At 35.5% G+C, this 72,089-nt stretch overlaps 3 protein-coding genes, 1 long non-coding RNA gene and 1 other non-coding gene across 7 annotated transcripts; 2 read left to right on the top strand and 3 right to left on the bottom strand.

Annotated features, from left to right (window-relative positions):
* The first annotated feature begins 15,201 nt into the window (after positions 1-15,201).
* Positions 15,202-22,125, top strand: LOC112766030 (uncharacterized). Of its 3 annotated transcripts, none has more exons than XR_011875089.1 (3): positions 15,202-15,647; positions 15,775-15,972; positions 21,454-22,125. It is a non-coding gene; the product is annotated as an uncharacterized lncRNA (long non-coding RNA). The 3 variants fall into 3 exon arrangements; XR_011875088.1 differs by having other exon boundaries at positions 15,775-20,952; positions 21,108-22,125; XR_011875087.1 differs by having other exon boundaries at positions 15,775-22,125.
* Positions 22,126-29,688: 7,563 nt separating this feature from the next.
* LOC112766029 (methylthioribose kinase 2-like) lies at positions 29,689-31,870 on the top strand. Its single transcript, XM_072222631.1, has 3 exons — positions 29,689-29,886; positions 30,534-30,748; positions 31,101-31,870. Exons 1-3 carry the CDS (start codon positions 29,740-29,742, stop codon positions 31,120-31,122), a joined length of 384 nt encoding a protein of 127 aa, XP_072078732.1. The 5' UTR covers positions 29,689-29,739; the 3' UTR covers positions 31,123-31,870.
* Positions 31,871-46,611: 14,741 nt separating this feature from the next.
* LOC112768135 (small nucleolar RNA R71) lies at positions 46,612-46,719 on the bottom strand. Its single transcript, XR_003185574.1, has one exon. It is a non-coding gene; the product is annotated as a small nucleolar RNA R71 (small nucleolar RNA).
* A 16,837-nt stretch (positions 46,720-63,556) lies between these two features.
* Positions 63,557-63,979, bottom strand: LOC140180543 (uncharacterized). The gene has a single exon (XM_072221766.1). The coding sequence runs from the start codon at positions 63,977-63,979 to the stop codon at positions 63,557-63,559; it is 423 nt and encodes a 140-aa protein (XP_072077867.1).
* Positions 63,980-65,294: 1,315 nt separating this feature from the next.
* LOC140180542 (uncharacterized) lies at positions 65,295-66,293 on the bottom strand. The gene has a single exon (XM_072221765.1). The coding sequence runs from the start codon at positions 66,291-66,293 to the stop codon at positions 65,295-65,297; it is 999 nt and encodes a 332-aa protein (XP_072077866.1).
* Between the last annotated feature and the right edge of the window lie 5,796 nt (positions 66,294-72,089).

Raw genomic sequence — 72,089 nt, 5'->3', positions numbered from 1 at the left:
AAGATTAAGACAATAGAACACTAAAATGTAAAGAGAATTGAAATCAAAACACAAATTGAAAGAGAAAATTGAGAGTGATTAACCTAACTTTATCCTAATTTCTATCCTAAATCTAGAGAGAGGCTCTCCTCTCTCTCTAGAATTCTATCCTAAAACATGATGAAAACTCAATTATGACTACTTGGTTCATTCCCCTCTCAATCCTTGGGTTCAATAGCATCAAAAATGAGTTGGATTTGGCCCAAAATGAGCTAGAAATCACCCCCAACGAGTTGCCCAAAGTGGACCCACGCTGCTCCATCAGCGCGCACGTGTACAGTGCATGTTCGCGTCCCTAGACGTCATAAAACTATGACAAATTTTATATGATTTTGAAGTCCCAGATGTTAGCTTTCCAACGCAACTGAAACCGCCTCATTTGGACTTCTGTAGCTCAAGTTATGATCGATTGAGTGCGAAGAGGTCAGGCTTGACAGCTTTGCGGTTCCTTCATTTCTTCATGAGTTCTCCCACTTTGCATGCTTTTCTCCTCACTTCTTCCATCCAATACTTGCCTTATGAACCTGAAATCACTCAACAAACATATCAAGGCGTCGAATGGAATTCAAGTGAGTTAAATTTAGCTATTTTAAGGCCTAAAAAGCATGTTTTCACACTTAAGCACAAATCTAGGGAGAATTACAAAACCATGCTATTTCATTGAATAAATGTGAGTAAAGTTGATAAAATCCCCCAAATTAAGCACAAGATAAATTAGTATCCAATTTTCTATTTCCTATTTTAATCCCACAAACATAATTCAAAACTATTTTGCATTTATTTATTTCACTAACAGTTACAAAAATATCACACATAACCTCTGTTCAATTTTTTACTCCCACAATCTCTCTTTTTAATTGTTCCCCCTTTTTTTATTCTCCTTACTTATCTTTGAAATGCTTCTCTGTATGAAATAACTATTTAAATAAGTCTTTATGACGTCTTAAACTAGATAACGACTATGCCAAAATGTTAATTTTTGGGGCCATATATGAAATGAGAAAAAGAATAATTAGAAGCCAATAAGTGTAGAATAATCAGTGGTGATAAATATTTTTTTATGAATCTTATTATATTTTGAGATATTCGTTTAAATATGTTTTGGTTAGTTTTATATTAATCTTTGTTTGTATCGTGTTTTGGGCATGTCTATGAGCACTATACTCTTATGGTCTGACCAACAGTTTAGCCTCATTTTAATTATTCTATTAGAGTTATTTTTTTAATCATAAAGAATATATATATATTTTTTTTTTAATTTCAATCATTCTTGCTGCTTCTCTTTTAATAGCCTGATACATTTGCTATATTTCTCTTGCTGCCATCCTTTTTTTACCTTCAACATCTTCGATTGTATTGCCTCCATTGTACAAATTTTATTGCAATTATGAATTCACGTATAACTTTCACCTATATCTTTTTTTTCTTTAATTTCCTTGCCCAGTCAATATTTTCATCATTCTTTTACCTTTTTAATTTGTCTCTAACTTTTTACGTACAAAGATAATGCTTTGTCTTTTTCTCTCATCAATTTAATTTAAGAAAGAAATGATTTTTTTATCTGATATGCATTTTTTATTTTTTTTAAACATATTTATACTTATCAATGATGAACCGAAGAAGTCTCATAAATATTTTGTTAATTCATTTTTTATAACTACTTTATAATGGATAATATTATTTTTTATTTTTAAATTATTAATTATATAAAGTATTATATTTAAAATTTGAATACATAAATATTTATTTTTAAATTAAACTAAAATAAATGAATTATATTACAAAAAATTATTTACTTTATCTTTTATAATATCATTTGTTTAGCATATAGCACTTATTACTTGATTAACATATAAAAGATGCAAAAAAGCCTGCGCCTACTAATAGTCTATTAAAATATTAATTTAATTTTCTAAATTATTAATTATATATACAAGGGAGGCGCGAATTGGCGGCGGTTTTTTTTCTTGATTAGCGACGGTGTTAGATAGCTTAATAAATGTAAATGAAATAAACATATTGAAATATAGTAAACAGAATCGTTAATTCAACATTTATTAATGAATAACTACTAAAAGAAAAAAATAAATAATAAAAAAATTATAGAATTTCACCTTTTATTCTGTAATACAAAGATAATATACAATATAATAAATCGTAATGTTCTCATACATAAGAACAATTTTTTTTAAATCTTTATGTTTATTGTGTTTTATTTTAATTTTGTTAAAAAAATATCATTTAACTTTAATTTTTAACTTTTAGGATAAATAACAAGATATGACCTTTTATGCATTACCTAATTTAAAAATACCTATTATAGAGGAAATAATATTATTTAAATTTAATTTTTAATTTTTAGGATAAATAAAAAGATAAAATTTTCTATTTCTCTTTATATATTGATTCACTTTAAATAACCGTTTTTTATGGAGGGGTATTCAAATGAAAAATAAAATAGTAAAAAGATTCATATTAAATTATGAAAAATAATGTCATCCTTATAATATAATGGCATAATTTTAAAATATACAAAATGAAATAATAAAATATAATTTAATTAATGTGCATAATAAAAGCAAATTTGATACTTATATAGTAACAATCTAATATAAAAAGTAATGACAGTCTTTTATTCTAAGGTACTATATATTAGATTACGATTTAGATATTTTTTATCTATTAAAATTATGCATGAAGATAAAAACTTAAAAAGTATTTTGAATATAAATTTTTTATCTTTATTTTAAATTAAATATTATTAAAAAACAAATTTAATAATATTTATAATTGTAACTTTATAAATATTTATTTTGATTTTATTTATTTAATTTTAATTTATAAATTTTATACGTTTTAAAAATTAAATAATTTATAAAATTTTATATTTATTATTAAATATTTTTTATTTTTATCTTTTAAATTATTTTATTAAATTTATAAATTTAAAATAAAATATAAAAGTTAATTTTTTTAAAAATAATAAAAGAAACAACTAAATAAGTACGATAGTGCCTTTTCAACTGTTAGTATATATAAAAGAGCATATGCTATACTAGAGGAGGCATAATAGAACTTCTTTAATAACTTCCATTGATGTATAAATTATTAGAGAGTATTGCCATAAAAACTTCAACACTTGCACTTGATCTGTTTCCAGTTCGGTGGATTTGGCTTCTCTTAGCACATGCATGAAATTAAATAACACTCACATTCCATTGTTTAACTATATTTGCATTGTTATTAAGTTTACCTAAAGTAATAGTATATATTTAAAAGAAAATCATAAACCTATCATCTTAAAATTTTAGATCCACATATCATGTTTTTAACTTAATCCTTTAAAAAAAAAAAAAAAACACACACACACACATATATATATATCTCCAGTTTTTGAACTCCCTCACTATATATTATCCTTGTGCCCAACAATTTCAAATGTCATTTTATATATACTTATAATTATAACATATCTGTCGGTCACACATTTTTTTTAAAGAATAATAAATCCGTACTATGTGTCTTCTGTCTTCAAATAATGAAATTTTTATTGTATCTAACATCCATAGTTAGACACTTATTATAATTAATATCATTCAATTATATATTTTAATAGTAACTAAACATATAATATAAGATAATTCTTACTGTTTTAATTGAATTTTTATTATTTTTCAAATATTTTTGTAATTGTAATATATATAACTTAACCGTAATTTAATATTTTAATTAAGTATATCAGAAGCTAATGAGTTAAAGCTCAAATAGCATAGTTTCCATATATTCACCTAAAAGATTACAAATTCGAATCTCTACCTATCTTTAGTAAAAAAAAAAAAATTAAATATATCACGAAGATACAATACTGGATTACCATAGGCTCAAATATAAAATACGCATACAAAAATCTTACTAATAATGCTTGCAACCATAATATATAAATTATTATGTTATATGTACACTAAAATTAATTATTAAAGTCAGTTATTATTAGTATAAAATATATATTAAAATATAAATATATATTTAAAATAAATTAAATTATATATATATATATATATATAAAATTAATTTTAGTGTAGGATAATATTTTTTAATATGAATATACATACAAACACTAAGGTACACAAAGAAAGATATATTATACATAAGAGTTCCCCATACTGTGCATTATCTGTCATTTCACATACAAACTTTTTATTGCCATTCAATGTATGTTTGCCGCGTTTCCATGTGGAAACAGATAAGAACCTTAGCCAATAATATATAATATCTGATAACCATATCTTTCAAAATAAAAATGAAATGAAAGAAAACTTATGAAAGGATATGATAGATAGCTAGATAGTAACTATTTAATAAGAGAAAGAAACATGAAGATTATAAGTTTTTGTATAGAGCGAGGTACATTTAATTGGACTTGAAATAAGAAAACCAAATTCAAAGTCGCTTTCATGAAATATTTTTTAAGTATGTAAAGTTTCACATACATACATTAGGAAAAAATAACTATCATCCACCTGCCCTCTTTTGCAGTCACATACATGGGATACAAGCTTTGGCCAATTACACCTAACATTACATGTAATTTATCTAGTTCATATACTACTACTACTACTACTACTACTACTACTAATAATAATAATAATAATAATAATAATAATAATAATAATAATAAACCAATGAATCATAGCTCAAATAGTATTAAATCTCTCTATACTCACTTAAAAGATTACGAATTTGAGTCTCTTTATTTTTAATAATAATAATAATAATAATAATAATAATAATTTATTTTTTATTATTTTAAACTGATCTTATTTAGTGAGACAAAATTTTATTGTTGTTGTTTATTACTTTAAACTGACAAAAAATTCTTAACACGGATGAATGTATTGTGAGTTTCACATTAATTAAAAATATAATTTTTATAATTTTTTAATAAATATAAAAAAAATTCTTATTCTTTAAATTAGATTTTAGAATTAAATTAGACATATTCAATTTTAATATAATATAAAAAGATTAACTATATTTATACAATATGTAATTTAAAACTTTAAATGTATTATTTATCAAAGATTAAAGTTTCTCAAAGTTTTTTAAAGTTAATTGAAAGTTTTAAATTACATATTGTATAAATATATTTAAATTTTGAGAAACTTTAAATTTAAAATTTAAAATTTATATATTGTATAAATATATTTAAACTTTGAGAAATAATACATTTAAAATTTTAAATTATATATTGTATAAATATAGTTAGTCTTTTTATATTGTATAATTATCTGTTATTTTTTATTCTAAAAAAAATCAAGTTTTAACTCTTATGCCACTTTGGAGGACTATACTTTATATTAACTTTTTCAACATCAAAACTCCCGATAATAATTTTTTAGATGCTAATGAGTCATACAATGATTTTTAGTAAATTTTTGGAAATTATTTATTGTTCTGTTTTAAATTTATATATTTATAAAAATATAGATTTTCTGGAATTTGAAGTAAAACACAAAAATTGGATTTCTATTCTTATTCATTTTGATTTTTTTTATATTTTATTTGAATCCAAATGGGAGGTATTTTCTTATTGACATTTATGTTTTAAAGTTAATACAATTAACTTAAAAATAGTAAATGTTAATAATCTGTATCAGTACTAAATCGAATTAAGCTTATTCGATTTACTAAATATATATGGGTTCTTCAATAGTAAATCGAATCTAGTTAATTCGATTTACTACTCATGGGCTATATTTCGAATATCCATCTTTGATAATTCAAATCAAATAATCTCAATTTACCAATAATTCTACTAATTCGAATCAAATTGATTTAATTTAGTACCAGAATGTATAATTCGAATTAAATCAATTCGATTTACATAAATGTATGCATTGAGACATCTACGTAACGTTTTTTATTTTGGGACTATTGAATAATATTGGTGATTCCTTGATTTATTTAAGTGTTTTACTCTATAATCAGTGACTTTATTTAAAAAATTAACTTCTATTAATTTAAAAAGAAAAAATGTTGACTAATATTAGCTCTTTATTCTTTTGGATTATACGTTATCCGTTATTTAATTTCAATATCTTATCAATTTTAATTTTGTTTTAATGTTGCTATCTATCTTAATCCACAACTTTTGGTAAAAGAAATACTAAATAAAAATTATTAGTAAGAGTGAAAAGGTATACCTTAATTTAAACTCAACTGAGCTATTCGATTTTAATTTATATATGCAGCCAGGTTTCCACGGCTTTTAGAAAACCCTAAGGCTATATCATCCAATTTAATTATGTGCACATATAAAGTATCACTCATGTGTATATTAAAAGCAGTAATTAAAATTAATTCTCAGTATAAAATATATATTAAAATAAATTAAATAATATATAAATTTATACATAAATATATAATAATTAATTTTAATAGTTAATTTTAATATTAAAAAAATATTTTTGATAAAGTATATACGGTTATTGGTTAATCTTATTTTAAGTTTTTGATGTCCTCGTTCATAGTGACTTTTGGCTAACTAGGGAAGCCATATTAATTGGTTGATATATCATAATATCTATTATATATGTAAAGGCATGTTTTATTTTCAAGACGGAGAAAACATTAGGAAATTATTAATCAAATTAAAATTTGTACTCATATAGACACACACCCATGAGGTCCTTGTCGATTGAATGAAGTCATCAATAATGAACATTACCGGTTGAAATTAAACACAAACGCTGTCGATTTTTTGCATCCAAATCTTAGTGACTTTTAGAGGTTACCTAGAGTTATTCTTCTAGTATGACAATTTATTTTGGTTCATATCCTTTTAAAAAATATGCCTATTATGACTCTTGGTATCCCGTTAGGTCGTACTTTACTTTTCTTTTTTTCTTTTTTTCTCCCTTTAAATTTCTTTGGTTATTTCTTAATGCACATGAGTGAAGTGATGGTTGATATCGTTCGAACAATTTAAATATCATTCTAATTGACTCTAGAATTGAAGTTGTATGTGAATTAACTCCTTTAATTGAAAAAAAAAAAAAAGTAGCACAAATTACTACTACTTAGTATTTTTTAAGAACAAATAAATAGTAACCAAATATGATTCCTCTATGAACAGACACAAGCTTGAACCTTGTGGAGGAGTTTTGCGCTCATTTAGTTTTATTTTCGCTTTCAGTGTTTTTTATTTTAAAAATTTTATTTATGAAAAAATAATAGAAATAATTAAAGAACTAATTATTATCATTGAATATTTCCATCAGAAAAAATATTATTGAATACATTGATGAAATGTATGAAAAATAGTAATACCAAACCACGTACAAAAATTGTGGAGATCATGTGAGCTGCACGTTTGGAAAATCCAACTACTGAATAATTGAATATGAGACACAAAAAATTAAACTAGCTAGTACAGAAACTTAAGAGGGACATTATTAGTAGTGATTCATTTTTCTACTATAAATTAAAGATTTACTGATTATTTTGTAAGCTTGTCAAGGGTAATAATGTAACTAAGCTAGAATTAGAAATTGGAATTAGTTATTTATTGGTTAGAATCATAACAGATTCTAGTTTTCTGTTATAGCTCTGGCTTGCGTGTATGCCAAGCTTCCTTCGCTACAGTATATATACATTGATGCAGTGTATGGTTGAGAGTGTATTCATATTGTGATATAATCAAATAACATCTTTTAAGTCTTTCTCTCTAATTCAATACTTGTGTTCATCATTGTATTCATATTTTGTTGAGCTCTCAAATTCTGCTGAAGCTCTTTGGTAAAGTGTCTTGGATTGTGAAAATCTTGACATGGTATCAAGAGCTAAGTTGTAAGCATTCATGGCATTTCTTTTTGTAAATTCAACCTCTACCGCCAAGAATGCAATAGTTTCGATCCAAGACAAGCTTAAAGAAAATAATGTCTCAATGATAAGCTGTTTTACTCACTCTTGAATGTTTTGAACTCGAAGATCATCTTGATCCCTCTACAATCTCATCCCAATTTGATTCAGAAAAAGCTAGTCAAGCAAAGGAAAATTCAGAATGACAAAACAAGCTAAGCCACTTCTGTAACACCATCAACTACTCCTTCAATCAAGAAAGAATCAACCAAATTCAAAGAATAGAGGCAAAATGATAAAGCTCTTATGACATGGATTCTTGCATCCATGAGTGTGACCTTCAAGCACAAGGTAGTAAATTGTTCACATTTTTATGCAATATGGAATAAAATTAATTCTTATTTCACTACTTCCTCAAGAATTCAAATTTCGAGTTTAAAATCATAACTACAAGCTGTCAAGAAAACGTCAAATGTCACTGAATATTTGGCCACAATTCGAAAGTTTGTGAATTCACTCCTAACTATTAGGTATCCTTTCACAGAAGATGATCATATCCAAGCCATTTTAGATGGCCTCATAGAAAAATATCAAGGATATATCTCAGCATTGATATTTCGCATGTCCAACTTTTTAGTTCAAGAAGTTAAGTCTTTTTTTACTTCCATACGAAGATATGTTAGATAGATTCAAAAGACTTGAAATTGCTCTTACTAATCTAGCACAAACTTCTTCAGATCCTCAGTTTAACTCTAATAGGAGAACTGGTCGAAGAAGAGGGCGTGGAGAACGGTTTAGTCATGGTGGGCGATTCAATAATCAGCGATCTCAATGTCAATTATATGGCAAACAAACGAAGATTAATCGCTCTATGTGACTTGATAACTCAAGCTTTAAGCATGATTAGATTAGTTAGCACTGCTTTAAGTTTGTTTGAATTAGTTAGTATTGACTCTATTTATAGTTAGTCAACTAGTCTCCTTAGCAAGCTTATGTATAAATACACAAACATGTGATTGACAGAGCAAGTTCAATCACTAATCCAATTTCTGCAATTTCTCTCAACAAGAGAATGTGTAGAGAAACATTCTCCCCACACTCCATTAATTCTTGAGTCACTCCCTTTAGATGCAACTCGAACTCACCTTTCATCATGATGCGGTGAGCATGGAGGCTAAAATCTGAAGGTCGAGTAGATTCGAACAAACAGCGAGAGAGAGGTGATTGACGCATCAAATCGAATTCTCATTCAAAACTTCAATTCCAATTTCTTGCCTTAAACACTAGATATTCGATTCCTGATTGTGATTGACGCATCATATCCTCATTCGCAACTTCAATTTCAATTTCTTTCCTCACACCCTTGATATTCAATTCCTGATATCCAATCCTTCTCCAAATTCTTCAATCTACAATTTCTCTTCGCTTTTGTCCAATTCTTCCTCTTCTCTTCACTCACACGATAGAGATTGATGAGATTACAATGATCTTAGCAATTTCCTGTTTTCCCGATGCTAACAATTGTTTTCTGATCAACGAGTTTAGAGAAGAAGTTTTGAATCTTGAATGCTAAAGGATTCATTGATACATATGATGCCAGATCAGAGAAACGAGCTTCCAAACATGGACATGCACACCTTTGCAAATTTGATGAATCAATTCAACATCATGCAATCTCAACATGCAAGAAACAACATGGGTCTTCTCACAGATCCGTTGAGCCCATACTACCTGCATCCTAGTGAAAGTCCAGGATTCCCTCTGATCACTACGATGTTGACATCCTCAAACTACCACAGTTGGGAAAGAGCAATGTGGAGAGCGTTGAGGTTGAAAAATAAGGTAAAATTTGTTGATGGTTCAATTGAAAAACCATATGTGAATGATCCGTTGTATGAAGCATGGGATAGATGCAACAATTACATTGTTTCTTGGATAACCTTGGCATTAAGACTAGAAATTGCTCAAAGTATGATCTAGCACGATGTTGCAGCAGATTTGTGGCGAGACCTAAAACACCGGTATAGTCAAGGGGATATATTCAAGGTGGTTGAACTTGATGATGAGCTAAGCGCAATCAAACAGGGTGAACTCTCTGTCATAACATACTTCACCAAATTGAAGGCAATCTAGGAAGAACATGAAAATCTACGACCTATACCCCCCTTATGTAATGTGTGCATCGACTAATTGTGCGTGTGGTTTGGAGATTGTTTGAAAGTACAGAGAAGATGCCTATGTCGTGCGATTCTTGAAAGGATTCAAGGAAGTTTATTCTCATGTAAAGTCTCAAGTCATGTTGATGAAGCCAATGCCAAAGATTGACCAGGCTTTCTCCTTGCTACTTCAACAAGAAAGGCAAATACATCAGACTGAATCTATACTCGATGCCAGAACCCTCATGAGCGCTTCAAGCAACACTCCTCAAGCAAATAGAAGAAGGGGGTGTGGTAGAGGAGCTGGTAGAGGAAGAGGAAGAGGAAGAGGAAGATGATCTTCAAAACAATGTTTATATTGTGGTAAGACTGGCCACTTAGTTGACGTGTGTTACAAGAAACACGGAATGCCAACTCATTTCAAGCAAGGTGGAACAAGCTTCATCAACAATGTAGCTGCTGAAGAGAATCCTGATACAAACAACAGCGCTATTGGAGAGGACAGTAAGGCTGAGCTAGAGTTTACCCTAGAGCAAAAACGCACCCTATTGTCTCTGCTACAACAATCAGATGCACAACAAATACAAAAGACAATAGGTACAACAAATCAGGTGGTATCACTCCTATCAAACCAAGGTATAGCTTTCGTAATGTCTCTCAATGTGTTTAGCAGTAGTGCCTAGGTAATAGACTTAGGGGCCACACACCATGTGTCATTCTCTTTAGATGCCTTTCAATCATATCACCATATTAATCCAATCACTGTCAAACTCCCAGATGGAACCCATACCAACACCTCAATAGCAGGAACCATATTTTTCTCAGAGTCATTCTTTCTTAACAGTGTCCTTTTCATTCCAGAATTTAAGTTTAATTTGGTTTCAGTTTCTAAAGTAACTAGCTCCATTCATTGTGAATTTGTTTTTAATGATGTTTGCTGCAAGATTCAGAATTGCTCTTCCAAGAAGATGATTGGTCAAGCTGAGCAAAGGAGAGGACTATATGCTTTTGAGAATTTAACTCCAACTCAGTCAACTAACAAGGTACCAGCAGCAACACTTATCACACACAACCACGACAAAAGAGACACCACACAATTGTATAATAACATCTGGCATTGTAGACTAGATCATTTACCAAAGAATAAGATTGTTGTTGTGTAAAAATATTATGTTTGCATAGAGAACTCACATTATAATAAACCTGTGACTCATGTCATTTCTCAAAACAAAAATGATTGACATTTGGACACAGTTTGTCAAAGGCAAAAAATAATTTTGATTTGATTCATTTGGATATATAGGGACCCATTAATCACTTATCTACTGCTGGTCATAAATAGTTCCTTACGATTGTGGATGATAGAAATAGATATACATGGCTTTTTATATGAAATTAAAGTCTGAAGTCAGAGACGTAATTAAGAGCTTTGTAACACTAATCCAAACTCAGTTCAACAAAACAACTAAAAAAATTTGAACTGACAATAGATTCGAATTCCAAATGCAAGCATACTATGAAGCCATGGGCATTATCCACCAAACTGGTTGTGTTGGAACTCCTCAACAAAATGGCATTGTTGAGAGAAAACATCAACACATACTAGGAGTGACTCGAGAACTCATGTTTCAAGCAAATATTCCAAAATATTTTTTGAATTATGCAAGTGCTCAAGCCATTCACATAATCAATAGGATTCCCAGCACAATTTTGAAAAATAAGTTCCCATGCCAAATTCTATATGACAAACTATCAGATATAAACTACTTTCGAGTATTTGGCTGTCTTGCTTATGCTGCCACCACTTCAGCTCATCGAAAAAAGCTTGATTCAAGAGCCAGAAAATGCATTTTTTGGGGCATAAGCAAGGAGTTAAAGGCTACTTTCTATATGATCTAAAGACTAGAGAAATGTTTCTTTCTAGAGATTGAGTTCTATGAGCACCTTTTTCCTTTTCATTCAATTACTCGTGGCATCTCTGATTCTATACCAGAACCAAAAAATCATATTCATCAATTCATAGATCCTTTTTATTCAACCATTCACTCTCATTCACAAAATATCACTCACTTTTCATCCAATAATATACCGTGTGCATCTCCTAATCCAAATACATCTTCTCAAATAGTTTCGAGTGAATATAAATCTCTAGCTTTGGTACAGACTAAAATTATGAGCACACAGCAACTACTTAAAGAGTTGGAAGTTCCTCAAACAATGGCATCAACAATCTATTGTGATAACAATAGAACTTGTTTATTTGTGGCTAATTCAGTTATATACAGTCGGTGTAAGCATTTGGAAATGCACTTGTATTTTATTAAAGACATAGTAAATCAAAAGTTGGATCAAGTTGTTGACCTCTTTACTAAGTCGTTGTCAATAAATCTCTTTGAGAAATTCAAAAGCAAACTTAGCTTAGGATCCAAATCCTCACTAAATTTGAGGAGAATATCAAGGTTAATAGCATAACTAAGACAGAATTAGAAAGTGAAATAAGTTGCTATGTAGACATTGATGCAGTGTATGGTTGAAAGTGTATTCATATTGTGATATAATCAAATAACATCTTTCAACTTTCATGTTTTTCTCTCTAATTCAATTTTTTGTGTTCATCATTGTGTCATACTTTGTTGAGCTCTCAAATTCTACAGAAGCTCTTTGATAAAGTGTCCTGGGTTGTGAAGATTTTGACAAAGCTGAAATAATAAGTTCACGCAGAAAGTAATTATCATTCATACGTATATATTATTGATGCCACCCATGTTTGGTTATTTAATTTTACTTTAAAATTGTTAATATATATTTTTATTAAAACATGAGAAAATACATTTGGTTATTGACACATACACTTATATTATTTATATAGTTATCATAATTAATTTAGTCATTAGAATTTATTATTTTTAGCCATTATTTTTAGGAGTCATCCTTAAACGCTTCTTGTTAAGTAGGAATGCTGCATTTCTTGTTAATTCACCAAATCTCAACTCTTCATTTATTATATATATGAATGGTTTGGATTTAAAAAAACATAACCTGTTAATCAGGTTAACCATTTTTTGGTAAGTTTTAGATTTTTTTTCGGTATTAGATATTAAGCTGAAGTCCAAAATAAAAAAGTATATGAACATTAAAAGTAGGATGTCTGTCCAACAAAATAAAGCAGTTGGACTTTGAAATTGAAGTAGATAATGGATAAAAAATGAGTTAAAAATCCATGCACTAAACCCAGAAGAATCACAATCATGCAATCGCCAGAATATCATCTATGGTCACCCTTTTCACTAGCTAGGGGTGAACGCGGATTGGATCGGATCGGATATGGACAAAATTTTGATATGATCCGTACTAAAATCATCATATCAGATCCAATATCCGTAGTTTTTTTAGCTTGGATCCGATCCGATTCGATCCGCACATTTGCGGATCGGATTGAATCGAATATCGGATATATCCGCAAAACACAAAATTATTTTTAAAAGCTTATTTTTATTAAAAGTATCAATAAAATTCATTTTTTCTATTCTTTTAAATATGTTTACTCTTAAAATAATATTAAACATACTTTTCTTAAGTAATAAATTAAAATAATACAACATATATAATAATTATTGGTTGAAATAAAACTAAAAAGAATATTTACTTATTTATTTCTTTATATTTACGGATATGCGGATACCTACACAAAATCCGCAATCCAATCCTATTAGTGTGCGGATCGGAACCGATCCGATCCGATAGTCTTACAGATCGGATCCATATCTGCAATTTTTGGATCGGATTCAGATAAACACTGCGGATATACGGATTGGATCTGATCCATGAACATCCCTATCACTAGCTATGGTCACGATTTTTTCACCGTAATCATAAATCAACTTTTTTATAGTGGACATATAGAAATCGTAAAACTAATCATGTGAGTATGTCCTCTTATTCTTTGTTGAGATATAGTAGATGCCTTTTTATAGGCATACGATTGATATTATGATCATTTGATTATTGAGTTAGTAATAATAATCGTTAAACTCATCGATTACAAAGTTAGACTTAAGAGAAAGAATATCGAGTTATAACTCATAATGTACAATAAAAATTCGAGTTATAGCGTATAACGGATCACTAAATAAATAAATAAAATTAATTAATAGGGTAACAACTATAGTTGAAAAAATTGAACTGGATTTATCAATTCAACTGAAAAATTGATGAACCGAATTTTAAACCAGTCTAGTTTGGCTCTAGGACCGTTCCTGCTTCAGAATTGATGAGAATCGGCTAAACCTAGCAAAAATCGATGAGAACCGATCAAATCCAGTCTGCTCGGGTCACGCATTATGTGCTCTAGCGCTCCACAGGTCCATGATCCTCTAGCACGTGTCTAGCGTTCAACATCTGCATGTCCATCGTACTCCGGCGCGCCACATGTCCACCAAAGTATCTCTCGTCAAAAATTTAAAAATTACACAATGAAAGGCTCAAACCAAGTCCTTTCCAAACTAAAGTGAGCTCATCACCTTGTCACTATATGTAAATTATTCTATATTATTTTAATTTAAGATTTATTTATTTTAAGTTAATTATATTTTTAATTATGCATAATTTTTAATTTAAGCATTAAAAATAAAAATATTAAATATTTTTATTAATTATAATGTAATTCTTACATGTCCACCAAAGTATCTCTCATCAAAAATTTAAAAATTACACAATGAAAGGCTCAAACCAAGTCCTTTCCAAACTAAAGTGAGCTCATCACCTTGTCACTATATGTAAATTATTCTATATTATTTTAATTTAAGATTTATTTATTTTAAGTTAATTATATTTTTAATTATGCATAATTTTTAATTTAAGCATTAAAAATAAAAATATTAAATATTTTTATTAATTACAACGTAATTCTTTTTATGTTTATATGATATTATTAAAATTATTTTTTTTAATAAATACATATAATATATAACAATGATACTAGGAGTAAATTAATTAATTAGTTATTAAAATTAAAATAATAGTTATTTTAGTATAAAAATAAAATTACAAAAATTATTATGAAAAAAATATACTAAACTTTTATATAATTATTTAATAATAATTAAATTAATTGGTTAAACCAATTATCCAACGATTGAACCAATGATTCAGTATTTTGATCGGATTCATCATCTTCTTGAAATCTGATTGTGGCTGTAGCGTCCTTAGTAACTCCGACCACCACTGCCAGGCATTCAAGTTTTAATTTCTCGAGATAAAGCTGGCCAGCAGTGGTGCATTCCATATCTCTTCTACTGTTAGGCAGAAAACAGTAGCATGGAGCAGATCTTTGGTTGTTATACTGCATCTTGGACACATCTCACTAACTTAGGATAATCTTACATGAATATTTGATCTCACCGCGAATCTTTGATGATTGAATTTTTAGATGAATGTTTTAACTCTATGGTGGCATTTTAGGTTCTAGATCTTTCCCAAATTCGTTTCTCTCGATGCTGCTCGTGCAAATTTTCAATTGGGGAGTAGTAGAATGGGAACGCTATGGAATATCCAGATTTAACTGTGTATTCCTTGGATGAGTGTCTAGTCCAGGTAATAATATCATTTCCTTCTTCAATTGTAATCTGTAAAATCGGTTGAGCAATATTTGGACTGAAATTCTCATTAGATAATTTGATGGTTCCAATCACCTGATTCATTCAATTATTGTCTTGTCCAGATTAGGTGTTCATTTGGACATTCTCCTACTGGTATTATGAAAGGTGGGAGCTCACTAAACCATGGATCATCTTTGATTTTCACCAGCTCTTGTCTTCCAAACTCCCATTTGATGTCCTTTTCCAACACTTTTCTCCCCTCCAACAAGCTATGTCAGGCCCAAAATAGACGATTCCTAATGTTGGCTTCCATAAAAGAGGTCAGCTTGAAATATTTATTTTTGAAGATCTTGTAAAATAATAAATATTGTTTAGTTAAAAGTCTACATCATTTCTTAACAAGCATAGCAAAGTTGAGGTCTCTTAGGTCTTTGAAACCCAAACCACCATTACTCTTTTATCTATATATAGTATCCTATCCAACTCAATGCATTTTTCTCTCATTTTTTCTCTGTTCCCACCAAAACTATATCATTAATCTATGTAGCTCCTTTAGAAAAGTATCGGGAAGTTTAAAATAACCTAGTGTATAGATAGAGATAGCTATGCCAACTGCCTTGACTAGTATCTCCCTCCTAGTCACTAACAATAGTGGTCTTTTCTAATGAGATAATTTTTTCTTCATTTTATCTTTAATGTATGAGAAAGTCACCCTTTTAGATCTATGGATTAGTGACGGTAAGCCCAAATACTTATCTTGTGTGTTAACGTTTGGGATACTTAATAAATATACCAATTCTGTCCTTGTGTCTTGAGAAGTATTTTTGGCTTTTTTCTAAAAAAGATCACTGATTTATTAAAGTTAATCACTTGTCTACTATCGTTGTATCTCTGAATCGTGTTAAGCAAATTCTCACAACTCTTATGAGAAGCCTTACAAAATAGGATAGAATCGTCTGTGAATAGCAGATGATTAATAGATGGGCATCTATTATTCAGTCTCAGCCCCTGGTATAGGTGATTCTATTCTTTTTTGTGTTGTAGATAGGAAAGTTCTTTTGCAAAAAATAAGAAAAGGTAGAGAGAGATGGAATCACCTTAACGGAGTCTTCTACTTAGTTTAAAAAAATCAATCGGCCCTTCTACAATAACAGAATAAGAAGTAGTAAATACACATTCTTTAACCCATTCTATCCATCTTTCACAAAAATTCATTTTTCTCATCATGAACCACATAGAATCCCATTTGACACTATCATAGGCCTTACTCATGTCAAGCTTCAAAGTTGTGTCAAATCCACCATAACTCTTGTTCTTCAAAAAGTGTATGCATTCATGAGTCACCAGCACGTTATTACTGATAAGCCTTCTCTAGATAAACATACTTTGGTTGTCGCTTATGAGTCGACATATCAGAGGCTGCAATCTGTGAACTATTACCTTAGATATAATCTTATAGAACATTGTGCTTAGGTTGATCAGTCTTATCTCTCCCATGGTCGAAGCATTTTGAGTCTTTGGAATTAGACATATCTGAGTGTGGTTGAAACTTTTTAACATTTTACTTCCTCCAAAAAAACTCTTGACCACTTTACATACATCAATCTTCAACGTCTCCCAGTAAAATTGATAGAACTTTGTAGTGAACCCAACATCCCCAGAAGCAGCTTCGAGGTTGATGGAGAACACTGCTCTTTTAATTACTTCTTCACTAACCGAACATGTGAGGTTTTGGTTATTAGCTGAAGTCACCTTCTGATCAAAATCTATTAAGAGATGAGATAGATTTTGAGGAATTTTTGTCTTGAAAATCTCTTTAAAATATCTCTGGGCTCTAGCTCCAATTGTTGTTGGGATAGTACATCAATGACCTTTTTCATCCTCCAATATCTACAACTTGTTCCTCCTATTTTTGTCTTTATTTTTTGAGTGAAAAATTTAGTACTTTGATCCCTCCCAATTCAACCACTTGACTCTAGATTTTTGTCTTGAAAAGCTCCTTAAAATATCTCTGAGCTCTAGCTCTAATTGTTGTCGGGGTAGTACATCAATTACTTTCTTCATCTTCCAACATTTACAACTTGTTCCTCCTATTCTTGTCTTTATTTTTTGAGTGAAAAATCTAGTATTTTAATCCCCTTTCTAATTCTTTCATATTATAGGCATTGTTCAATTATTCCTCTTTTTTGCAGAATTTCCTCCCTTTTAACATTTTCTGGGTTTTCTTTTGCTACTCTCAATTTAGTTTCTAGTGTATGTTTCAAACATTCTCTTCGAGTTACTGGCCCCTAAAGCTTGCCATTTCACCATTTCAGTGCTGTACCATTTTAATTTTTGAAACAATTGAAACATAAGATAGCCTTGAATGTTCATATGTCATGCTTCCTTCACAATTATATTTATCTGCTCCTCCGCATGCCACCTTTCTTGAAACCTGAACCGTCTCTCAGTTTTGAAAGATTTAGGGTTCGATTGAAGTAGTAAGGGTTTGTGGTCTGAGTCATTATCCTCCAAGTGAGTAATGGTAGCTATAGGGTATTTCTCCCTAAGTCTGATCGAAATGAGTGCTTTGTCTAGCCTCTCACGAATTGCTCTCTCTCGATAGCTTCTATTCCACCATGTAAATTTGTCCCCTATAAAACCCATATTTGCCAATCTGCCTTGATTAATAAAATTTTAAAACTTCTACATAGATTGAGGAAACTTTTCCCTCACTCACTTCTTTTTCATGACCAACCATTATAGCATTCATATCCCCAATAACCAGATATCTATCCCCAGCTCTCCTTATTAAGTCCAATATCCTTATATATTGATGATCTCTAATCTGATTGTAGTTATTTAAGTGCACATTTATCATATCCTATTTAATTTGCTTCTCATATTCCTGAACATTAAAGTATATGAAAAAATTATGGCAACTTTTAATTTCTACTTTAACGTCCTCCTTCCATGCTAAAGTCAGTCCATTACTTGTGCTATTGGGGTTGAATCAACACACTATTAGAAAATCACATTTCCTCTTCTGAGTCTTCACAAACGAGTGTTGATTCTTAGTTTTGCATAAGAACAAGAACTCGAAAAAATGGGAATTCTTTATCCCTTTAATGTTGTGAACTTTCAGGAGTTTTTGTAAAATCTGGTAATTCATTATCTTCATGACCACTGGGGTGCCAAATTTGGGCTGGCACTCTCTAGCCTTTCAACACCTCTACTCTTCTGTTTTTCTACTTCCATACTCTCCCTTCTTTCTCCAAAACATCTGTTTCACGCTTATTTTCTGTTATTTTGTTGTATAAATCAGTTTCAGCTCCTTTTCTAACTAGATATTTAAGCTTCTATCTCTTAGTACCTCCTCTTTTTACTTCCACTTTGCTGTCCATGTGAAAGGATCCAAAGTCACCTAGCTAGCTTGATTTCCTTTTCTGCATTTTTTAATATCATTGTAATAAATTTTTAGTGATAATAATATAATAGCTACTATATGTCTTATTTAATTTATATTTTGTGACAATTATATATTTGTTCATTGTTATTATATCTTATAATTATAATTATATACTTTTTGTAACTATTAAAAAGGTCTTTGCTAATAATTATGTAATTGCCGCTAAAATCTTTTAACGACAAAATATAAAACAACTAATGTCCAATTGAACAAAACAAATTAACAATAAAAACTAAAATAGACAACATTTTAAATTTTATTAGATAAAAAATTAAGAACCAAAAACAAAAGATAATTGTTTATAGCGAGTAAACTCTTATTAAGCCAGTTGTTTTAATAATTTTGGATCTTAATTATATACTTTACTAATTTTTTCATCTAACAAAAATCCAAATTGGATCTTATAATATGGAGATATAGTTATTTTATTTTATGAAATTATGTAGACCGAAATTAAAATTAGGCGAGTTCCAAGTATGGAAAGCCTTATCTACTAAAGGAGGAAAGGGCACATCACATGTGGTACCCTGCGACAGAGAGTGAGATAGTACTTAGTAGAACCATTTATCTTGTCTCCCATGTTTTCCTTTATGCTCAGGATAAAAACATAAAACATTGTTAAATTTTAAAATTGTGGTGCACAACAAATTACTGCTAGACTTGGGTCCTGGCTAAGATATGTAGACAAAGAAGTTAGAACGATGGGAACATGTATATGAATATGATGAACCCACGTGTATGTATAGATTCTAGAGATATATTTACCTAACATATATTTAGTTTAAGCTTATCCTTTTTGTCTTGTGATCAACTTTTATTATTTATTAATATATAACGCTTATGTAACTTTTATGAATTTTAAAGTGCATTATATTCTTCCTGAACAATTATTGAGTTTGTGAATCACATTAGTTATGAGAGTAGTGAGCCCAGCAAAGTGGGAAATACTGTTGTAAACTTTTCTCTTACTGACCATTTTGACCACTCTTGCCGCGGAAACTTAAACCTTTGAAGTGGTGTGTGTTATACTAAAATTAGATTAGCTAGATTTGTAACATAGATCTTAATTTTAATTATAATTATTTAAAAAAGCCAAACTGAATTAAAAATTTTAGTGTTACGTTGTATTTATTGAAAAAGTATTAGATGGATTGCACTTTTTAATTTTAATGGTACTATTTAAATATTTGATTTAGTTTAAATTTCATAGAAATTAAAAAAAAATCATAATTATTCTGTACCAATTCTTATATAACAATATTTTTAGGTGTTTGTTACGGTACGATGATAAATGCATACGTATCGATGCGTTTAAAATATGGACAAATAACAATAAGACATGTGGAATTTATTTTCCACGTCAATATTTAATTTTTTCTTTTTTAAATATATAGTATATCACCATTTTTACTAAAACACCATTTTAATTAAATAAAAATAAAAAACATTTATTTATTTAATTTTATAAAAAGACTTAAACATCCTTCCTTTATTTGATTAGACAAAAATACCCTTTTAAATTAATCAAATTTTAGAATTCAATTAATCCTAATTTTATAGTTTCAAATAATTGAAACAACAAAGCAAAAACATATTAAAAAAAAATCAAAATTGTTCTTCATCTATGTTAAACATATTAAAAAAACAAAAAACCAAAATTATTCTTCATCTGGGTATCTCGGTTCAAAAACCTTCTCGTTCATGCCTCATCGAATACATAAAATCAGTGCCGGCCCTCTCCTCTAAGATCGGCAACGACTTTGACACCTTGTCCGTCAAAGAAGTTGGAGTTGGCAACCTTAACTTCGTCTTCATCGTTCTCAATTCCACAGGTTCTTTTGTCATCAAGCAGGTATATATATATATATATATATATATATATATATATATATATATATATATATATGGAGAAAAAAACTTCTCCCCACTGATCCAAAAATCGTGGGAACTCGCAAATTTAGTTTATTTGGTAGCTTTCAATTCAAAGTTCGATTTTTTTATTTTAAGGCTTTGACTTATATTCGCTGCATTGGGGAGTCATGGCGGATGACGAAGGAGAGAGCATATTTTGAATACTTGGGGCTGAAAGAAGAGGGTCGCTTGAGCCCTGAGCATGTTCCTGAAGTTTACCACTTTGACTGTTGATAAACCACTATTTTATGATTCATCTTGTGCTCAATTGAGTGTTTTTATCAATTCTTCACCCACTTATTTATAAAATTTGTATGGTTTTACAATTCCTTCCTTATTATATGATATATGTGAAAACATGTTTCCTATGCCTTGAAAATATTAATTTTAATTATCCTTTATTACCATTTGATACCGTGATCTGTGTGTTAAGTATTTCCAGGCTTTATAGGGCAGGGATGGCTTAGAGGACAGAAAGGAAACATGCAAAAATGGAAGGAAAGCACAAAATGGAGTTTTTGAAGAAATAGCAGCGATGCGCACGCATGGACGACGCGGACGCGTGCCTCGCGCAGAACACAGGTGACGCGCACGCATGGACGACGCAAACGTGCGCCAAGCAAAAAGCACAAGCGACGCGTACGCGTGACTGACGCGTACGCGTGACAAGGAAAAACTCCAGATGACGCGCACGCGTGACGAACGTCACGTGCAGAAAATTGCAGAAGTCACCCCAGCGATTTCTGGGCCCTTTTTCGGTCCAAATCCAAGCCCAGAAACACAGAATAGAAGCCAGAGAATGGGGGAATCAAAGCAACAATTGATACAACATTCATAATTCATAATTTTAGGTTTAGATGTAGTTTTAGAGAGAGAGAGGCTCTCTCCTCTCTCTTAGGATTTAGGATTAAGATTTCTCTTAGATTTTAGGATTAGGATTCCTTCGTTTTCTCCAATTCCAGGTTCAATATTCCTTTACTTTATGTTCTCTTCTACTTTTATTTACTCTAATGCTTTTACTTGTTAATTACTTATGTTGCCAAATTGGCTTATAAACTCTTCATGTTAGATTTGAATATTCTATTTAATGCAATTTGAGGTATTTCAGACTTAAGATTGTTTTCTTCCATTTATTATATAAATAATTTAGATTTTTCCCTTTTGTCTTTGGTTAAGTAATTGGTGACACTTGAGTTGTCAAACTCAGCGGTCGATTGAGAATTGGAAATTGCTGATTGATTTGGATCCCTCTAAAGCTAGTCTTTCCATAGGAGTTGACTAGGACTTGAGGAATCAAGTTAATTAGTCTAATTGACTTTCCTTTATTTAATAAGGGTTAACTAAGTGGGAGCAACAACAATTCTTATCACATCTGATAAGGATAACTAGGATGGGATTTCCAGTTCTTATACCTTGCCAAAAGTTTTTATAATTATTGATTTATTTTTCTTGCCATTTAAATTACTTGTTCCCTATTTCAAAAACCCAAAAATACACCTTTTTCCATAACTAATAATAAATCATACTTCCCTGCAATCCCTTGAGAGACGACCCGAGGTTTAAATACTTCGATTATAAATTTTATTAGGTTTTGTTACTTGTGACAACCAAACTTTTGTAGGAAAGAATTCTTTGCTGGTTTAGAAACTATACTTACAACGCGATTATATTTGTGAATTTCTTTACTAGCAGAAATCCCGATCGTCAAAATGGCGCCGTTGCCGGGGAATTGCAATTGTGTGCCTTATTATTGGTTATTATAAATATTTTCTTTTCCCTGTTTATTTGTTTTTATTTTCGTTCTTAATTTTTATTAGCTACTATGAGTTCTCACCCCTATCGCTTTGAGTTTGGTTCCAATGCTGTTGAAAGGAATGTAAGCTATAACAGGAACATGCATCAAGGTCAAAACAATCAAAGATGGAAGGAGCTACGAGGATCTGATCAATCCTTTAGGCAACAACACCTTCCAAGATACCATGGACGACGACCATTCCACAATGCATGCCAAGATAATAGTTATGGTGGACCCTTTCGTGACAACCGACACCCACCAAATTACTATGGTCAAGAGCCATTCCGAGGTGCGTACCAAGATGATAGATATGATGGACCCCCTTGTAGTTACCAACAAGCCCCATCATATGCCTACAAACCACCTCCTCAACATAGCTTTGAACCACCACACTCACAAGCCACCTACCACCATTCATCCCCGTATGACCCTAACCTATATCCACCCCAATTCCAATCCAATTACTCCCAAGAACCACCGCTTTTCTATACACCATGTCCATATCCATCAAACCAAGAATCAAAGGAGCGTCTCAAGGAAATAGTGGAAAAATTTCATGCAACCCTTCACTAACTGGAGCAAGCGATCAATCGATTACCTTCCCGACGTTCAGACACTCAAGGAACCCCCATGGCTTCATGTGGACAATCTAACGAAGAACGTAGCATGAAGGAGATACTAGAAACTCCGGTGGATAGTAAGGAGCATGACTTTATACTGGAACAAGTGGAGGAAGCCAAAATTATCGAAGAAGAAGAATTGGTTAAAGACTTAGGTGATGCTGAACCTCCATGGGAATCCAGAGTTTTGGAAAATTCCATCGAGAAATCTGCAATCAATGCTAAGGAGGATAGTGCACAACCCCCAAAGCAGGTATCCTATGAAGAACTGGACGGAACAACTAAAGAAGCGAGTTTCCTTGATAATGATAATCACGAGTCAAGTTCTCCTAGTAATGAACTTGCATCCGCAAGTGAATTCTTTGAGATAGAAGAATCTTCTTCAAGTGAATACAAAGATGATGTGGAGGTAGACTTTTCTCAGCCTCCAACTTATGACTTGAGTGATGAGGAAGAAATCGAAGACTTTGATCAAGACGTGGTTGCAGTTGAAGAATTTTGCAAGGACGTGGAGGAATTCACAGAAGAATACAAGGGAACAGAGCTTGCAAGACCATTGGAAACACCTATTCCAAGGCCATTACCACCCAATACCAACTTCAAGTGGATAAAATCCTTAGCCTTTGTCTTTACTTTTTCACTTGAATATGGTTTGCTTGAAACAGATGGCCAGCTTAGAGCTCTCTGTGGCTTTAAGAGTAAGAGAAAAATGGTTAGCAATCAGAGTTGGTACGCAAGATCCAATAAGATTCCACACTTCAATTTGAGGTGCAAGGATTGGTGTAGAGTCCGATTGAATGGGTCTCGGAAACTGTTTGGTCATTTTAGTGAGAATTTGAATTCCGTACCACTCAGCTGGAAAAATGCAGATCAAGACAAAAATGGGTGTAAAAGTAAGGTCTGGGACCCCGGAATTCATTCTGGCAATCAGCACTCTTGGGACCTAGTCATCTGCTTTAACTTGCTTAAAGGCTTTATGTGCCTAGTTTGGGATCCGGAGGCCATTGGAATTACAAACATTGGTGGAGATTCCTGGATGAGTTCAAGCACAAGCCACCATAACAAAGGACTCCCCAAATGTCCAACTTAAGGACTTTAACTAAAAGTGCTAGCTGGAAGACAACCCACCATGGTATGATCATTTCTTTTTCAATTCTAATTTTATTTTGTTTTGTTTGTTTTTAAGTTTTATTTTATTCTATTTTATTTTATAGAACCTGGAATTATTCATAACATCCATATCAGGATTGCTTTTTGCATTCTGTATATAAAAATAAAGCACCCCACGCATGCACATGGACCACGCGTGGGCGTCGACTCAAGATCGACGTAACAATCCAATGCCCAGAAAGTTGGGCTGGAATCCTGCAGCTGGTATGTGTTAGGCACAATTTGGGCCACGCGTTCGCATCAATGACGTGAACGCGTCACTTTCACTTCACACACACCACGCGAAAGCGTGGGCGACGCGTACGCGTCGCATGGAAATTATTGCCCCCTCAATTGAAACAAAGAGTTGTGCCAAAACAACATTGGAATTGTGCGTTTAGCACAATTCTGAGCAACGCGTACGCGTGCTCGACGCGTACGCGTCCTTTTCATTACCCCTCACTCACGCGTTCGCGTCAATGACGCGTCCGCGTCATTACTTCTCCGCTTCAACCACGTGTTCGCGTGACCCACGTGTTCGCGTGGATTTGAATCCACTTACCCCCTTCGACGCGGAACCCTAACCCCTTTTGAGTCCCAATTTTTCCCACCATCTCCTCCCTTACAGCCCTCTCTTCTCCCTCTTCTGCAACCACCACAGCCTAAACTGCCCCACCCCATCACCGACCCACCACCGCGCCACCTCACTAGAACCGCCGGCCACCACGACCCCCACAGCCCCCCCTCCTCGCCCCCTTCTCATCTTCTCCCCTCCATACCCCTCTCTCTTCCCCAACCACTGAACCGCCGCCCTGCCTCCATCCAGAACCATCGCCGTGCCACCTTCTAGCGCCGCTGCGTCGCAACCACCACTACCACACCACCACCATCTCTCTGAGTTCAATCTATGTACCTCAGCCCACCACCGAGACACCAGCAGCACATCTTTTCGGAGATGACACTTCTTCACACCCAGCTTGATTGACCATCGAAGACGATGCTATTATTTAAGTGTGGGGAGGTCGCCATCTCTGGCGAATCTTTTTGGTGAACTACTTTTAGACTCTTCTATCTTATTTTGCTTATTTTCTATATTTTTACTTTATTTTATCTTATCTTATTTGTCTTTCAGTACTTGCACATTTTTCTTTTGCTGTATTTTTACTTTATTTCTACATTTTGTACTTTGGACTGTATATATCTTAGATATTTAGCTTAATTTTCACTTTTAGCTTACTAGTTGTGATATAGAAAATATAGATTCATTAGTTTAGTTTACCCTTTTAGCATATAATAATTTGGTTTAATTGAAAATAAAAAGAGTAAACTAGAAACTTTAGTGTAACAGAATCACAACAATCCACACACTATATATATAGCAATAAATGTTGGTTAATTGACAATATTTTTTAAGAAAAATACTCAATTTTATAAGAGCCATTCTAAGATTCACATTGAGTTGAATGGGAACCCTTGATTTCTACTTGCATGATATACATAACTGATATATAGTTTCTGAGCCAAAGAACACACAATCCGTGAGTTTTTGAGCTTAATTGCATGGTTACATTCAACCATAAATTGTATTCCTGTTTGTTTCGCCCTTCTTTTCTATGCTTGCAATCTTTACTTTGTTTCAGTCTATACGTCCAATATAGAATATATTTACATACTTGCATGTGATTGAGGCCATCATTTAAATTTTTGCTCACTTATCCCAAATAAGCCTACCTTTTACGTCACCCTTGTTAGCCCCCTTGAGCCTTTTAATCCTCATTTATTCTGTTCTATAACCACATTACTAGCCTTAAGCAGAAAAATAAATTAAAAATTCCAAGTTGAATCCTTGGTTAGCTTAAGATAGAGATTGTGTATCAACTAAGTGTGGGGAAATTTATGGGAACATGGGATGATAGGAAAAATGTATTAAGTTGATCAAATTATTTGAAGTTTGGGTATATGCTCATGTGAAATCAAAATAATTAAAATACCATGTGCATTGATATATTGTCTTTATATTTCAAAAAAAAAAAGAAAATAATAATAATAATAATTTAAGTAATTTAAATAAGGGGACAAAATTACCCCAATGCAAAATTAAGTTGATAGAAGAATCAATGCACATGGGACAAAATAAAAAAAAATTGGTGCATGAGTATGTAATACAAAAGTGGAAAAATTGGGTAGCTAGGCAAAATTTCTAAATTATATAGAGTATGTATATGTTAGGTGAGATCTTAGACTAATCAAGGATTCAATTTATAGCTCACTTAGCCTTATATATATACCATCACCTTTACCTTAAGCCCCATTACAACTTTGAAAAAGACCTCATGATGTTTGTATGTATACATTAAATATTTGTTGATTGGTTAGATGAAGAACAAAGTTTTAGAAAGCATGACTAGAAAAGAATAGAGTGATTAGCCCCAAACACTGAGTGATTAGAGAGTAAACACAAATCCAGTGAGGGTTCAATGGCTCAATTCCATATATCCATGCTTAATTATTAGTTATCTTGCAAGTTTGTGAACTCTTTTAACTCAACTCAATTGTGAATGTGTTTTAATGTGGTTTGGCCTTAGTTATACATATATGATTCCTTGAAAATATGAATCAACTTAGCCACATGTAAGCTTTATATATATAAGTGAATAGTAATTAGAATTGCATGATTCATTTAGGTAGCTTGCATTTAGAATAGATTACATTGCATAAGATTCCACTATTCTACCTTCATTCTTTCCTCTTGAATTAAGCATGAGGACATGCTAATGTTTAAGTGTGGGGAGGTTGATAAACCACTATTTTATGATTCATCTTGTGCTCAATTGAGTGTTTTTATCAATTCTTCACCCACTTATTCATATAATTTGCATGGTTTTACAATTCCTTCCTTATTATATGATATATGTGAAAACATGTTTCCTATGCCTTGAAAATATTAATTTTAATTATCCTTTATTACCATTCGATGCCGTGATCTGTGTGTTAAGTATTTCCAGGCTTTATAGGGCAGGGATGGCTTAGAGGACAGAAAGAAAACATGCAAAAAGGGAAGGAAAGCACAAAATGGAGTTTTTAAAGAAATGGCAGCGTCGCGCACGCATGGACGACGCAAACGCGCGCCAAGCAAAAAGCACAAGCGACGCGTACGCGTGACTGACGCGTACGCGTGACAAGGAAAAACTCCAGATGACGCGCACGTGTGACCCACGCGCACGCGTGACGGACGCCACGTGCAAAAAATTGCAGAAGTTGCCCCCGGCGATTTCTGGGCCCTTTTTCGGTCCAAATCCAAGCCCAGAAACACAGAATAGAAGCCAGAGAATGGGGGAATCAAAGCAAAAATTAATACAACATTCATAATTCATAATTTTAGGTTTAGATGTAGTTTTAGAGAGAGAGAGGCTCTCTCCTCTCTCTTAGGATTTAGGATTAGGATTTCTCTTAGATTTTAGGATTAGGATTCCTTCATTTTCTCCAATTCCAGGTTCAATGTTCCTTTAATTTATGTTTTCTTCTACTTTTATTTACTCTAATGCTTTTACTTGTTAATTACTTATGTTGCCAAATTGGCTTATAAACTCTTCATGTTAGATTTGAATATTCTATTTAATACAATTTGAGGTATTTCAGACTTAAGATTGTTTTCTTTCATTTATTATATAAATAATTTAGATTTTTCTCTTTTGTCTTTGGTTAAGTAATTGGTGACACTTGAGTTGTCAAACTCAACGGTTGATTGAGAATTGGAAATTGCTGATTGATTTGGATCCCTCTAAAACTAGTCTTTCCATAGGAGTTGACTAGGACTTGAGGAATCAAGTTAATTAGTCCACTTGACTTTCCTTTATTTAGTAAGGGTTAACTAAGTGGGAGCAACAACAATTCTTATCACATCTGATAAGGATAACTAGGATGGGATTTCCAGTTCTTATACCTTGCCAAAAGTTTTTATAATTATTGATTTATTTTTCTTGCCATTTAAATTATTTGTTCCCTATTTCAAAAACCAAAAAATACACCTTTGTCTATAACCAATAATAAATCATACTTCCCTGCAATTTCTTGAGAGACAACCCGAGGTTTAAATATTTCGGTTATAAATTTTATTGGGTTTTGTTACTTGTGACAACCAAACTTTTGTACGAAAAGATTCTTTGCTGGTTTAGAAACTATACTTACAACGCGATTATATTTGTGAATTTCTTTACTAGCAGAAATCTTGATCGTCAACCGTACAATGTCATTGATCGGCATACGTTACTTGGAACCGCCACATATAATATTAAGAAAAGGGTCGATAGCTGGAATTCAGTACCCTTTGCTTACAGAGCACATGGCTGATTTCATGGCCAAGACACTCTTTTTCACTTCTCTCCTTTTCCGTACAACTTCCGAGCACAAAAGGGATGGTATGTGTGAGCTTTCCCGTTGTTACTCTTTTCTTTAGCAATTGTTGATTAATTCACACTCCTCAAACTCATTTTTTGGACAATTCGATATATTTGTTAATCGGAGAAATAAGAAGATTGTTTATTTGTCTTCACTGATTGATAGTATCACCTTTATCAATCTATTACTCTGCTTCAAAGTTGATTGAGCTAAAACTGGTTATTTTATTTCAGTTTTGCATTAGAAAAAATATTTCCCTTCCCTCGTTTGGTTGCGTGTGCTTTGCTTATTCAGTTATTTGTGCTTGTGGAAGTTTACCTCTGTAGTTTATTCTCCATTTGAAAATGAGTGATAAGTGATAAACTGATATTCTACTTGTGAGTATGAGGAACGTTGTTGCATATTGATGTTGCCTTAAGCTGAATTCATGCTGGCTCCATGCAGTTGCCGAATATTGTGGTAATGTGGAGTTATGCAGACTCACTGAGCAGGTCATGTTCTCTGACCCTTATAAAGTTTCTCAATATAATCGTTGGACTTCCCCTTATCTCAATCGTGATGCTGAGGCTGTTCGGGAAGACAATCTGCTGAAGCTTGAAGTTGCTGAGCTGAAATCCAAGTATTATGACCAACACACTTCTTTTACTACATTATGTGTAGCAATTGTGATGTTAGGCTTTTTATACTTTATAAGAATGTACATTTTTGTAAGTTCTGTGAGAGGGCCCAGGCTCTAATACATGGAGATCTACATACTGGTTCTGTTATGGTTACTCGTGAATCAACACAAGTTATTGATCCAGAATTTGCATTTTATGGACCAATGGGTTTTGATATTGGAGCATTCCTGGGAAATTTGATTCTGGCTTACTTTTCTCAAGATGGACATGCAGATCAAGCAAATGATCAAAAAGTAGGTTTCCTTCTTTATGTATATTGGTTGTGTACTCTTGTGGCTCTTTGTGACTTCTGCACTTAGCATAGTCCAAAGTTTTTTATCAGAAAAAAAAGAAGGAATGAAACAGAAAAACACACAAGCATACACACCCCTATTCTGCATAATCTAATTTAAACGCTTTTGATTCTCTTTGGTTCTTTTCGGAGGGCAAATCTGTGCATTTTTACAGTTTTGAAATACCTTGGACTGTTCTGTTGTTTTGTCCTGCCTTGTCTTGTTTGTGTAGTGCTAGTGACTTTGCCTTATTATACTAATGAAGAGAAGAATTTTCTGGTGTGCATGTGCACATTGGTGAGCTATCAGATTTATATCATGTGAAATCCAAGAAGTCGTAGAGATAGTTTACAGAAATATGAGCTGTAGTTATAAAACAAGACTTGGTAGGATGCCAATTATAACTATCATTTTCTTTTGCTGTATTATTTCTCTTCATTTTGCTGGACTTGTGGCTCTGGTAATGTTATTGCTTAGGACTGCAGCATCAATGACAAGTTGGGATTTGTTATAGTTGTGCATTTAGTAATAATTGTGAAGACCGTTGATTGCTGGGGCTAAAGTGTGTTGTTTATTGTTTGATATATACTGATATTTACATTATGCAGGCGTACAAGGAGTGGATTCTTAAGACAATTGAAGATACCTGGAATCTTTTCCATCACAAATTCACTGCTCTTTGGGATGAGCACAGACATGGTGCGGGTGAGGCATATCTTCCAGCTATATATAACAATCCTGAGGTTCAGCTGCTTGTACAGAAGAAATACATGACAGATTTGTTTCATGTTAGTCTTGGGTTTGGTGCTGCCAAAATGATAAGGTGAAATTGCTGATCATCATTTTTAACTAGAATCCTATATGTTTAATGGGACTTATTTTGTTAGTTAGATATAAAACTATTTGAGAACTTATGCTTAAATTGGGCAATTGACTTGATCAGACACTTTTTGACCAAAATGGCGACAATTTTGATTGTAGTTTGCATTCTTCCTATAAAAAATATGGAATGGTAATATTAGAATGTGTCTTTTGCATGACTCTAGTCTAAAGTGCTCGTGTGAGGAAACATATTAGGTATAAAATTCAGTGACAATGTTGGAATTGCTCTCTACTTTTTAATGTGTATATAATCATTTACACTGATGTTTAGTTGAGGAACTTGTGATTCACAGTTTAGTCCCTACAATGTTCTGAAAGAAGGCATATACACTTATTGGGCTCCAGAGGAGTATCAATCAAGGTGGATATTATACATAGATCTTCAAGAACTAGTATCCTTTAATGTTCTGCAACTACAAGAGCCTATTCAAATGGGACAAAGAGTGAGTGAGTTTCGCCTCGAGGCATTGCAACAAGATGGTGTATGGAAGAGAGTTACAAATGGCACCACAATTGGATATCAGAGGCTTTTGTTGTTTCCAAAAGTAAAATCTCAGCATTTGATGCTTGTTATTGACAAGTCTAGAGCTAATCCACTGATCTCATACTTGGGGATCTACATGGATCCAGTTACCATTTGGAGCAGCATATATGATGATACAATATTAACAAGCCATTTCAATGCCATTCAAGTTATTCATATTATCACACAAGACAACTCTCATACTCCTACTTCAACAGCTACAATGTAAACTTGCTCAGTTATTTTTCTTGTAATTGTATGTTACACGGAAATAGAAGAAAATTTTTTGCTCATTTATGTATGTGTGAATTGGTATCTGTTTTTCTCCCCATGTATTTTGTAGAATCTTGTAGAGGACTCGTCTCTCAATAAGGAGAGCAGTAATCTGTGCAAATTGCTGTGTAATTTACTTTCATAGTATCAAGAACAAATCTTCCAAGTTCTAATAGTCATTAACTTGCACGCATTGGCCTTCAAAATTCCTAAGATAATTTTTTTTTGTTGACATGTTTATTAATAAATCAAAGAAATTAATAAGTTCAACAATATGTATAAACTAAAACTTCAGTAAATTAAAAAATGAACTAAGTGCAAAACTCATTCTTTTACTTGTTCTATTTTAATTTGCTCATATCATAATATCCTTTTTAATTGGATTTTATTTATTTATTCATTATTTTCTTAGTAGATTGGAACTTTAAAAGGGTTGATAGAGATATTCATAGTAATTGAGGATGGAAGCAGCAATGATGGTAATCTTCTACCCCCTTCATTTGGAATTTGGATTATCCAAGCTCTCAATGATGTAGAGCGTGAATATAGAATTTATACTGTGAAAGATTCCTTCTCCCCCCCCCTTTTGGGTCCTGGCGTCCTGCATTCAGCTTTGAACCTGGTTTGTATCTGCAGGTGTGACTGTAAATGAGATTCTGGAGGGAGAGATGTTCACTATGACTCTAACCAAGCCCCTCAATGGCAATGCTAGACATCTAAGGCTTGCATCGGCTGTTCCTTTGAGCTCTACATTTCAGCCCATCATTAAGGTTTTAAGAGAATACTACACATCATCACGTACTAGTTCATAGTCACAATTTTTTTGTGTAAAAATTTTAAGTGAAAATTATTTTACAGTGGCATAATTAACAAGAAGGTGGAAAATCAATGATAGTTATTTTCATTTTATGTTAGCCATGATTCATGAGAAAGAAATATTAGCTCCATTTAGTTTACTTGTTTGGATGGTGTCTCCATACTGAAAACTCTCTATTTCATTATACAGCCTTTGTGTGTGATTTTTAGTCCTTTTTTTTTTTAATATCTGTGCCAGTTAATGGCATGACAAAGTAAAAGAGAAAAGAAAAAGATCATTCACTGAGGATCATGGCATCATGCTGAACTAACATATTTATTCAAAGATTTATTTCTAAATGAATAAAATCAAATACAGATTTGCGCACAATTTCAGGGATAGTAGTAGAAGCTAGACAATCCCAAATATTATGCATGGAGCCATGCCCACAAGTTAATATGATCACAAGCTATGCCTTGTTATTTTTGCTTTGAGTCCATCATTTAGGAGAGACATTAGCTCCACTCTTTTTCGGTGTTAGTTTCCCTTGCATCCAGTTTGTTAGCATCTGAAGTGCAGCTTTTGGTTGATCCATGGGAATCATGTGCCCAGCTTCATTCACCTGTTTTTTCACAAAATAAAGTTATCAAAAGTGGATATAACAGTGTCAGCTCAAGAACACACCCTTGAACACAAACCTTGAGGAACGCAAGAGGTCCATGGCTTTTAAGAGTCCCTGCTGCTGCGCCATCTACAAAAAATGGGACAGTAGAAGCTGCTCCAAACTCCTTTTGACCTGACCACTCCATTGCATGAACCCACCTTGAATTCCCTGAGCAATGAGAAACAAAAGCATTAAGAATATTGATCATTGCACTTCTTTTTTTGTCCTTCCGACACAACCAACTTTAGCTTCAAATTAATTGAGTTGGCTGCAAAAAGCTTACCAAGCCAATTGCATATGAGATCTTCTTCTCCAGCATATACAAGAACCTGGATTCCATCCTCAAGAAGAGCCAGGAATATGGTGATAAGTCTTCAAAAACCCTGCAATGAGATTGCGAAAATGTTTGCTTCCGGCAGGTGGCTCGTATGGAAAATAAGAACTATTTTTTAAAGTGCTTGCAAGATAAGCTAAAAAAGGAATCTTCTCATCGGCAACAGAATCATCCTCAAAGGACAAATCTAGAGAGCTGCTGATCCCTTGAAATCCATTTTTAAGAAACTCAAAAATAACTTTGATCTGTCATATACAAATGGATTTTGCATCAATTTCCTTCAGGGAACAGATATTATCTTCTTGAAATATCAAGCTTTAGAAAAGCACCCACTTGGGTAGGATTACGAAGTTGACAACTGTAAACTGATAAAGCATGGGAAATTCTGCTCCAAAGTGTTTCTCAATCATCCCTTGCAGCGCAGCTCTGAACCATGAAACAAATATTTACACAGTTGGCAATGACACTATGTTCTTGAATTCCAATATTTCCATCCACTCAATGCTGAAACATTCATCACATCTTCTAAGAATTTCCTTCACAGCCTTAACAGAAAGGTATATCAAAGGCACATTGAATGAATCCACTTTTTCTTCACTAATCACTCCCTGCATTAATGATAATTAATCAATCAATTTGTTTCACTCTTCATTAGTAATCAAATAATCATTCAATAAAAAATTAAAACACAAAACATTCAAATATTCAGTAATCAAATAATCATTGAACATGGCATAAATAAAAAACGCAGAAGAAGTTAGCAGTGAACTGACCGTCGAAGTCTAAGGTTTTTTTCTTGGTTGAGCTTCTGCTCTCTGAACTCGAAGGAAGGAAACTGGAATGGAGATGGGTTTTTCTTCTAAGCAGTCTGAGAAGAGGGGGGCAGAATCGTAACGGAGACAGAGGCCAGGCGACGAACACAACTCAGAAGACGGTGGTGGGTTGGAAGAATCTGCGACGACCAGACGAAGACGATGGTGACTGAGCGCCCGACGGACGGCAGCAGGAGCGCGATGGAGCAGATGAATACCAGGAACTGACGCGCCGAGCTCGAGGAAGAAGAAGCTGCGATTCTTGAAGGAGGAAGAAGCATGGACGACCAGACGACGATGGTAGTGCCTGAGAGCGACGGACGGCGACAGTCCTTGCGGCAGTGGTGGAGAAGCTAGGGTTTCCTGTTTCAACTTCCTTTTTTGATTTGGGGAGAAGCTGTTAAGATGGGGGTTTGGGATGAAGACTGAAGGTAAGGGGAAGGAAGGTCATCCGTGCGGGAACCAAAACGACATATTTTAATCCAAAACGATGGCGTCTTGCATGCGACGCACAGTGAGACAGATGAGAGAGATTAAGGAGAAGAGAGACGAGAAGGTTTCTGAACACAGATGAAGAACAATTTTGGTTTGTTATTATTTTAATATGTTTAACACAGATGAAAAACAATTTTGATTTTTTATTTTTTTAATATGTTTTTGTTTTGTTGTTTCAATTATTTGAAACTATAAAATTAGGATTAATTGAATTCTAAAATTTCATTAATTTAAAAGGGTATTTTTGTCTAATCAAATAAAAGAAGGATGTTTAAATATTTTTATAAAATTAAATAAATAAATGTTTTTTTATTTTTATTTAATTAAAATGGTGTTTTAGTAAAAGTGGTGATATACTATATATTTAAAAAAAAAAAATTAAATGCTGACGTGGAAAATAAATTCCACATGTCTTATTATTATTTGTCCATATTTTAAACGTATCGATACGTATGCATTTATCATCGTACTGTAGCAAACACCTTAATATTATTACTAACATCCAATAGACGACACTGACATGCCTGTTAGATTTTTTTTTCTAATTTTTTTTTTTATATATTTTGCATACTTATTACTAATTTAAAAAATAAATATTTTTATAAATTTGGCCAACTGACAGTAATTTGTGATGAAATACATTAGACATCCTAGAAAATTAACATTTTTAGTAAAAAAAATAGAAAATTAATTAACAGTAATAATAGAAAGACAAAAAAAAATTAAAAATTTTATTTTATTTAGTATTTATTTATTATGGAATACATTAAATAAAGACAAAAATAATAAGTTTTGATAGGTTTTAACTAATATTTTTAAGTTACGAAATATTTTTAATTAATAAATATTGATTTAAAATATGAGATAACTATATGGAGAAAAAAATATTGGATATCAAATATTTCTCATAAATATATATGATTCCAAAAGAAAATTCAATTAAGAGATAAATATCAAAAGTAGTAACTAGGAATGGATCTATGTATTTTGTTGTGAGAGCAAGTATCCCACCTACAATTTGAAAAATTTGTTAGTGGTATATGATAATAATATCTATTTATTTTCATTAAATAATTAAATTTGATCCCACAATAAATTTTTATTCAAATTTTGATTTTTAATAGTTAATTTAAGAATTTTATATTAAATGTCTATTAGAATGATTAATTCTCAATTTAAATAAGATTGATATTTTTTTTAAATTAACTCGAAAAAATATTATTTAACTTTTTTTGAAATTTTTTCAGTAAAAACTGCATTAATTGAAAGTATTTTCTCAACTATAAATATCAGTAAGAGTTGACTACTAATTGTATGAGAAGTAAATTTTTAAATAATTATTTAGTGACATATATAGAAAGACAGATATTTCGATTGTATTGTTAAGTAAAGGATTACTCAGTTTTTTTAAAATATAAAACCTAAAAATAAAATTCTAAATTAGATGTTATTATTTAAATTATTATTCTAGTGTTTTAATTTATAAATTAGATATTTTAAAAATTAATCATATTTTATAATAATAATTATTTGTACATAAAAAAAAGTTGTCTATATAAAATATATATTAAAATATAAAATACATATTAAAAATAAATTAAATAATACACATATTTATATATAAATATATAATAATTAATAGATAATTTAATAACTGAGTTTATATACACGTTATAGTAGTTTTATTATTATAAAAATTCTTATTATGTTATATATATTTTACTTTTATTGTCAAAATTTTTTGAATCTCTCACTAATAGTAACAATATATTCTAAGATCATTAATATAGCATTATCTTATTATAAGAAAACAATAAAATGGAGCCAAAAATATTAAATGTGGTCTAAAATGTCTTTAAAGATGAAATTAAGGGGGAATGGATTAAAATGGTAAACGATAATATATATTCAAATGAGAATCCATGAATGTAGTATAAAAAATGAGAATGCATGTAGACAATTCGAACCAATAAAGATTAACGGAAGAGATTTTCTCTATATAAATATAGGCATAATAATTATGGATCATCGATCAATTTGACTACGAAAATTAAAAAAAAGTAATAATTAAGAGTCTTAATTTATTTTTTAATATTTAAAATTATGAAATTTTAAATATATATTACTTTTTTATCCCAAAAAAATTATTATTCTTTTAACTTTTAAATAAAAATTTTGAGCTTTTTATTTGTTTGATGTTTTAGAAATATATATATTAAAATTTTTACATTTTTAAATATTAAGAGAATAAAATAAAAAAATTAGAAGTTCCATTTATTATCTTTAAAAAAAAAAATACAGTTGGAATGGTAAATACCACTATGTCCAAAATTAAAACAAGGAATAATTTGTCATATTTTCTATAAGCATATATAGGGGTGCTTCTAGAAGACATAGTGATAAGCAAGTATTCATAAAGTAAGTGACATTGATTTTTAGATTTGTTGTTGCGTGCATGATACTTTTACCTGGTGTATATTTCCATTCTTATTAAAGGATTAAGTTTCCTCTTTTTTTCTTTTTCCATGTCTGAAGACAAGATATATTTTAGCCTTTTGAAAAAAATTAGACGAGTACATGTAAAAAATACTCTGATACTTATGTTATTATCAGTATGAGAAGTATATTGGATTTTTTTAAATAAAAAATTTTTATTTATTAGAATATACCGTTTGTAACATTTTTACTAAAATTCATCATATCTTTTATCTCGTTTATAATATAAACGAAATAAAAATAGACATATCTTGTTTATGCTGTAAATGAGATAAGACCCAACAAGGTAGATGTGTATATTTCGTTTACATTGTAAATGAGATACGTGTATTCTTATTTGTTTACTCTTTAAACAAGATATATATATATATATATATATATATATATATATATATATATATATATATATATATATATATATATATATATATATATAATGTTTACAGTATAAACGAGATACGTTTCGACAAATTTTTAGCAGCTATAAAAGGATGTGCAGCCTTTTCTATTCTCCACAAACATTTCACTTCTTCTTCTCTTCCATTTTTCTTTTGAAAAATAAGTCAAAATGTCTAGTAGTAGTGGATATGTGGTTGTAAATGTATATCCCAATTGCCATATGAGAAACAGTGATACTGGCATGATATTTGAGTGCCAGAATCCCATTCTGTTGCGTACCCAGTGAATAAGTTCTTTATCGGAGTTGAAAAGTCTGATATTGGGTAGTATTGGTGGTAGCGGGAGAAAAGAGATTGGAAGGATGGGGTATTAGCACAGATGAAAAATTGAGTTTTTCAATTTTGTCTATTTTGCCTCCATGGCAACGAGCATGTGCACCTCATGTTTGATATCCATGGGAGAATCATGGCAGAACAAGTGATGGAGCTTTCTACGGAGGTAGGTGAGATATTGGTGGCGGTAGATCTGGCCAATCGAATTTTGTGCAAGACGACCCTCCTCTCGCACCACCACTGCTACATGCAGTGGAAGACATGGACATTGATGGTGGGATTCTGACGAGGAGTATGTTGCGGATAACAACGACAGTAGTTTTTCTGAAAACCATGTATGTGTTATTTCGTTAGGGAGGTGCATAAGGTTGGAGGAGCGTACAAGTGTTTAGCACCCACCCTGTCCCAAGACCATCGACAGTTGGACAACAGTCTCATCTACAGTGTCATCCTGCCGTTGATACAATCCAGCCCATCCGTCAATATTTCTGTTCTACAAGATGTAGTTAGGCAAAGCTATCACTTCAAACCCTCATACAAAAAGGTCTGGATGGCAAAGTAAAAGGCTATTACGCAGATGTATGGTGATTGGGAGGAGTCATACAATAAGGTGCCGAGGTTGCTGCAAGCACTGCAGAGTTGTTGTCCCAGAACGATATGTGAGTTTAGGGCTGTACCGTACTATGATTGTCACCTTTATGGTGCGTGATAGTAGCATGTTTGATAAAGTATTTTGGGCCTTCCCTACCTGTGTGGAGGCTTTCAAGCATTGCAAACCATTCGTCTCCGTCGATGGCATGCGTTTGTATGGCAAATATGCTGGTGTTTTGCTCATTGCAGTGGCACAAGATGGTAATAATAATTTCCTTCCTGTAGCATTTGCAATTGTTGAGTTTGAGACCACCGAGCCTTGGTCTTTCTTCCTTACTAATCTGAGATGACATGTGACTCCATAAGATGGTCTGTTAATTATTTCTGATAGATCCCATGTTATCAAGGCTGCACTGAGAGCCGATGATAGTGGTTGGCAGCCTCCTAGAGCGTTTCATGCTTATTGTGTCAGGCACATAGCGGCGAACTTCATGTCTCATTTCAAGTCTGCCAAGGGAAAGACATATCTCATAAATGCTGCTTATAATCCAAACCAGGCTGAGTACAAGTGGTACATGGATGCCTTGAGAGGTTTGTCGCGAGAGATAGCAGATTGGGCTGGTAGGTTCAACAAAGAGATCTGGCTACAATACTGCAGCAACGGTCGAAGGTTTGGGCACATGATAACAAATCTCTCCAAGTGCATGAATACAGTACTTAAGGGTATACATTATTTACCTATTTCAGCCATTGTGCGACGCACCTACGAGAGGCTGCAGCAGTTGTTTGTCAGGAAGGGAAGGGAGGCACATGCACAACTTGGGGCGGGGAATAAATTTTTTCAATGGCTGATAGCTGCTGTTGAGAAGAACAAAGAGGGGATATTGAAGATCCGCGTTACTCACTGCGACAGACGGGCTTCAGTGTTTGTGGTTGAAGAGTTAGAGCCTTTCGAGGATTGGTCGCAAGGTTCATTTCGTGTTCGGTTGACGGCAGGTATGTCTGATTGTGGCCTTTTCCAGTCACTCCATTTCTCATGTTGTCATAAATCAGTCGCGAGATACGTATAAACCAGTCGCACAGGATGGACACCACTGGAAAAATCTCTAGTATATCCAAGAGACTAGCAGCGGAGTGCATTCTACAATGGCTGTGGTGGCTCAACATGATGCAGAGTATAGGGAGTGGTATGTCCATGCAAGCATCACGGAATCCCAAGATAAAGAACGACACTTCAGAAAGTCATCAAGTAGTGGCAGCCACCAGAGATGGACCTGATTGTTTGACTTGTCAGTCATCAGGTAATTCCTAATCATCAAAAGTATGTAACATGTCGTGTATTGTCAGAGGGTGCCTGGATCATCGGTATCGGGCATCTGTCGGAGTCGCTCTTGAAGCCGTGTCAGCTTGAGGAAGAAAGATTCCTTCCTCTGTGCACCCTGCTGCTGAACTGCAGGAGGTTTGGTACCAAGTAGCCGCTCCACCAACTCCCAGGACTTAGTCCTATACCATGTGTGAAAATCATAGAAGCACGCACCCACCGACTCTCCATGCGTACGTAACTCGAGGTGGTACGTAACGTCTTGCAGGGTGATGGTGCACTCACCCTATGGTAGGTGAAAAGTGTGGATCTCAGGACGCCACCGCTCCACGAATGCCGTGATCAGGGAGTTATCAAATACGAAGTCTCTGAGTAGCACTGTGTGGCCAAAGCCAGCCTCCTTCAAGTAGGGGACAATGACATCCAATAGTGGGGTAAGTGTGTGACTCACTCGCTTGGAGAGAAGTTGGCGAGACCTTTGATAAAAAATAAAAAACTGAATAAGAATTTATAAAGCTATAACCTATCAAATTTAACATAAAAAAGACTTCCAATAACATTCACATCACAAATTAATTTAACTGATAAGTAAAAACAAATTTAACAAATAAGTAAAAATATTTACTTAATAAATTAGCTTAAATAAAAATATTTAATTAATTATTTATTAACAATATTTACTTAGGGTATTTTTATAGAACTAGTATACAACACATATTTAATAACAATATATTCATCTACCAAACATGTGTTTTATACTAATTCTATAAAAGTACCCTAAGTATGGCTACATATACATGCTCTAACATAAACAGAAAAAAAATAACACTAACCTCGAAGTCGACTGCCTCCGCGATGTGTCATGTCGTGTTCAATTGGTTGATATCCGAATCATGTGCATCTGCACGCGCCATGCTCGCTGAGTAAGTCGGTAATATGGTTAGAAGAGGGTAGAAGTTGGAGGAAAGTTGAAGAAATGAATGAAAAATCTATTCAAAGAACATTGTAAACGAATTATATATATGGGTTGCATTTAGCATTCTCTCGTTTATAGTATAAATGAAATAAGATTGTACGTATCTTGTTTACATTATAAACGTGATAAGACCGTTACACATCACGTGTACAAACATGATATGACCACATCGTATTGTATCTTATCTCGTTTACAGTGTAAACGAAATACATGCAATTTTATTTCATTTACACTGTAAATAAAATAAGAAATATGATGAATTTTGATAAAAATAATACAAATTATATATTTTGGTAAATAAAATATTTATTTATTTATTTAAAAATCCGAAATATATTAGAACTGTAAAATTAATTTAGAATCTAAGACTTTCAGAGGTAGACATTAGGTGAATATCATTGATGTCACGACTGATCATTAAATAGGCAATAATAGTTATTAATTTACTTGGTTACAATTTACAAACTCATAATTAAGATAAAATAAAGTTGAGCTATGACTTATAATGTACAATAAAGATCGAATTATAAGATTGCATTTGTTTATAGGGATAGGACACTGAGACAGAGATATAGAGACACAAAATCATGTTTGACAGATGAGAGATAGACATAGACAGAGATATTGTGTCCAAAGATACTGAATTAGTGTATTTTGTATCCATTCTGACAGGAAGGACACCAGAGACACTAACAAAGAACACAACTTATTTTTTATTTTTTTATTGTTTTTGTTAATTTTTTATAATTATATTTTTTATTATTATATTTTTTTCTCAATTTTTTTGAATGAAAAAAATGAAAATAAATTAGATTTTCATAATTGGTTCTACTTTATCACTAAACAGAATATAAGAACACTAAATTTTATGTCTGTGTTCTTTATGTCTTGTTCTCAGTATCTTGTCTTGTCTTGTTCTTAGAAAAAAACGTAGCCTAAAGTAACAGATCACATTCTCCAAATTTTTTTTGCCAATCATATGATCTTTTTTGGCTAAGCTTAGAAAATAAAATAAGTTGTAACTCGGTTAAAAGATAAGTTATGGTGAGCTTCCAAAGCTTAGTTAGATTCTTATGTTGACACTAATAAAAAATAAAAAATAAATAACTCTATAATGAGTTTTATGTGCTGAATTAATTGTGAAATAGGTATTTTATCAACTTATAATAAAAGACCAATAATTATTTTTTGCTTAAAATCTTTAGTTTATGAGTATTGGTTTAATCAAAAGATATTGTGACATAGATTATATAAATTTAAAAATAAATATACATAAATTATAGAATATGAAAATAAAGTAAATGAATCAATTATTCATATGTCAATATTTTGAATTAAGAAGTTCTAAAAAATTTCTTTGAGTATAATGGCTAGAGCCATTTTGTATTGGAGAATTTGAATTTATGAATTCGGTGCTAAAATTTTATATGTAAATTCATAAAGTTATCATAATAAGATTCATTGTTAATAAATGTAAATGTTTATGTAGATAGATGATGGCTTGAATCCACCACTTTGCTTTCTTTGCATTTAATTTCAAATGTTATAACAAGAAAATGGAATAATAATAATTCAGTTAAAAGACATTGAGATATTATAGTTACAAGTTACCATATTTAATGACTTTTACTTCAAGTCCTTTCAAATAGGAGTTCTACTAGGAATAGTAGATTTCAAGAATTGATATAATCAAAAAAGAAGAAATGGTTAGCCATGAGAGAATAAAAAATGTATAAAAAAATTATTCGTAAAGCATATATAGCTCAAGAATAGTCCTTAGTAATTGAAGCTGAATTTGTCCTTGTTTAGGCAATATAGCCATGTGTGCTTGATAAGGTAGTTTAGTTAATTGTCGGATTGATTAAAAGTCGAATTTATTTTCGAATTGGTTTATTGATTGATTATGACACATGAAATATTATCATATACAAAAGCAAAGAAATTCAAATATATAAAGTATATACTTTATAAGAAGTTATGATGTATTAAAATTTGATAAAAGATTTATATAAATAAAATAGATTAGACATGGTTATACCAAGATATAAATGACTTAATAATTTTATCTATTAAGGTCATTTGCCTTTCATTTACCTATAACAGTTAAACAAAAAATTATTAGAATGAATAATAATAATAATGGGATTAATATAATTACTTTGAGCTATTTCATTTAGTTGTCTATCTTTTGAAATTCAAAAAAAAAATTTATTAGTCATTTAATTATTGCTCTCGACTTAAAAGAGCAAACCAAATACTACAAAAGAAGTAAAAAAAAAATAGATATTCTATACTACTTATAAAAATGTCAAGATTAATCTCTAGGTCATGAATGTTGGTTTTATTAGCATTCACTCCCTCCTCATGTTTGGTACTTACTTGAACTTATAATAACAAATAGTAATTTTGGCTGAGACATTATGATGTTAGTGCAAGATGATATTAAATTTTAGTCTATATATTATCTGAATTTATTTTCATAAATATTATAATAAAATTAAATAGGTTACAAGATATTAACGATAAATTATTTTCTAGATTTAGGTCAAGTAACCCTTAATTGAGGACACAAAGAATGACGATGATGATTTGATCTATGAGGAACTATGTCAAATAATGGCAAAGTAATATGGCATATTAATGGTGGTATTGTTCTTTTGCCCAAAGAATAAAAACAGAACAAACAAACTAGTGGAACAAAAAATTTAAAATCATTATAAAATTTTATTGTGTGAAATTGTTTGGTGACAGCATAAAGTAAGAGTAAACTATCATTTCTATCCACAAAAGTTGTAAAGGCTGACAAATCTACCCACGAAATAATGAAATTAAAGTTATACCCATTAAAGATGAAATTCGTACAATAAAACTATCAAAACCTTAAAAAAACTACTCAAAAATCCAAAATACCCTTCTTCTAACCTTAATTTCCTTCATCCCTTATTCCCCCTCTCTATCCCCACTACAAACAGAGAGAGTGAGAGAGAATGGGTGAAAGAAAAGGTTGAAACGGAGTGAGTAAGAGAGAACGACAAAACGCGAAAAGAGAAAGGAAGAGTTGTGCTGTCGCTGCCGAAGCTTTCCTCGGTGTCACTACTGTCAGAGCTACCACCGAAGGAGAGGGAATAAAGAGAGGGAGAACTCGGGTTAGCCAGAAACTCTGTGCACGCACGCGGCATAGAATAATAGACTCCCATGCGAGTGGTAGTTCAGGGTTTGTGCTTGCTAATGCATTCGAATCTTTAGTTATTTTTCTTGCTTTAATTCATTATTTTCTTAGGTTTAATTATAGTTTTATATGCTAATCTTATCACTTTTAAGTATTTTGTACTACTAAGGTATTTGCTAAGTGTTTTCAAGAAATTATGATTAAAAGAAAGGCAAATCAAGCACCCAAAGGAAGGATGATCAAAGAAGCAACAAAGAAAAAATCTTGAGGAAACAGGAGGTGTGCGCACGCACACAGAGGAGCTCACGCACCAATCAGGGAGTGATTTTCGTTGCATGCATACGCACACGCCATGTGTGTTCGTACAAGCCCTATAATTTGAAGGGGGTGTGCCACGCCCTATAATCACCCAAAATTGAAGACTTGCCAAGCTCAAGAAAGCGTGCCACGCTAAGCAGGGCATGCCATGTGATAAACCATTATCTTATGGTTTATATTGTGTTTAATTGTGTGGTTTTATCAAATCTTTACCCACTTATTCATTAAATTAGCATGTATTTACAATTTCTTCCCAAAATTACCCCATGGTTGAAAAACTGCTTCCTAGAGATTTTTAATTATGTATTTTAATTCTCCTTTATTCCATTCGATGTCGTGATCTATGTGTTAAGTGTTTCAGGCTTTATACGGCATGAATGACTTGGAGATTGGAAAGGAGGCTTGCAAAAATGGAAAAAACACAAGAAATTGAGGAGATGACCAGCGAGAAGTGACGCGGACGCATGACTCACGCGACCGCGCGAAATAGAGGAAATTGCAGTGACGCGTCCGCGTGCCTGACGTGAACACACGGAATGGAAACTGTACAAGTGATGCGAAGGCGTGAACGACGCGCACGTGTGGCAAGGCAAGACGCTGGATGACGCGAACACGTGGATGACGCGATCGCGTGACGTGCGCGATCTGCAGAATTTGCTGGGGGCGATTTTGGGCCCTGTTTTGACCCAGGTTTTGGCCCAGAAAAGTATACTAGAGCCAGAAAACATGCAGAGACCAAAAACAACATTCATTCTGCGTAATTTTAGTTTTTAGATCTGATTTTACTCCTCCTCTAGGTTTTCTCTCTACACATTCATAGTTCTTAGGATTTTTGATTTTATTGCTTTTCGGATTGGGATATTGAGAAGAGTTATTACCTCCGTCAAGACTTCATCATTCTAGTTTGTTTTCCTTACTTGTCATTTACTCTTTCATATCCTCAACTTATTCAGAGTTACTATCGGATTATCTTTAGAATTTATTAATACAAGAACTACTTTTACTTTTTTATTAATCCTTTTTTATTATTATCTATCATGTCTTTCCTTATTTCCCTTTCTTATTTTGCAAAATTTACGTTCATAGTGAGCGAGTAGTTCCATAACTTGTTTAGAAGTTGATTGAAAGGAAGGCCTTGAGTTGGATGTTCAAGAGTAAAATTATAATTGGGATTAGCGTTGGGTCGCCTCTAATCACTGACACTAGTCCTTCCTAAGGGAGAGGATTAGAACTTGTGAATAAAAACTGACCTCCAACTTGCTCGACTTTCCTTTATCTGGTAAAGGATAACTGAGCAGACAACCTTCAATTATCAATTAATCTTGAGAGAACTCCATCAAGGATAGGGCTTCCAACTAATCTACTCCCGGTCAAGGTTTTTTATTTAAATTACATAATTTCTCTGATTTAATTTCCTGTTTATCAACTCAAACCATTTTAGAAAACATCTGATTAATAAAATAGCACACCTTTCTGCAACTCGTTGGGAGACGACCTGGGATTTATACTCCCAGTATTTTAATTGTAATTTTGTGACCACCCTTTTAAATTGATAAGCGAAATTTTGGTTGGTTGAGAACTATACTTGCAACGCATCTCTTATAATAATTTCTTAACTCGCCAATTTCTGTCACGTCAATTTTTGGCGCCGTTGCCGGGGAGTTGCAATAGAGTGCTAAGTTATTGATTGGAATTTATTTATTTGCATTTTATTTTATTTTTGCTACTATGAGCTGCATGTTTCTTTCGTTAAATGACGCGTTCACTTCCTGATCCAAGCTTGCCAGTATTTGATCCTGAGATTGAAAGAACTATTTCATGTATAAGGCAAGCTCGGCGTCGGTTAGTCCTCCCCGAGGGTGAATCTGAAACGTCACGTAAGGAAGAAACAAGCTCACTTTCTACTGATTCAGTTGATTTACGTGCAGGTGACATGGCAGCACCCAGAAGAGTTACTATCCAGGAGGCTGGAGCCCCTGATTTTACAATGCAACCGTTTCAAGCGCATCACCCAGCGGTGGCTACAGACTTTGAAATAAAGACTGCACTGCTCAACTTGATGCCTAAGTTTCATGGCTTACCTGCCCAAGAGCCTATCAAGCACCTTAGGGATTTTCAAGCAGCCTGCTCTACTGTCAGGTGTGATGCCGCAGATAAAACTTCTATTCTGTTGAAAGCCTTCCCATTCTCTCTTGAGGGAAAGGCGAGAGAGTGGTACTACACTCAACCCGCAGCAACTGTTTCTGACTGGGATATACTTAGAAGAGAATTTTTGGAAAAATTCTTTCCAGCTGAAGTTACTGATAAACTGAGAAAAGACATTTCCATGATTGTTCAGGACGAGTCTGAGACTCTCTACGAATACTGGGAGCGCTTCAACAATCTTCTGGAAGCATGCCCCCATCATATGATTGACAAGATAGTGTTGCTCGACTACGTCACACAGGGCATGAGGCCCCAAGATAAGACCAGATTGGAAAGTACTAGCAATGGGTCTATGAAAAAGTACAAGACCACTGATGAGGCATGGCAATTGATCAGCGACTTAGCTGAATCTACTAGGAATCACAGGCAGAAACAAAGCCGGTCAAAAGCTGTTGCGGAAGTATCCTCTAGCAGAGAGACTGCTACTCTAACTCAGAGTATCTGTGAAATGACCAACTTACTGAAGCAAATGCAGTTGAGTCAACAACAAGCTCAGCAAGCTCAGCCCTTTCCACCACAGCAAAGCCAACAGTTAGTCCCATAGAGAGTGTGCGGGATTTGTGCTGATTATAGCCATTATACTGATGAATGTCCGCAGCTCCAGCAGGAAGACAACACTGTAGCAGCCACTCATAACTTTTATGACCGTCCCAATCAAGGATACAATCAAGGTGGTAGCTACAACCATGGATGGCAGGACAATTCAAACCAAGGTTGGAGAGATAATTCTAACCAGGGCTGGAGGGACAACAATAACAGAGGAGGCAGAGACAATCAGGAAAATTAGAGGTGAAATAATAACAACAACAGGCAGCAGAACCAGAACCAGCCTTACAGAGCACCTCACCTGAGGTAATTCCAAGGACCACAATACAACCAACAGCAGACCTCTCAGATCACTTATCCCTCTTCATTTTCTAATGATGAGCTACTACAATCTATTGATCGAAGACAGCAGGCCATGGAAAACAACCTTACTTCTACTCTAAATGGTCTGAACTCTACCTTGCAAGCTCTTGTATCACAGATTGGATCACTAAATAACCCCAACAACCAACCTTTGAGCTCCAGTGGAATCTCCTCTCAACCATTGCCCAATCCAAAGGGTGGCATCAATGCCATCACCCTAAGGTCCGGAACCACACTGCAAGAGAGGGATCAGGAGGAGCCAATCCCATCAGAACACGCCTCAGCTGAAGAGGTAGTGGAAGTAGAGGATGCTGAAGAGGAAGAGGACATACAAGACATGGTTGAAGAAGAAAAAGCTCAACCACAGAAGGAAGCACCAAAGGAGGCAGACCCTGCAAGAAATACCCTCCCTATTCCATTTCCACAAATTGCAAGGAAGCCCAGGAAGCAGATGGAACTTGATCCCAAAATGGTAGAAATATTCAAAAAGGTTGAGGTAACTGTTCTCCTTTTTTATGTTATTCAACAGGTACCTAAATACGCAAAGTTTCTAAAAGATTTATGTATACATAAAGACAAAATTAATGAATTAGAAACTATTCCTTTAGGTAGTTCTATATCTACTTTAATGGGAGGTATACCTGAAAAGTGTAGTGATCCAGGTCCATGTATGATTAATTGTACTATTGGTGGTATGATATTTTCTGACTGCATGTGTGATTTAGGAGCATGTGTTAGTATAATGCCTTTGTCTATATATGATACTTTGAGGCACCCTCCCTTAAAAAGGTCGGCAGCTCGTTTTGTGTTAGCAGATAAAAGCATAATTACAGTGGTAGGAATTGCTGAAGATGTATTAATGAGCATTAAGGGGCTCACATTTTCCATTGACTTCTATATCCTGGAAATGCCCCCTAATGACTCAGGAAGGCCATCATCAATCCTTCTTGGAAGACCATTCCTGAAGACTTCAAAGTTCAAGCTAGACGCATTTTCCGGAACTTATTCTTTTGAAATAGATGGCAGAATAGTGAAATTCAGTTTAAATGGAGCTATGGAGCACCCTTTGGATGACCTTTCTATCTTCCAGTGTGACATCATAGATGAAATCGTGGCTGAAGTTCACCAGGAGGAGTTAGAAGAGAAGTACACAGGACAAGGTCCAAGTGTGGGGACACTTTCAGAGGACAATGAGGGTACTTTGCCACTATCACCAGTCCCAGATAATCCGGAGCCTGACCATGAGCAGAAATTAGAATTAAAGCCCCTTCCTCCACACCTCAAGTATGCTTACCTTGAGGACAAGCATAAGTTTTCAGTTACCATTGCAAGGGAACTCACTTCCCAACAAGAAGCACAGCTACTCAGTGTGCTGAGGAAACACAGAAAAGCAATTGGATGGAGCTTGGCAGACATAGAAGGCATTAACCCTCAAGTTTGTGAGCACAGAATATTTTTAGAAGAGGGAGCTAGGCCTGTTCGTCAACCCCAGAGAAGATGAATCCCACTATCTTAGAGGTTGTCAAAAAGGAAGTGACCAGACTACTTGAGGCGGATATCATTTATCCAATCTCAGACAGTGAATGGGTAAGCCAAGTACAAGTGGTACCCAAGAAGTCTGGAGTCACTACAGTGAAGAATGAGCATGGAGAGCTCATAGCAACCAGAGTACAGAACGCCTGGAGGGTCTGTATTGATTACAGGCGCCTCAACCAGGCCACTCGTAAGGATCACTACCCCCTTCCATTCATTGATAAAATGCTGGATCGCCTGTCAGGTAAATCATATTATTGCTTTTTAGATGGTTACACTGGCTATTTTCATATTCATATAGCTCCTGAAGATCAGGAAAAGACTACTTTTACGTGTCCTTTTGGGACTTATGTTTATAAGAGAATTCCCTTTGGCTTGTGCAATGCACTAGCTACATTCCAAAGGTGCATGATGAGTCTTTTCTCTGACCTTATTGAGGATTGTATGGAGGTTTTTATGGATGATTTTAGTGTTTATGGTGATTCCTTTAGCATTTGCTTAGATAGTTTATCTAGAGTATTAGATAGATGTGTCAGTACAAACCTTGTATTAAATTTTGAAAAATGTCACTTTATGGTAAGACAAGGGATTGTACTAGGACATGTTGTGTCTAATACTGGCATTTCTGTAGATCCAGCAAAGGTGGATGTTATTTCTAGTTTACCTTACCCCTCCTCTGTGAGGAAAGTCTGTTCGTTCCTTGGCCATGCAGGTTTTTACCGGAGATTCATCAAAGACTTTAGTAAGGTAGCACTACCCTTATCCAGACTACTGCAGAAAGATATTAAGTTCGAGTTCAGTGAGGATTGCAAACAAGCGTTTGATAAGCTGAAGACCGCCCTGACTCAAGCTCCAATCGTGAGAGGACTAGACTGGAGCCAGCCATTTGAAATCATGTGCGATGCTTCCCACCATGCAGTAGGAGCAGCGCTGGCTCAGCGTGAAGGTAAGGATCCTTTTGTAATTGCTTATGCGTCTATGACTTTAGACACAGCTCAGTCTAATTACACTACTACTGAGAAAGAGCTTCTTGCTATTGTTTTTGCTCTGGATAAATTCTGAGCCTATTTACTTGGTACTAAAGTAGTAGTGTACTCAGACCACGCAGCTCTAAAGTATTTATTAGCTAAAAAGGAGTGCAAAACAAGGCTTATACGTTGGATACTGCTACTACAAGAATTTGATTAGAAATTAAGGATAGGAGTGGTAACCAGAATCTAGTGGCAGACCACTTGAGTCGCCTTGAGCACATTAAGGATACCGCCACTCCTATAAATGATAATTTCCCGTTTGATAACTTACAAGCAGTATCTGAAGTAGTCCCTTGGTATGCGCCTGTAGCTAATTATCTAGTTAGCCGCACTTTTCCTCCAAACTTTACTAAGCATCAAAGAGACAAACTGAAAAGCGAGTCCAAATATTATATATGGGATGACCTATATTTATGGAGATGTGGCGCTGACCAGGTAATTAGAAGGTGTGTGCCTGAATCAGAATTCCAGTCTATTTTAGAGGCCTACCACTCATCTGAGAGTGGAGGACATTTTGGCCCTCAAAGAACAGCTAGAAAAATCTTAGACTGTGGATTCTGGTGGCCTACTCTTTTTAAAGACGCTGCTGAATTTTGTAAATCTTGTTCCCCATGCCAAAGGTTTGGTAATATATCCAAGAGGGATGAGATGCCTCAACAGACTATGCTTTTCTGTTAAATTTTTTATGTTTGGGGCATTGACTTCATGGGTCCATTTCCAAATTCTAATGGTCATTTTTATATATTGTTAGCTGTAGATTACGTTTCTAAATGGGTGGAAGCAATTCCTACCCGCACTGACGATGCTAACACTGTTGTTTCCTTTGTTAGAAACGACATTATTTGTCGCTTTGGATCACCACGAGCAGAAGACTGAGCTAGTGGAGTGTCCAACTTAAGGACGTTAAAGCAAAGTGCTAGGTGGGAGACAACCCACCATGGTACGATCGTTCCTTTCCTTCTTCTTCTTAGCTCTATTTTTCAATAACTCTTCTCATTATTAGCACATTTAGTTTGCATCTTCATCTACATATTGCATAAAAAAAAGGGGGAGTAGCGACGCGACAGCGTCGCCAACGCATCCGCGTTGCAGAAGAGTAAGAAAGCAAATAAATCGAACAGAGAGTCACGCGAGAGCGTGGCTGGAGGCATGCCTTTGGCACAAATCACCCCACGCGACCGCGTCGCTGATGCGTCCGTGTCATATGGGAAACATGCCTCCCACGCGTCCGCGTCACCCACGCGGTCGCGTGACCTGAAAATCGACGTAAGACAGGGTGCATGACCGAAAGTTGTGCTGGAGTGGTGCTGGAGTGGTGCTGAACGCACAAACCTTACCACGCAGACGCATGGCTCACGCGTCCGCGTCATATTCGATTATTGGCCACCCACGCGATCACGTCCACCACGCGACCGCGTCACCCTGGAATTTGGCAATAATGAGTTTTGAACAGAGAGTTGTGCGAGCGCGAGGTTGCCCTCGCGCCAGTAGCACCGCACGAGTCACGCGTCCGCATGACCGACGTGACCGTGTCGATTCATATGAGCGCAAGTCGCGCGAACGCGTACCCCACGCGTCTGCGTCGCTTGCGCCGCACAACTTATCCTAATTTGCCAAAATATCTTATCTTTCTCTTCCCCAAATCCTACTTTTTCTTTTCCTCCTTATTTCTTTCTTCCCCTTTCTTCCTTCTTCCTTTTTTCTCACTTTCTACTTTCCCTCTCTCACCACCATTATCAAGGTTTTTCTTTTCGTCCTCCCTCCTTACTTTTCTATTCTTCTTTTTATTTTTATGTTTTCTTCTCCTTTTCTTCTTCTTTTTACTTGCATTATCCATGTTTTCCTTTTCTTTCTTTTTCTTTTAATTGGTGTTGGAAATTTATTAGGGTCATTATTATCCTTATGATTTGCTTATGGATTGTTAAGGACTTGTTTGGCAATTATATATTTATTTTTAAGGGTTGCTTGCATGTTCAATTTATTATTTTCACTATCTTTTTATCATGCATGCTATGTGTTTGTGAAAACGTCGATATGGCATTGTGCACTATTTTTTTATAGATTTCTTTTAATCTATTACTCTATATGCTTGCTTTTCACAAAACCCTTTTTTATATTTTATTGGTTAAATATAATTGTTAATACAAACAGATTGTTAGTATGACAGATTTGGTAATCTAACTTAGACATTGAATGCTTGATCTATGCTACTCATGCCTTTGCCTGCATGCCAATAAACACCTTACATTTAATTGTCATCAGATGCACTTGCTATTTTCCGTTGATAATTTATCACATGTAGTCATGACCATGTGTTAACATCATTCATATCCTAATGTGCATTGATTACCACCTTTCCTGCCCTCTTCCTTGCTCCAACCCTTGACATTTTAACATACTTTTTCTTTTCTTTCTTTTAGGATGGCCACCAAGAAAGGCAAGGAAAAAGCCACTCCCAAACTACCCGCAAGAAGAGGAACAAAAAGAGCATTAGTGGCAGAGCCATCTTCAACTGCAGTTAAGCCCTCAACAAAAAGGATTAAGAGGATTATTAAGGTTGATGACAAAGAGAAAGCCTTCCCGGCAAAGGACACTGCACGATTTATCAATCGCTACTGTGAGCAGATGTTCCCCATCCTGGCAGAAAGGAGTTACAACAACGAATACCTTCTTATCCTTCCAACCCGTATTGCTGAATTTGTTGAGCCGCAAATTGAAAGAAAACAATGGGGTTTCCTTCAGAGACAGCCACGGCAGGTCAATCTTTCCTGGGTAGTCGAGTTCTACTCTAATTTCCACCTGCCAACCCTGCAGTCTGTCTACGTCCGTCAAAAACAAGTCCCCATTACAGAAGAGGCCATTCAACGAGCTCTAGATCTCCCCCTTACTCCAGAAGGACTGGACGCATTTCAAGAAGCCTCACTCAAGCGCCAGATGTACCAATTTGACTGGGACGCTGTTCTCAAAGTTATCGCACTACCTGGTAGCAGATGGATCTACGGATACCATCGTTCCCGACCTAAGGGAATATCGGCTTCTGCACTTACCTTGGAGGCTCGCGTATGGGCACAGATTATGTCCCATTACGTCTTTCCGAGCACTCACGAGTCCTCCTTCACTGCAGACATGGCCGTTCTACTATGGTGCATCCTTACAGACCAGCCTCTGAACCTACCAAGACACATCTGGAATGCCATGGGACACGAACAAATTGCGGGCAACTTACCTTTTTCCGCCTTGGTCTCAGATCTTGTCTCAGCAGCTGGAGTCTCCTACAGAGCTGGGGACACCAAAGCCATGCTTCCACGGGATGATCAATACGTCCCTCACGGGAAATATATCAAGTCTTCAGCCGTAACTACAAGCTAGCCCACTGAACCGGCTGAAGACATTCCTCCTTCAACACCACAAGCACCTACAACAAACCAACTGCTCCACCAGATACTTGAGAGGTTGGATCAGCAGAAACACAAAGCAAAGCTGAGAGAGCACCGTAACAAGCGTCGATTCACATACCTCAAGGAGCTACTTAAAGGAAAATACAGAGACTTAGACACCCTGGACTCCACTTCGTTTACCAGCACAGGGAGCCATGACGGTCCCGACTGTGGAGATACTGCTACCATCCCACCTTTGTTCCTGACAGATGGCACCGAGGACGGTACAAAGCCTTAAGTGTGGGGAGGTCGGTCAGTACCTGACTTCTGGAGGTAATTTCTCTTCCTTAACACCAATAAAATAGGATATTTAGTTAGTTTTTCTTTTATAGAATAGGATAAATTGCATAGTAATAGGATAGTTGCATGCATGTTCCACTTTATTGAAAAGACAGTAATCTTCTTCTAAGACCCTATTTTTAGAACGCAATTTCACTAATTTTAATGAAAACTTTTATGTTAAATTTGCTTGAGGTTGTATTTGGAACATCATTTTTGAGCTAAAGAACACACAACCTGTGAGACTTTGAGCCTAAATACATGGTTACATTATTTAGCCATAAATATTTTATTCTTGTGTGTTTACTTCTCTATGATTGTAATCTATATTTTGTTTCATCCTATATGTCCAATGTTTAATATATTTATATGCTTGCGTATGATTGAGGCCATTATTTGTTTATCTCACTTATCCAAATTAAGCCTACCCCTTAAGTTACCTTTGTTAGCCACTTCGAGCCTTTAAATCCCATTTATTCTTTATTTCACCACATCACTAGCCTTAAGCGGAAAAATAATTATATATCCCAATTGAATCTTTGGTTAGCTTGAGATAGAATTGTGTGTTAATTGGGTATGGGAAAATTGTGGGAACAAAAGATAATAAGGGAATGTGTCATGATAATATAATGGGAATTTGGGTACCTACTCATGTGAAATTATGAAAGAAAAATTAAAATTCTATGTGCATTGATAAACTATGTTTATTTTAATGTAAAAAAAATCCAAAAATATTCAATAATTAAATAAGGGGATAAAATTACCCCAATGCTAAGTTAAAATTTCAAAGATCAATGCATATGTGATAAAAATTAAAATAAAAGTTGATACATGAGTATGGAATGTGAAAGGAAAAATTTTGGGTAGCTAGGTGTGAAAATTTAAGTTACATAGAATATATATATATATATATATATATATATATATATATATATATATATATATATATATATATATATATATATGTGTGTGTGTGTGTGTTAGGTGAAAGCTTGGGATAATTAAAGATTCAATTTATAAGCTTACCCAGCCACATATATATATATATCCTTACCCTTACCGTGGCCCCATTACAACCTTGAAAAGACCTCATGATGTTTGCATCAGTGTATTAATTGTTATTGATTGGTTAGGTGAAGAACAAAAATTAGAAAGCATGATTAGAGAAGGATAGAGTGATTACCCTATACACTAGAGAGATTAGAGCGTACATACATCACCAGTGAGGGTTCAATGCTTAAATTCTATGTTCCCTGCTTTCATGAGCTACCTTCTTGCATTTTTGTCTGTTGTTCCTGTATAAGAATTAAATTAGTAAAATTTGATTTGTGATTATCTTGAAGAGCTTATTTACTTTTGACCAAGTGGACAAGAATCATATAGTTGCATTCACATATATAGGTTGCATTGCATTACTTGAGTTTTACATGTTCCTACTCATTCATTTTATCTCCTTCAACTAAGCATGAGGACATGCTAATGTTTTAAGTGTGGGGAGGTTGATAAATCATTATCTTATGGTTTATATTGTGTTTAATTGTGTGGTTTTATCAAATCTTTACCCACTTATTCATTAAATTAGAATGTATTTACAATTCCTTCCCAAAATTACCCCATGGTTGAAAAACTGCTTCCTAGAGATTTTTAATTATGTATTTTAATTCTCCTTTATTCCATTCGATGCCGTGATCTATGTGTTAAGTGTTTCAGGCTTTATAGGGCATGAATGACTTGGAGATTGGAAAGGAGGCTTGCAAAAATGGAAGGAACACAAGAAATTGAGGAGATGACCAGCGAGAAGTGACGTGGACGCATGACTCACGCGACCACGTGAAATAGAGGAAATTGCAGTGACGCGCCCGTGTGCCTGACGCGAACGCACGGAATGGAAACTGCACAAGTGACGCGAAGGCGTAGACGACGCGCACGCGTGGCAAGGCAAGACGCTGGATGATGCGAACGCGTGGATGACGCGATCGCGTGACGTGCACGATCTGCAGAATCTGCAAAATTCGCTGGGGGCGATTTTGGGCCCTGTTTTGACCCAGTTTTTGGCCCGGAAAAGCAGACTAGAGCCGGGGAACATGCAGAGACTAAAAACAACATTCATTCTCCGTAATTTTAGTTTTTAGATCTGATTTTACTCCTCCTCTAGGTTTTCTCTCTACACATTCATAGTTCTTAGGATTTTTGATTTTATTGCTTTTCGGATTGGGATATTGAGAAGAGTTATTACCTCCGTCAAGACTTCATCATTCTAGTTTGTTTTCCTTACTTGTCATTTACTCTTTCATATCCTCAATTTATTCAGAGTTACTATTGGATTATCTTTAGAATTTATTAATACAAGAACTATTTTTACTTTTTTATTAATCCTTTTTTATTATTATCTATCATGTCTTTCCTTATTTCCCTTTCTTATTTTGCGAAATTTACATTCATAATGAGCGAGTAGTTCCATAACTTGATTGGGAGTTGATTGAAAGGAAGGCCTTGAGTTGGATGTTCAAGAGTATAATTATAATTGGGATTAGCGTTGGGTCGCCCTCTAATCACTGACACTAGTCCTTCCTAAGGGAGAGGATTAGAACTTGTGAATAGAAACTGACTTCTAACTTGCTCGACTTTCCTTTATCCGGTAAAGGATAACTGAGCAGACAACCTTCAATTATCAATTGATCTTGAGAGAACTCCATCAAGGATAGGGCTTCCAACTAATCTACTCCCGGTCAAGGTTTTTTATTTAAATTACATAATTTCTCTGATTTAATTTCCTGTTTATCAACTCAAACCATTTTAGAAAACATCTGATTAATAAAATAGTACACCTTTCTGTAACTCGTTGGGAGACGACCTGGGATTTATACTCCTAGTATTTTAATTCTAATTTTGTGACCACCCTTTTAAATTGATAAGCGAAATTTTGGTTGCTTGAGAACTATACTTGCAACGCATCTCTTATAATAATTTCTTAACTCGCCAATTTTCGCCACGTCACCATGCTCTAAGGAACAATCTCAGGGTGTGCGTACGCACATGCTTGTTGTAATGACCCCATTTCTGACAGGATCGGATCACTGCCAGTCATCAGGTGTCACTTCTCAGTAACCCTATAAAACTCTAAACTCGATAATATTTACTACATATGAGCCTTTTTTACTACAGAATCACGTATATAAGCTTATTTTTATCATATCCTTTTTCTTAATAAAACCGTTAGCAACAAACAAAAATATTATCAGAGATATACAATATAAAATAAATAACAAGCTAACAGAAAAATCAAATAGCAACGAGATTATAGAAAAACTTTCATACCTATATTCATCCCAAGTTAGTTTATACAAACTCAACATGCTTAGATATATACACATATAGACATATATACAACTGATAACTTTCCAGATACCTAGTCCATATAGAAAACTCCTAAGCTGGTACCCAGACTAAGAAAAGAAAAGAAAATATCAAGTCCTATCCCACAAAAATACTACAAAAGTCTAAGAAACAAAGACCATCTATCCTACATTCTTTCCACTGTCGACATACAAGTCTGCAGACATCATCTCAGGACTAGTCTCGAGCATCTCCTGTTGGGTCCAGAAACAGGGGTTACGAAAGTTTACAAGCTTGCCAGAAAAGTCAAACAGTAAAAAACAAAGCTTAATTGAGAAAATAAGACTTGTGCGTATGCATCACCCTCGTGCATATGCCCAAATCAGAAGAGCTTCCCAGCTTGTGTGTATGTATGACCCCTGTACGTACACACAATTTTCGAAATTTCCAGGCGTGCATACGCATACCCCTCGTGCGTACGCATGAGTCTTTTCACTTGCTCTGCCCGGTGCGTGCACACAACCATGTGCATGCACACACATATCAGAACTTCTGATTTTTCTGCAAACTCTTAGATTTTAGATTTTTATACCAAATTTTGAACTCTCATAACTTTGTCCACAAAATTTTGTTTTCCTTCATCCTTAAACCATTTAGATATTTTTACTAGCTTTAATTTAAGACAAATTTCATTCGATTCCGAACTCCTAGCACCAAGTTATGTCCTGTCGAAGTTGGTCAAAAAATGATTTTTACCAAATTTCACTTAAGTGCCAAATTCACTAATTCTCAATTCAATTCACTCAAAATTAACCCAAAACTATTCTTAGGCATCCTCAACACATAATTCTCAATTTTCTATCTCTCCTAACGATTCAAGACTTAATTAACTCAATTTCAACACCATCAATCAATTCTAACATTTAATCCATCATTAGTGAAAACCAAACCATCAATTCCATAACAATTTACACAACACCAATTTATCCAATATCACAACCAACTATACATCAATTACCTCACAACACTTACCATATAGGATATTTCTCACCCTATCCCGGCCTCCGGCCCAATTTTTGACATCAATCCTCATTATAAACATTCATACCACTCAATCCACAATATTGCAACCAATTAAATCATGCAGACACACACATACCTCCATTCAACTAATCACGACAACAACCAATTTTAATCCAATCCTATCCTAGGGGCAATTAACCTAAGGTTTCACATAGTGTTACATGGTGCCTATCCGAAATTAAGACCCGTACCTTAATAACAGTAGTTTAAACCTTGAAAAACTCTTCTCCGGTAATTCTAACCTCCACCAAAACCTCATCACTTCGATCCGTAACTCAACTCCGCACCAAATCAACGCCAAAACTAATTCCAAAAAAGCCAAGATAATCCACACAATCTAATCATAACAATAACTCAACATTCATACTAGAGCTTGACTTAGAATCATGAATAACGAATGATTTGAGCCTTGTTATCATATCTCACACAACTTTGGGCTGAAAGTCCATCAAAACTCAAGGTTGAACCTTCCCTAAACATTGAAAAACCGAAATTCTTCAACAACTCAATCCAAAAATGAAAATTGAAAGAAAACAGAGAATTGGGCATGAAATTCAAGATTTCTTACCATAATACTTAAATAGAATTGAAGATGGATTGAGATGAATGTGTGGCCACAAACGGCTCATCAATCAGAACTCCGAAGCTAAAGTTATGGACAAATGAAGATAGTGATGAATAGTGTTAGGGTTGGGTTTTCGCTCTCTTCCCTCTCTTCTCCGTCAGCTGCTCTCTCACTCTCAATGGGTGAAAGTGGCTTAATTCACTAAGTTTGAGGGTTATATACTTCAAGCTTGGACCCAAGTGTGCCCCAACTCAAATTCTTAGCCCTTTGGCCTAACTTTGGGCTAAAACCTTTAAAATATGTGCTCGGACTTTCGTTTTAAATATTTTTCTTCGTCAATTTTTTTTTTGCAATTAATTATATTATTGCGCTCAATTTTATTTTCTAAATTAAATTCTCACCGGTAATTCTCCAAATTATAAATTTTTAATTTCCTAATTCATTTTTACTTATAATTTATTTATTAACTAATTATTCAATATTTATCGGGATTTTACAGCTAAATTCTAAATTATATAATGAGTAAAAAACCTAAATAAATCAATGCCAACCCAAATTTACACAAATCGCCTAAACGAAAAAATGTTACGTGCATATCTCAAATCAACATTTTTATGTAAATCGAAACATCCATATTTGAATTAGCATGCTAGTAGTGTTCAGTTTGTCAGTTCCCGAACGGGTCAGGTAAGCAAAGCGAGTGAGATAGGGGAAATCTAGATCTGGGTTGTTGGTGAGTGAGCGGACCTCTCGGGTTCTGTGTTCAAGGATGGAAGGTTGGAGCCTCGCGACCTCCCGAGTTGGTGTGGTGAGAAAGGGGAGCTACCTGCAAAAAAGACTTCGACGCTCAAGTCAGAATCCGTACAGATGGCAGAAAAGGTGAGGATATCATGACGTACCTCGGGGAGAGGTAGGGCCCTCCCCTTATATACTCTGCAACTAGGGCGGTCCCACAGGAGCAGACCCGCCTTCCAGGAAGCTTCCTTTCCCCCCAGGTGTCATGTGCCTTGCTGGAGAGGGGAAGGTGTGGGGTCTTCCTCCCGGTTTGGGCTTGACATGCCCGTTAGGTCGGCCGCCTGGGCCGAGGCATTGTGCCTGCTGGGCCGGGCCAGAACAGTGCCCCCAACGCGCCAACTATGGCTGTGGGTGCCGTTGTTGGCGCGTTCTGGTCTCCTTTAGTCATATCGTCGCTGGGTCGGCCACTCGTGATAGGGGCGTGCCTCCTACGCGCGAGTGGCTTTCACCATTTTGAGGGAATGTCATTCGTCACCTCGTTCTCTGTGCTGGGCATTTAATGCTCTTAATTGCTGATTTCATCCCTGAGTAAAATGTCCATTTTGCTCCTGTCTTTCGCACTTCTAGGCGTCCGTTACTGTTCAGTTTTCATTGCTTTTGCGTTTCAATTTCCCACTCCAAAATTGCTATCACGCACTCTTCCTTTCCTTTCCACATTCTTTGAAATTCTTCATTCCTAATCGCCCTTGATTCGTCCAAATCTCTGCGATACTCCCTAGTGTCTTTTGATCATCATCATCATTCTAGTAAGCCCTTTCTTTCTTTCATGCCTCTTAGCTTTGTTGTGTGCTTATATGCTGTTTACATGCTTTCCCCTGCTCCTGCCTATTTGGATTAAGTGTTGGATTTGCATGTTTGAGTTGTAACAACGTTAGGTAGATGTTGAGGGGGTTGCCATTTAGGTTCCTAATTTTTGCTCTTTATTTAGCTATAGATTTAGCCTTAGCTTAATTGTAGATAGGCTAACTGTAGCATTTAACATTAGTTCCTGTTTTCCCGACCTACCGACCTTATAGTATGACCTTGAGTGGTGTCCCCACTCTAGGTATGGCGTGACTTCCTCTTTTGAGGCTCCATGTTGACAGATATGCTTTGGTCACCTCAGATGTGAAGGATACTCGTTCGTAAATAACTCTAGAAGAGCTCACGGAGTTCTATCTTTGCGATCAACTGTGCGGGGGAGGTGACGAGGAGGGACACTGAGGCATTCGTTCCCACCAACCACGAGTGCATATGCCATCTTAACCTTAACACCCCCAAATCGCCGACTGAATTTGGATGTATAAGGCGATGTTCACTGTCATGGGGTTCGCATCCCCTTCTCTCCTTTTCAAATGGCGCTCGTTAACCAGTGCGACGTGGCTCCATCACAACTGCACCCAAACAGTTGGGCCGCCATCCGGTGTTTTGAGATGGCATGCCAATATTTAGACCTGCCGGCCTCTGTGGAGTTATTTCTATGGTTGTTCGTCTTGACCAACCCTTCTAAAGAGGAAAGGTACAAAAAGGGCTTTATGTCTTTCCGGGTTGCCCAGGGCAGACGAATCTTCGGGATATTCGAAGATTCATTTCACGGTTTCAAGGACAAGTTTTTTAAGGTCCGACCTGCCGAGGGACATCATCCTTTTTGGTTAACCTTGGAGAGGGAGCGGCAGATTCCGACCTATTGGAGTTTCGGGGCCGGGTCCAATGCTTTCATGAAAGTCACCTATAAGGGCTTGACCCAGCGGGACAAGAACATTGCTGATGTGTTGCTTGCCATTTTTCACAAGAATAACATCAACCCTCATCCTTTGATGGACCAGTTTCTTGTTAGGCATAGTGAGGATAGCTCCGTAACCCAGTCTGCCGAGCATCCATCCTCCCCTAACGCCGAGGCACAATTAGCTCCTCCTCCTTCCCCTCCAGGGCCTACCGGTCCCGTCGTAACGACTGGTCCGAGCAGCAGCGGAGTGGTGCCTCTTGAGGTAGAGCCGGCCAGAGAGGGTCTCCATGTCGCGATAGTCGACAATCCTCGCAAACAGAAGCCGACCTCTAGTCCTGAGGGAACACTCACTATTATGGAGAAGAATTTCGACGCTGGGGGTTTTATTGACTCGCAACTCATGTCTGACATTGAGGAATTCTTTCATGATGGGGATCTAGGTGCCCAGGCTAGGTGGATCTACCGATGTATGCTGAGGGCCGCGACCATTGCGAGGAAGTCCGAGCCTATCCTTACTCAGGCTGGGTCTTTAGATAGGAAGTATTGCCAATCTCTTCGGGAGGTTGATAGCTTGAGATCGGAGGTCGGGGTCTTAAAAGAGAAACTAGCTGAAGACCTCCGATGAGGCGGTGGCCCGGCTTACGGAGCGGGAGATGTCCTTGGAGTCTCAGCTCAATTCTGCCCGTGGTGAAACTGCCACAGCCCAGGCCAAAATTACTGCTTTGGAAGCCAAGCTTGAAGAGGCCGTGAAGTCGGTAAAAAGTGCCAAGGATGTGGTCACTGGGCTGAAGGGAGAGGTTGCTGGCCTAAAGAAGAAAAATAAGGACACGGTGAAGAAGGCAAGGGAGGTAATTAATGGGATCGATGAGGTGATTAAGGCCCAGATCAAGCTGCTTTCTCCCGACTTTGACGTCTCTACGATTGGAGCTTTTAAGACTATTCGGGATGGTCAGATTGTGGACATCCCGAAGAAGTGATGTAATTTTACTTTGTTGTATTTTGCTTTGAATTCTGTAATGGTTCGTATAGGCCTCCGAATTCTTGAGTAGTTTCAATGAACTTATTTACTGTTTTGTTGGTAATTGATGACTTGTTTACCATTTTCTTATCTGGTAATTAGCTAATCGTTTACCATTTGTTGTTATTAGTAATTGGGAAAGCCAATTCGGGGTTCTTGTAAAAACGAATTATGGCTTATTTTCATAGCCGCGTAGTCATAGATGATGTCGTTGGCTCCCGGGGTGATCAGTCCCGTGTAGTCGTAGTCGCAGTGGACCAGTTAATTGGCAAATAAATAAAGATAAATAGAAATAAAGTGAAAAAGGAATATACTAAGTGATTGGCAAAAATTAAGAATTAACAATAATTCAAAATTCAACACAGAGTAAAACGGGCGTTACAGAATCGGTGGGGCAGGTAGTCGTTCTGGATTCTAGGAGTAGAACCTAGTCAAGTTTGCCATGTTCCATGTTCGGGGTACCTCTTTCCCGTCTAGATGCTCCAGCTTGTATGCCCCGTTGCCGATCACTTCCTTCACTCTGTATGGACCTTCCCAATTAGTCGCCAGCTTGCCTTCCCCGGGGGTGGGGAGAACTACGTCGTTGCGTCGTAGGACCAGGTCGTTTGGCTCAAAACTCCTCCTTAGTACCCTAGTGTTGTAACGAAGTGCTATTCTCTGCTTTAGCGCCGCTTCTGACAAGTGCGCCATTTCCCTGGTTTCATCGACCAAGTCCTTCTCCACAGCCTCCTCAACTCCACCCAGGAGTAGTCGTGGGCTTGGCTCCCCGACTTCCACAGGGATAACTACATCAACCCCGTAGGTAAGTCAGAAAGGGGTTTCCCCAATGGAGGATTGAGGTGTTATTCTATACGACCATAAGTCTGCCCACGCCCCCTTCTTCTGGTCAAGTCGCCTTTTGAGGCCCTGGAGAATAACTTTGTTCGCTGCTTCCACTTGGCTGTTAGTCTGTGGGTGCACCACTGACGAAAACTTCTGTTTTACACCCAGGCCTGTGAGGAACTCCCTGAATTTCTTGTCCACAAATTGCATCCCGTTGTCCGATATCACGACCTCTGGGTTCCAAATTTGGAGATTACTTGCCTCCACATGAACTTACGGCAGTTTGTAATGAAATGCTGGCCAGTGGCTCCGCTTCGACCCACTTTGTGTAGTAATCAATAGCCACGATCAGGTACTTAACCTGTCCAAGGCCTACCGGAAAAGGTCTCAAGAGGTCAATCTCCCACTGGCTAAAAGGCCGGGAGGCCATGAGCAGGCTTAGCTCGGATGCCGAGGTCTTATGAAAATTAGCGTTTTCCTGACACTTCTTGCACCTCTTGACGAATTCTTGGGAATCTGTCATCATTGAGGGCTAAAAGTATCCGGCCATTACGGGCTTCTGGGCCAACGCCTTTCCCCCTATATGGTGGCCGCAACATCCCTCATGGACTTCCCTTAGCCCGTAGTCCGTCTGGTCAGGTCGTAGGCACTTCAACAGTGGTTGGTTCAGCCCACTCTTAAATAGCTGGCCTTGTATTATAACGTACTTGGCCGCCTCCCTTCTCAATGCCTTTGCCGCCGTGTGGTCGTCGGGGAGCTTCCCGCTTTCCAAAAAGTCAATGATTGGGTCCATCCATGAGGGGACGACATCTGCTTGGGTCACGCATAGGGCAACTTTCGGTTCTTTCACTAGTCCCTGGATCAAGGAGCGGTTTCCCGTTTCTGGCTTTGTACTAGCCAGTTTCAATAGGAGGTCGGCTCGAGTGTTCCTTTCCCTTGGGACATGCTGCACCATGACCTCCTCAAAGTCCTTGCTTAGACCTCTAACCTTTTCCAGGTATTTTTTTAGCAGAGGATCTTTGGCTTGATAAGCTCCATTGATTTAGGAGGTAACGACTTGAGAATCGTCGTTCACCTCTACTCTTGTTACCCCGACTTCTTTTGACAACAGCAGGCTACCAATTAAAGCCTCGTACTCCACCTGGTTATTGGAGACCGGGAACTCAAACTTGACTGATTACTCGTATACTATCCCTGTTGGACTCTCGAGGATTATCCCTTCCCCCCTCCCCCCAAACGTCTGGTTGGAAGCTCCGTCAACGTGGAGTTTCCACCGTATGCCCGAGGTTTCATGAGGATCTACCGTGACTTCTACCAGAAAGTCTGCCATGGCCTGGGCCTTGATTGCATGTCTAGGCTCATATTGTAGGTCATATTGGGATAGCTCGATTGCCTAGGTCATCATTCGTCCCGCCAGGTCGGGTTTTTGCAAGACTTGGCGTATTGCTTGGTCCGTTCTGACGATCACCCGATGACTCTGGAAGTATTGTCGCAACCTTCGAGATGAGGTCAAGAGCGCATACGCTAGCTTTTCCAGCTTGCTATACCTTAGCTCTGCCCCTTGCAGTAATTTGCTGACAAAGTAGACTGGCTCTTGGGTTTTTCTTTCCTCTCGTACTAAGACGGCCGCCAAGGCTTCGTCTGTTACCGCCAAGTACAAGAACAATGTCTCACTATCCTTGGGTTTGCCGAGAACTGGGGGTGCCGAGAGTATGCTCTTGAAGTGGTTGAAAGCCTCCTCGCATGCTGGGGTCCATTAAAAAACTATTCCTTTTTTCATCAAGTTGAAGAATGGGAGGGCTTTGGCCGCCGACGCTCCGAGAAAAAGAGATAGGGTCATGAGTCTTCTGGCCAACCTTTGTACGTCCTTAATACACCCCGGGCTTGTCATCCGCAAAATTGCTTCGCACTTCTCAGGGTTGGCTTTGACTCCGCTCTGGGTTATCATGAAACCCAAGAACATTCTGGCCTCCATAGTGAAGGCGCACTTGAGAGGGTTAAACCTCATATTGTGTCATTGGAGGGACACAAACACAGTCTTTAGGACCCCAATTAGGTCTTCCAACCGGCTGATCTTTACCAGTGTATCATCCACATACACTTCTACTGACTTCCCGATAAGTTCGCTGAAGACTTTGCTCATTAGCCTTTGATAGGTTGCTCCCGCATTCTTTAACCCGAACGGAATTACCCTGTAGCAATAGGTGCTACTTGGCGTTATAAACGCCATTTTTTCTTCGTCTGGTTGGTGCATCGGGATTTGGTTATAACTAGAATATGCATCCATAAAACTCAAAAAGCGATATCCCGCGGCCCCGTCCACTAAAGGATTTATGTTGGGTGAGGGGGAAAAAGTCCTTAGGGCATTCCTTATTGAGGTTGGAGTAGTCTACACATATCCTCCACCTCTCGTTGGCCTTCTTAACCAGCACTATGTTCGAGAACCAGGTCGAGTAGTCTATTTCTCGGATGAACCCTATTTCTAACAAGCTGGCCGTTTGCTTGGCCACCTTGTTAGCTCTCTCTTGGGACATCTTCCTTCGTCTTTGGGCTACGGGCTTGGTGTCTGCCTTCACGGCCAGGTGGTGCGACAAGAACTTGGGATCGATCCCCAGCATGTCGGCTGGTGTCCAAGCAAACAGATTGTCGTTTGCTCGAATCATTTCCATCAAAGGCTCTTTCAAGTTGTGGGGGAGGTTTCTATTCAAAAAGGTGAACTTATCTTCTGAGTCGCCGACCCTGAACTTTTCCAAGTCTCCTTCAGGCTCTGGCCTCGGTTTGTCGTCCATCCTAGCGTCCAGGTCGGCTAGGAACACCCCGGATGCCTCCTTTGACTTCTTCCTTAGGGAGAGGCTGGCATTGTCACACTCGACAACCGTTTCCAGATCTCCCCTGATGGATCCTACCGACCCATTGTCGACTACAAACTTCATTGTCAGCAGCTTGGTACATATTACCACCCCGAACTCGTTGATCATCTTCCTTTCCAAGATAAGGTTGTAAGCCGTGGCGTCCCTCAGGACGACAAACTCTGCCATTAGTGACCTCTTTCCTTGGCTTCCCCCAATGCACACCAGAAGGGAAATTATTCCATCAGGCTTGATGAAATTATCCCCTAAGCTGACCACACCGTTCTGGTGAGTTCTTAAGTCAGCTTCTCGGAGACCCAGGGCGTCAAACACGTTTCGGAACATGATATGTGAGTCAGCTCCGGTGTCAACAAGAATTCGTCTGACCAAACCGGTTCCCACTCTTGCAGTGATTACCATGGGAAGGTTCTCTAGCAGGTCGTGGAACCATTGGTCCTCCGGTCCAAACAATATCGTTGGAATTCTCCTAGGAGGAGGGTCCTTGGTTAGCTGACGACATAGCCAAGACCTTAACGTCTTTCTTTGTTGCTGACTTAGACCTTGGTGCAACGTCCCTCCCGACTACGACATTCACGATGGTGAGGCCACGGTCGTCATCTTCGGGCTCTTGCCTTGGTTTCACGGTGCGGCTCCTGTCATCGCCAAATCGGTCGCGCTCTCGCTTTCTGCATTCTCTTATGAGGTGAGAGAACTCTGCTAGCTTACCTTCCCGGATCGCCTGCTCCAGGGTGTCCTTCAGGTAAAAACAATCTTGGGTTTGTGGCCGAAGCCCTTGTGGTAGTCGCAGTAGAGGTTCTAATTCCCTTCGGTTCTGTCCTTGAGCTGGCGAGGCTTCGATAGGATGCCTTTGTCGGCTATCTGCTGGTACACCTCAATGATCAGGGCCGTCAGGGGGGTGTAGTTAGTGAACCTTCCTACCCGGGGGAATGGCTTGAAGATTTTAGCTGGCCCTCCATCCTTGGAGTGCTCCTTGGGCCTTTCCCCGTTACCAGCTGACGAGCAGGGTGATAGGCGGGTTGCCGCTTGTTGGCTGCCACAACTTGGCTGACCTCCTCGTCGTTGATGTACTCTCTAGCCACATTTTGGATTTCTTGCATTGTCCACACAAGCTTAGTGGTGAGGTGTTTTCTGAAGTCTTCATTCAATAGCCCGTTTGTCAGACATAAGCTGGCCACTGAGTCGGTCAGGCCGTCAATCTCCAGGCATTCATCATTGAACCTATCCAGATACTTTCTAGTCGGTTCCCCGCTTCTTTGCGTCACCCCCAGCAAGTTGATCGGGTGCTTAGCTTTGGCAATGCGCGTGGTGAACTGGGCCAGAAAAGCGTGGGTTATGTATGCAAAGTCATCACAGAGCCCTGAGGGAGGGCGTTAAACCAGCGGATTGCCGGTCCCGCCAAGGTCACGGGAAAGGCGCGACATCTCACTTCATCGCCTATACCTTCCAGGTTCATCCTGGCCTCAAAAGTCGTTAGGTGTTCCTGGGGGTCCTGGGTCCCGTCGTACCTCATGTCCGTTGGCTTGTCGAAATGTTTCGGTAGTCGGACCTCGAGGATGGAGTGGTGAAAAGGGGTTGCCCTCATGATTACGGGGTGTCGCCGCCTCCTTGGTCTCTCCCCGCTATCTTCTCGGTTTTCCTCGTCTGCATGTCTCGCTGGAGGTCAAGTGTAGATTATGGGATCTTGCTGCCTCCTCGGTACCTCCCTGCTCTCCCCTTGGCCATCCGACTCCGCGAGGGTCGAGTGGGATCGGGGGATCGGTGTGCGCCTGGAGCAGTCTCTCCGGGGGCTTCCTCCTCTGGGTTTCCCTCTCCTTTGAGGAGATCGGGAATGAGGTCCACTCGGAGGGGCTGATAATGCTCTCTGTTTGCCAGCTCCCTCTCAAGGTTATGCACCCTGTGGCGCAGCTCTTGCATTATTCTCGTGCTGTCGCTTCCCGTTCCCCCCAAAGGGATGCCTTTCCTGGGAACGGGAGGGAAGCTCATTTCGCCGGAGAGGGGACCTCGTGCGTTCACGTGAGGAAGCCAAGGAGGGTACCCTACTGGTTTGGTGAACCATTTCCTCCCCCCGTAGTTCGCCTCTATCCCCTCCTTCCACTGGACCCAACAGGAAATCCACTCAGGTTAGATTTCCCATAGACGGCGCCAATGTTTGGTTTGTTGGTTCTCGAACGGGTCAGGTAAGCAAAACGAGTAAGATAGGGGAAAATATGGATCTGGGTTGTTGGTGAGTGAGCGGACCTCCCGGGTTCGTGTTCAAGGATGGAAGGTTGGAGCCTCGCGACCTCCGGAGTTGGTGTGGTGAGAAGGGGGAGCCACCTGCAAAAAAGACTCTGATGCTCAAGTCAGAATCCGTACATATGGCATTAAAGGTGAGGAAATCGTGACGTACCTCGGGGGAGGGGTAGGGCCCTCCCCTTATATACTCTGCACCTAGGGCGGGTCCCACAGGAGCAGACCCGCCTTCCAGGAAGCTTCCTTTCCCGCAACTGTCATGTGCCTTGCTGGAGGGGAGAAGGTGTTGGGTCTTCCTCCTGGTTCGAGCTTGACATACCCGTCGGGTCGGCCGCCCGGGGCTGGGCATTGTGCATGCTGGGCCGGGGCGGAACAAGTAGTAAATCGAATAAGACTGATTTGATTTAATAGGGAGACATACAAATCGAATGAGATTGATTCGATTTATGCATGCATGGTTAGGTTTCTAGTAAATCGAAGGAGTTCAATTAGATTTACCAATAGACGTAACGTAAGCAATAAATCGACACACTCCAATTCGATTTATCATGTATTTATCAACATATATAAATGGATTTATGTTAATTCAATTTACTATGGTGCAAACGTATATAAAGAGGGTAAGAGTATATTTAATAATACATGTAATGAATACAATAATGTTGGGCCAACCACAGAGAGCTCTCGATCATCGGGGAGACTTCGAGGAGGAATCAAGCGAGAGAACATAAGATGAGAAGATACCACATCCAACTCAAAACCTTAAGGTGTCAAGTTAATGGGTATCTCATCTTATAAACTCCTCACTCTTCCTTGCTTTCTTTGATGTGGACTAACTTCAACACTCCTCACACTTGCAACACTAACAATCTCCCCCTCAAGTGTGAGCCTCCACATCAAGCATCAACTCCCCCTCTTCCATCACAACGCCACAAAACACCGTGGGACACGCCGCCCGAACCACCTTTGTCGGGAAGACTTTTGATGCTTCACCTTGAATACCCCTTAAAACCAGACCGATTAAACCATCGGCTCTGATACCACTTGTTGGGAAAACCATGGAGAGCTCTCGATCACCGGGGAGACTTCGAGGAGGAATCAAGCGAGAGAACATAAGATGAGAAGATACCACATCCAACTCAAAACCTTAAGGTGTCAAGTTAATGGGTATCTCATCTTATAAACTCCTCACTCTTCCTTACTTTCTTTGATGTGGGACTAACTTCAACACTCCTCACACTTGCAACACTAACAAATAAAGAGTACATTCAATAATAAATTAAAAAAAAAATAATAATTATAAATATTTCCTATAAATTATTAAAAATTTTATTATAAATTATAAATAATTATTTATAATTCTGCTGATCTTTTAGCATTTTTAAAAAAATACTAAGGATTAACACTTTTTATCAATATTAGTTAATATTTTGAGTTAATAATTTATTTTTATATTATTAAAAATTATATTTTAAATTTTAAAATTTAGAATTTAATCTTTAATATTTAAAATTAGTGAAATATTTGCCAAAAATATTATATTTTGTTGGTCAATTAGCATGGAATCCATTGACTACAATAATATCCAGCTCACGTAAAAATATTTTATTCTATTTTGCATTTAATTTTGGTAAAAAATTAATTAATTTTGAATTTAGTTATGATGTATTCCAACTTCTAAAAATATATGCTAAGATTGTTATTAATAAAAATTTTAAATTTTTATTTTAATAAATGCTCAATAAATCATTAAAAATTCAACTTTATAACTCTACCAAAAAACTTTTTTAATTAAAAATTTTAATTTTACCAAATTTATCTTATTTAATATTTATTAATTATAACGTTAATTAATAAATGTTAAATAAAATAAGTTTGAACTATTTTAACTAAATTTTTTTTGTCTTTCAAATATTATTATTATAAAATAAAAGGTACATTATAAAAATAATTATATAATGTATAAACAAAAAGTAATATAAATTATATGTGTGTTATTTATGGAAAATACATTGCTAAGACTAGTTAATAATTAATTACTTATATTTTATTTACCAAAAAGGCAAAAATATATTTTGATTAAATTAGTTAATAAATGATTATTTATAATTTGTAATGAGATTTTCTAATAATTTATAGAAAATATTTATAATTATTTTTTTAATTTATTATTGAATGTACTCTTTATTGTATTCATTATATGTATTATTAAATATATTTTTTATTGTACTCTATATATACTTTTGCGCCATAATAAATTAAATTAACATAAATTCATTTATATATGTTGGTAAATACATGGTAAATGGAATTGGAGTGTGTCGATTTATTGCATACTGAACTCATTGAATTTACTAGAAACCAAACCATGTATACATAAATCGAATTAGTCTCATTCGATTTGCATGTTTCCCTACTAAATCAAACCAGTCTCATTCGATTTACTACCAAAAATGCTAATTCGAACATAGCTGCTTCTATTTACATAACAATATTCATTTGGGATATGCACGTAACGTTTTTTTGTTTGGGTGATTTATGTAAATTTAAGTTGGCATTGGTTTATTTAAAATTTTTACTCTTATATTATTGAATTATTAAACTAAAAAGATTGAGTTAATAACTAAAAATAATAATAAAAAACAATAAATTTTAATAATTTTTTAGTTTTTTTAATATATTCTCTCTTCATTAATTTCATAATTTCGAACCTCTCTTTGTTCTTTTATTGTACCATCTCTCTTCATTAATTTCAAATTTTAGTATAGCTTTCTTTGTTGAAATTAGAAACGTGTTTCCTTTTGGTCTTTAAGATTTTTCAAAATTATTAATTTATTTTTTAAATTTATATTCTAAAAGATAAATTACTAAAATAGCATCTAAAAATTTATATTGATAAAAATAATTTGAGTAAATTATTAAAATAATACTCAAAAGATCATATCATTAAAAAAAAATCTCAAAAAATATTAACGACAAATAAGTTGCCAGAAAATTTAAAAACGCGACAAAAGGAACTGATATTAAATATATATTCTAAAAAATAATTTTAGAGATTAAATTTTGACGCAAATATTTACAATCATTATTAAAAAAATAAGATATTTTTATCCTTAAATTTAGTAATTTTTTGTCAAGTGAAATTTTTTCGTAAAAATAATTTATTGTGAATGACCACATTTTTTCAAAAATGAAAAGGAAAATCTAGAGATCAAATTTTATTCTGAATTTTTTTGTACACCTTCTAAATATTTATTCAAATGTTGCCAAAAAATTTTAGATCAAATAAATAACTTGTTTGTTAATTATTCAGTGGTTATTTTATTAATAACATCTTTTAAGAATTTTTTTTTGTTAGCAGTTGAATCTTTCAGGTACCAAATTGGTAGTTAACTCAAATAACTTTTAAAAATAAGATCAACAAATAAGCCATGAATGGTTAATCCGTCGTTGATTGGAAACATATAAGAGTTTATCGTTGATCAATGAGTTACTGTATACATAAGATGAGATTTGAATCTCCCGATACTTGCTTAAGCAGACTAATAAGTTAACCATTAGACCAACCCAAATTAGTTAAGTCCATGAATAGTTTGAAAATATAAAAAAAAAATAATCAATGAATAGTATATATTTTATAAGCAAACAAAAAAACTTTTATATTTAACAAACTTATTCATTTGATTTAAATTTTTATAAAAATATTTAAATAATTATTTAAAAAATGTACGTAAAATATTAGAATAAATTTTGCTAACCAATGTTCTAATAACACTATTTATAAATACATAAGTGGGAGAGTTTATTTAAAAGATAATAATTAAAAAAATTAAGTTTCAATGACAATGATACTACTGAATGCTTTTTTTTATTTGTATTCTTACAATGTTCTTAAAATTATTCATTTGGTAAAATTCTTAGTTTTTACTTAGATAATTTAGGATTCAAATGATGAGTAAGTTA

The sequence above is a fragment of the Arachis hypogaea genome, chromosome 17 (assembly GCF_003086295.3).
Source record: "Arachis hypogaea cultivar Tifrunner chromosome 17, arahy.Tifrunner.gnm2.J5K5, whole genome shotgun sequence".
Taxonomy (NCBI): Eukaryota; Viridiplantae; Streptophyta; class Magnoliopsida; order Fabales; family Fabaceae; genus Arachis; species Arachis hypogaea.
Note: the sequence above shows the minus strand (reverse complement) of the source record. Positions and strands in the feature narration are given on the sequence as shown.

Excerpts from the sequence above, each read along its gene's own strand:
- LOC112766029 (XM_072222631.1), top strand. The coding sequence starts at position 29,740 with ATGGTTACTCGTGAATCAACACAAGTTATTGATCCAGAATTTGCATTT. Across the intron at positions 29,887-30,533 it reads ATCAAGCAAATGATCAAAAA|GCGTACAAGGAGTGGATTCT; the intron begins GTAGGTTTCCTT and ends TACATTATGCAG. Across the intron at positions 30,749-31,100 it reads GGTGCTGCCAAAATGATAAG|TTTAGTCCCTACAATGTTCT; the intron begins GTGAAATTGCTG and ends TGTGATTCACAG.
- LOC140180543 (XM_072221766.1), bottom strand. The coding sequence starts at position 63,979 with ATGGTGCAGCATGTCCCAAGGGAAAGGAACACTCGAGCCGACCTCCTA.
- LOC140180542 (XM_072221765.1), bottom strand. The coding sequence starts at position 66,293 with ATGGTAATCACTGCAAGAGTGGGAACCGGTTTGGTCAGACGAATTCTT.